Source organism: Falco cherrug, chromosome 5, assembly GCF_023634085.1.
Source record: "Falco cherrug isolate bFalChe1 chromosome 5, bFalChe1.pri, whole genome shotgun sequence".
NCBI lineage: Eukaryota > Metazoa > Chordata > Aves > Falconiformes > Falconidae > Falco > Falco cherrug.
The window spans coordinates 17,714,220-17,781,279 of NC_073701.1; the positions used below are offsets into that span (position 1 = coordinate 17,714,220).

Below are 67,060 nucleotides of genomic sequence, written 5' to 3' on the forward strand. Positions count from 1 at the left end.
GAGTCCGCATAGGTGAGCATGTGCTTGTCACAGGTATGGGCTGACCTGTATTTTTGTTACACCACAAGCTGGTCCTGCTAGTGATGCTGCCTCAGTAAACTTTCTATTGGCCAACCTTCTAATCAGCAAATTTCTAGCTCCTTTTTTTCTTTGCTTCCCCTTCTGCTTCCCTTTCCCGTTTTGCAAAGGGATAAAAGAAGGAGGAGAGGAAAGAACCCTAGCTGCAGAACCAGCAGGGCTAGGCATTGAACATGAGTAGCTCTTTGCCTGAGGACTAAACCCACTATCCGTGACTGCAAAGAGTCCAACAGTCATGTGGAAGCAGCTTATGGAAATGGCTTCTCTGATTGCCTCTTCCTGCCTTTTTTCTCTTTACTGCTCCACTGCCTGACCCATTCAAGCCCATGAGCTAGGTTTTTACTCCAACCAATCCATGAGACAGAAAAGTGTTTCTGACTATTAAGGGTTGGGGTGGTTCTTGTGGTTTTTTAATTCATCTTTGTATTTTTACTTGTGTATAAGAAAGCTAGACACAAGAGATTGTCAGAGAATCAAACAAGACACGGCAACCTCTAAATATATGCCAGCAATAACCTCAAGCTAGCAACACTGGGCAAGTCACCCTTTTCTTCATGTTGGTATGTTACAACTGGAGAGTAATCTACTAACTTTTCCAGCTCCCACAATGGATAGGAATCTGATATATGTTAGGTTATCCTAGGTTAACACTCATTGTCCATATTAATACCTGCTTCTGGCTGTGTTTATCGATCATCTAGCAAGAAGGTGACGTATTGCAAATGCACAGGACTGATGCTGATGTATTCAGAAGGTATTCACCTGGCTAATGGGGTGCATCTCCAAGCGTATTTATCTTTCAATCATTTCTCTGACTTCCTGCAAGACTACGGGTTTCCCTCAGGAGCCATCAGACCTTCTGCTTCTCCATCTACCGGGTTGACAAGAGATCCCTTTAGACTCCTCCACCCTGCTGCAGAAGGGGAGGGTACCTTCATTCTGAAGATTTAAAAAGGGATCCCCAAACCTGTAGGAGATCTCGTGACCCATTATCCCAAGAGAAGAAGACCTAAGATTTGCCACTGAACTGAATATGAAGGTGAGTGAGACTCTTTGGTGTGTGGGAAATATTTAGTTTGTAGTTAATGCTTTTCCATGTAAGTATAATATTTAGGAACCGCAGGGGGGGCTTGATATTTTTAACTTCAAAATGACCTGAGAGAAATATACACATAGTTATATTCAGTGTGCTTGAAACAACTGCACTGAAAAAATAAACTAATAGCATGGTGCACTCTCAAAGCCAGGATGAAATAAACCACCGTGAATCACAATGTTAGATGCTTTCTGTTGCCCATCACTGTTACCAATACGTGGATAATAACATGGTCTGTGCGAACAAGCAGAGGTGCAACTTATTCGCAGAGGATTCATGCTCAATGCTTTCATTTGCATGTGCTGCATCAGTGAACAAACTCCTAGAATCAAAAAAGCCTGTCTCGTGACACGTGTCTAATCGTGGTTGATACAAATTGGATGCTAAATTTTAAATTTTCCTTTTCCTGAGGAAGTAGTGATTCACTTTCCTGGATGGTTGGTTGGTTTGTTTGGAAAGGCAAGTCTCCTACATTTGCTTGTTGTCTCAACTCTGTTATTCAAGCTTTGGTAAAATCCAGATATACTTTATATTGCCTTTCCCCCTTAGTTCATGCATTATTCTACTTTCTGGAGAATGTAATGTCCTTGTAAATAGGAGCACAAATGGTGCTTGCCTCGATGGCAGTTCTCACCAGTATGGAACCTTTATAATGAATATAACTAAAGAGAATAATGTATGTTTGATTTAACATTCATCCTCCTATCAGATCACTGTGTATTGAAGCTGAAATAGCCACTGAGCCAAGAGGATATTTGATAGCAAGACAGGGAGAAAGAGTGACTGGAAATACCCTCACATTTAGATGTGAAGTTGAGAGGATCTACAGATCTGAAAAGCTTTTCCTGCACCTTGTGGTTCTTTGTTGTGCACAGGGACTGCGCAAACTGACAGCGGCTGCAATGGCGCTGTTCCTGGCAGCATCCTTCGTATCTTTCTCCTGGAGTGCACCTCAGGTAAACTGCTCGCTCAGGCTGAATGTGCAGCATCCATGAATCTCACAGGTTGGTGCAGTTTAAGTACTTGTACTGGTTAGTAATGACATGCAACATTGACGTGTCTCTTTTCTCTATTTTGGCATAAAGGCTCATTTCCAAAGGAGAAACTGGACTCCTCAGGCTATGCTCTATTTAAAGGGTGCACGTAAGTCCCAAGCCTTTTTTGTTTTGAGGAGGTAACTTTCATTACCACTGGATTATTCCTGATCTGCTTGGCTCCACACAAGCAGTAAACCTCCAAGGACGCTGTGGAGGTAGTTGTTCTGAGGCCTGCAGGGATGTGCTGATTAGTTGTTTTATCTTGTCATAGTTATTTCTTCTTGTCTCTGAAACAGTGGCATCACCAGTAGTAGTAGTATTTCGCAAAGAAATCAAAATGAAGAAAGCAAGTGTTGGAAGAAGAAAAGCAGAACAAAGCGCAGAAAATGTACATAGTTTAAAGCTTGATTGTAAAACCTGTTGGAAAAAGTTTCCTTATCTGAAATAATCTTAGAGGGGTTTAAAGACATACTGGATGTAGTTATCATTCCTAAGTCTTACTCAGGCATTATTGAAACATCTTCTCAAGCAATAGAACACATATTCCTATTACAAGCATCTTGCATTAGGGTTGGTATTAACACCACAACCACCTCTTCTAAGGAGAACTTGGATGTAAGTGTTATCAATATTGCGGTGTTAAGGTTGTGCAAATGATCTTTAGAGTTTCTATTGTTAGTTGAAAGTTAAAGAAGAATTAAATAGAAAGATAAAATTTAGAGCCAAAGAGAGATTTTGTTCTTTGATGCAAATCCCCAAGATTTAACAGAAATAAGTTTTTTTAAAAAATTATATTCTGAATTGTTTCAAAATTAAGAGCTATCAGGTGGGGTAGATATTAAGAGATCAAGAAAAATAGCTTCCTTGGAAAAAAAAATAATGGACCTCACAATCCAAAATGCAAAAGAGAGACAGTACAAACAATAATACCACAACATAAATATAGGCTCCAAACAACTGTAAGTGTAACTGAAAGAAGTTCTAGTGACATTAATTATTTCTGTTCATAAAAGCAAAGAATTTGGCCCTCTTTTGTTTTAATTCTTCCAACTGACTAATGCACTGTTACTTCTATACCAACCTTATTGATGCATAGGCAGTAATGTGATTTTATTTTTTTCAGTGGTTTTTTTTCATTTTTGAAATAGAAATATTCCTTTTAAAGGCCATACTTTATAGTCCAGCAAAGAGATTGAAGGCTTTTGACTGTACAGCAGGCATGGAAAGAGCGAGGAAAAGACAGTAAATACCTCCATACATACGGTTCCTACAGCAGGTGAACACAAGCATGAAATGTGCCGAAACACCAGTTCTATGGAATAACGTGCATTTTGGAGTGTTCCGGTTCAAGATGGGCTATTGCTGATTTGGAAGGACCCTGGGATGGACTTATGCCTCCCATTTTATGTTTGTAGAAGTAATGCTGTAACTTTGTAAACTGAAAAAAAACCACTGTAGGGATTGTGAAGTAGGAATTACAATGGATTTGGGAGGTTGTTTTCACCCTTTTCCCGCTGCTTTTGTAGAGGGACGTCGATTCATCTCAGATGAAAGGCAGCAAAAGGATCTGTATGACAGAATGCAGCTTGGTAAGTACATGTGCACAGTTGTATGTAACACATCAATCTTTCCTCAGATTATGGGAGAAATCTATGGAAACTGGAGGGGATTTGTCTTCCTGGAATCAAGTTCACGGAAGCAATTAAACTCCTTTTTGTTAGTTCCTTCATTCTAAAACGCACGTGATAAAGATGTCTGACTTTCCTCTCTCGTGTACCTGTGTGACTTCATTTATGTAAGTTCCAAGCTGACCTGGCTGTTAAGTGGGATTACCATCAGTACTTCTGACTTCCTATTTCCACTAGAAAAAAATCAAATCAAGTTATTAATTGTGCTGAATTGAGAAATGACAAAAGTAGATGACATTAATCCATGCTAGATAATATTTCTGGAGGAAACAGAATATTGTATCAGACTGAACATATGAAAAAAAGAAAATGTTCTTTTTACCTTCTAAGTGACTTTGAAATAGCCTCCTTTTAAAAAAGGTTGCTAGTCTCTTCAGTGTTAGATATTTATCGGGCTGGTTTTGAGCAGAGAATGTTATACAGTGAAGGAGACAACAGCATGTTTTTGTCTTTCGGTCTCTAGCTATAGAGATGAAAAAGCAAAGAGCAAAATAAAGAAATGTCGTCAAACACTAACAAACCATGCATCTTTGATTTTATAATTCTAGAAGCACGCAGCCAAAATGCAAATCCTTTATCTCTTTCTGAAGCTGCAGCACTGTTCCTTAGCTCCTTATGGAAAGCACAAGAAGGTAAACACATGTTTTGTCTTATCCTGACTTTTTAAAATGGGGTTAATCAGTATTTCATTTACTAACAATTTAGTAAATAGATCTAAAAGGTCTGGTTTGAAATGAGATATTATTCCACAGAGTGCATTGTGTTAGAGTGTACAGTTACACAGATTAGAACATGAATCAGATAAACAACAGTAGGTAAACTTTTGTATATTCTGCTTTTAATTTGCTTTTCAGATTTGTATTGGTTTAGATTCAAGGGAATGGCAATTTTGAATTGAATTTTCCAAAACAGAACTCTACTGGGGCTCCTTTTTCTGTAGCATATTTTTTGCTTGTGAAATTTTCATTCCTCTGTTGGATCTTACATCCTCGTGTAAAGGCTTAAAAGAATCCTTAAAACCCCCAGCACAGAAGCTGTGGGATTCACATCAGGGTCCTGAGAGGCACAGCTGGTGAGGGGTTCCAGTGACATTTAGAGGCAGAGCACTGAAATGGTCTGAAAATTCCCCAAATTCATTCATGTGTTCCTAGCCTCCCAGAGATATTGCCTAACCCTCCTGTCTCTGTATCCTCACCCCCTGCTCCCTCACCACCTGCTTACATGCTTCCTCACTTCAGGGCCTCAGAGCCCACATCTCCCTTCCACAATAACCCCCAGCAAAACCCAGCTACTGAGTCAGGCTGAAATAACTTGCGTTCCCTCCTGTCCTTCATGCATGTTGCACTCCCTTGGATGAAGATCCCCTTTCCAGTGTTCCCCAGCTCCCTCACCCTGCTATATATTTCACCTTTCCTCCATAGACCAGCTTTCCTGCTAAGCCATTATCCTGAACCCCTCGTCGTCTGATGCATACATACAGCTCACCGGGCTGAGACTCTACATCTATGCTATCCCTGTCCTCTGTCTTTCTACATTTTACCTCTTCAGGTGCATAGACTGCTTTTGGAAGTGGGTCTGGGGATAGGGAGGTTGTAAAAGGAGGATCCCCCCTGCAGGCTGCGGGGAGTCCCCTGGTTGCTGTGGAGGCTGTTGGAGCCTATACAATCCCAGGACTTTTTCTGAGTTACACTCTTCCCCTATTTGATTCAGAAGATGTCTAAAAGCTACCTTTGTTCTGGTTGTCCTGGTTGTGAGTTCCTTATTCATTGCTGTCATCATGATGGGAAAAAAAGAGCTCTACTTGCATTAGGAAATGTGAAGTAAAACCTTAGTAAAATCACAGAAATGAATGATAAGAGAGGCTTCTTACTGCCCTTGACATCATCAGCAATTAATAAATAATTGCTTGGCCATCACTGCAGTATCATCTCTCCCGAGGTATCTCCTCAGCACACACCTTTCCTGAAATGAAAAGAGGGTGTAAGGGTCACCTCACAGTATTTACCTGGTGTGTGTACAGATATGCTGGAGCCACTCCTGCTCTCACCACCTCCGAAAATCTCCCACTGTACCTCATGTAGTGCTGGGGCTTGAGGCTCAGCTCCCTCCCCCTGCTGTGGCAGAACTCCCCTAACCACAAAAATCCAGTGACGTTTCGACTGGGAGAGAAAGGCAAAATTAACAATGAACGCAGTGCTTTCGACAAACTATTTCAGAAGTTCTAGAGATAAATCAGTGACTGTCATTTGTGTGCTAACAAAAAGAGAAAATCCTTTCAAGTTCAAGATTCATAAATTTTAGTGGTACTCTCCTGCCTGCTGCCGCTGTTCCAGGGGAGACAGTGGACAGCAACAGCCCCCTGAAATGAAAGGGGCCATATCTGAGAAAGCTAGGAGGAACTGGCAGCTTGTCTGAAAAACACTGTGTGGAATAACATTGCCATCATTGTGGTAGGGAATACCAGGACAGCCAAACCTGGGTAAGCCATGCACTTTCAGAAGATCGCTTGCAGGTGATTTTAGAATCCTCTTGACTGAGAAAAACGTGTAAATAAAGAACAAATATGTTATTTTCTTCTGCATAAAAAATTTGTGCCTTGTACTAAGATACCTCTCCGGACATGGTTTGTATCTTTGCTTTTCAATTCCTACGTTTAAAATGGGAGAAGACGTGATTATTTCTACAGGTGCCTGCATCTCAGCTAAGCAGTCACATTACACTAGGCCTGTGCCTGAGGCACTTCTATCTCCTGCAAACTCTGGCTGACTGAACTTTCCTTTATCTACAACTTACTTTTCCCCATTGTGTTTTGTCTTACAGTTGAAGAAGAAAACAGTGATCACCCTGGCTACTTGACAGATAATCTAGCAAGCTGGTGAAATACTTCAAATGTCTTTAACATTTGTATTGCATAGACCCTGAAATCATGACTTGTGTAAACAAAGTATTTAATCCATCCTCACTTAAGTTCCCAAAGGGTGACGTATATATGCAATGCAAAATTTTGAATGCAAATGGATTAAAAGTTACTAGTCCAGATAAGGGAAGTATTTGTAAAGTTTGTGCTTTGTTTAGACCATTTTGTACGTCCACCCAGCATTTAAAATACACTGTACCATCTTACCTGAAAAGATGATTAAAGCCATCTTTTTGGACAACTGCTGTATTAAAAACAAATTTTCGATAGTCATTGGAAACATTTTACCACCTTCTACCCGGCTGTATATGGAAGCCTTTTTATTTCTGGTAAAGGTAGATTCTTTCACCACTTCACTGCTGGCCCTGTAAGCTGCTGATGGTCAATGTCGTCAGTGAGATACTAAACCAATCCAGCTATCTTTGGCTGCAAAGCCGGTGATTTACTTGTTTGCAGATATCTGTCACCACAGAGAAGAGGCGACAGCACTTACTCAGGCGTCGGTGCTGCCCCAGTTACACGCATGCAGAAACATATACTCTGAACAATCCTACTGAGCCGGTCCCACCATACAGAATTAGCAGGGGGATAGGTCTTACAGGGTCAGGGCCTCACGCGTGACCAGCATACAGGTGCCGCTGCTGCCAGGAGGGGCAGTACTGCTGGGGTTAGTGGGGGTGTACCGGGTACAAATCTAGCACCGCGCCTGGCAGTAGGCACACATAATAGTAATTGCATGGCTATTGTACTTGTGTTGGCTTGGGTTTTGAGTTGCAAAACTGGAATTATACATAAAGCCATTAATTATCATTCCATGCTGATAAGGATATATTTAACATTATTTATGTAGTTTTGTGGTCTGACTGGAAAGCCCTCTGTAGTCTTCATGTAATTAAAAAGTAGCCACGTGATTCTTGTGTCCAAGCAACTATGTTTTATTTTTTTAACCTTTATCCCTAGTCATGCTCTTCATCTTTCAACACTACTTTCCTCTGATCTTTCTCATGTCACTGTTAATTAATTTTGTTAACTCACACTAACTATAATGTAGCTCTTCCTAGACACAATGAAATGCAGCTGAAGGAACAGGGAAATTAATTTCTATCATGGGGCTATAGGCACTTTCATTAATTGTTTATAATCTATATCACTTCATGAAGGAACATAACTGGAGAAATCAAAATGTCCTTGTTTGTTCGTTTTTAAGCACTAATATGTCTTTCAATAGCAGTGTATGTTGTACGGCAGAACACATTCATGATGAACTTAATCTAAAGACCAATGGTATCTAACAGAATCTTTTCATTAGTTTAATTGCTTTGTTTAAAGCATACTCTGAATATCTCAGGTGCATCTAAGTTATTTTCGAGCATGTTTTACAGTATAATCAGTCAGTGCTCAGTCAAAAAGTAGAAGGCTTATACATCCTTAAGTTCATTAGTGTAATGAAATTCACTACGCCTCTAAATGTCCCAGAGATACAAAAACTGCATTAATCACGCTCCCAGTTGACTGATTTTGTATGCATTCCTGATCTAAGCTCACTAGCTTAAACAATTCTCTACAAATATCACAAAACAGAATAAACATTCTGCCTTATTGGTGAGCTGTTTGTGAAAACCTAATATTTTCAATCTGACAGATAAGTGCTTATGTAAGAGATAGCTGCTACCAAGCTTGTCAGATGTCAGTAACTGTTGGAAATGCGTGGCATTTTAGTTAGGCAATCTGTCGCCTTGACTGAATGAAAAGCCGTTCCCTCTAACACTGCAAATCCAGAAAGCAGAAAAGCGTTGCTGTAGTTAAATCGCCTTGCTACTGACAGCTAGTCCTAGCATTGAAGGCAGAACTAAAATAAGCCCAGAGGCATGAGGCAGAGGTCACTTTGGCCACTGTGGGACCATTTCTGAGAAGAACGGACACAGCATTCACATTAGTCACATCTCAAAAGTTGTGTGCTTTCTGTCACACCAGGCAGGTGCTCAAAGCATGTGAGCGTGCTGAAACACACACAGCTGGATTTGTGCATGATGTCACGCCAGCTCCCTGCCCTTCCCAGGGAACTCAAACACCATAAGCACTTCTAAGAGAACCTGCAACCTGGATCATACTTGTTTATTCTTCTCCTCTGGGACTTGTCCACAAAGAGCAAGCACAGCTGTCTTAATGTAACCCTAGGAAAACCTTTCCACTTTCCATATTGCCTGTGCTGTGCCTCCAACGTTTAGCAATATTTACAATACATATGGACTGACCTCATCTCTCAGCACTACAACGAAGCTGAGTCTGGACGGATGATAAATAGATGTTCACCAGTCTGTGGCTACTAAAACATTTTTAGGCAAGAAAGGAAGTGCCTGATCACTTTCAGATGATGCTAATGCAATTTTCATAGCAGAGAATTTGGGGTGGAATGCTTTTTTTGTCCATACAACAGTGCATCAAAATACAAGCAATAATGTCAGATTTCTTGACATATTTTTTTTAAGCCAACTTTAACTTAAAATGAATATGCCCTTTAAATGTTATTTTGTTGGGACTTTCAGCCATTACATTCTTTGACTCTGCAAGGAAACTTTGATTAAAAGCACTCTGGGGAAGAATATATATTTATGAACTCACAAAATGCAGTTGTTCTCCACTTAGTAAACTGTGTGAAGGAAAATATTTGCAGTATCTTTGCTTTCACCATTTTCATATGAAAAATATTCATTGTTTTAATTACTTCTAAAAAGGCTAAAAATTAGTGAGTCCTTTTAAATCCAATTAAATTTTGCCATAAAAGTCTGAACCTGTCTTCTGAGACTAGTTACTCGTTCAGATAACCAAATCAGCTTAAGAATGAAAGTCCAATTTTAAAACAGGTTTTAGGTGGGCAAGAATACATATAGGCGCCTAATCCCTTTTATCCTATATGGCTTATAGTAAGAACCACATCATCAAATGTTGAAGTGTTTGAAGAGTAGGTGTCTAATCAAGGTTGGACATCTAGGCTCCCCCGGGATTGACAGTGCGGGTAAACACCTCCAAAGGTTACACAGTCCTGCCTGTTGAAGAACAGGCTGAATCAATTCCTGGAAATGTATTTTCTTGAACAACATGAGAAATTTTTGATGCACAAAGTTCTAAAATAGAAGATTAATCTTGTTTCTAATGTCTTCATGTCAAGATCTACTTCTGAAGAGCATGTTCAGGTACTCTCTGCATCTCTAGAAATTGAAATACTTGTTGTGGTTTAACCCCAGCCAGCAACCAAGCATCATGCAGCTGCTCGCTCACTCCCCCCCAGAGTGCAATGGGGGAGAGAATCAGAAGAGCAAAAGTGAAAAATACTTTTGAAAGCTTTCTGTAAGAACGAAATGTCTAGTTCTCGTTGTGAGGTTCAATTATTCCCCGAGAACATTGAAGTTTGAGGTGCTTCTCAAAGTTATGTCTGTGGGGCAGACGTGTTCTTGGAATTCTTTTAGCATTATTTGTTATGATTAGATCTCTTCTAGAAGTGAAATAAACCATGGACTAACTGGGAAATTGGAAAGAACTAGAGTTACTCCTCTTTGAATGTTGTCACATTGCTCTATGGCATGTAGGTCTGTCTGCAGGGGAAGGTATTACTTCAGGGAATTTTGTCATTCTCTTTAGCCAAGTCACATTAATTTCCTCCTAAACCAGTTTGTTAACAAACTTAGAATCTGAGACAAGATGAAAACAATAAAAGAGACATACCAGAGGAATCAGAAAATAAATGGTCTGCTGTTTATTGTGGGTCTAAATGTCTTTAGAAAAATGACTTAATTTGTCTCTCAAATTCAAATGCCCACTACATAAGACTTTATATTGTTCCACAAGCAGGATGTTTCATCACTGGATCAAGACACTTCTGTGTATTGCAAAAAAAATTTTAAATGATGTAAGCTTACAATAAACAGCATAAGGAAATAGAAAGACCATTTTCTTTTCAGTGTATCTTTTTCAACCCTGCCAAGGCTTCCCCAGTGTAACACTTCTGTTTCCCTAAATTTTTTGAGCTCTGGCTTAAAGTTCATGTTAGTTTAGGAGGCGAAAAGAGAAACATAAAGGAAGCAGGAATTAATGTGGGGCACCCATAATGGACCTATCAGCATAGATTATGATTAATATAGATAATTATGTAGAGAAAGGTGTGCTTTGCAGTTTGTATAAGGTCCTGAGAGGACTGTCACATTCTCTAGGTTTATTAAGCTTGAGAAATCTCTTCTACCTCAAAGAGACACAGAAAAATTGTCATTTAAACTACTTTCAAGGTGGAATAATATTAGGCTTTCCAACAGTGTAGCTCAAGTAACATTTAAGATTCCCCTAATTATATCTCACTGTCCTTAACACAAAGCTTGCCAAGCCTACAGGAGAAACTGTTGAATGGATGGAGAGACCCTGCCAGGGTCAGAGCAATGAATTCAGTTCCTGTATTCTCCATGCTGCTTCTTTTTTCCTTGTGGCAATACTCCAAGAGAAAAGGGAGACTTTATGTTTTGCCTATCCCTTTCAGCTTCCTCATCCTCATCATATCTTTCATCCTCATCTTCATCTTCGCTGTGGTGAGGGCTGGAATGTTGAGAGACAGAAGGTGATGGTGGCACCGATGAAGGCCTGGGGTACCTGAAACCTTCCGTCTGGCAAAGAGAGAAGCAAGTTGTATGTATTATTGCGGTTCTCCTCAATTGGTTGTATACAGCAATGTAAGGCTATCAACACTTCAAAGGAAACCAACAGTGGGATGTAAGCTAGACCTGTTCTGCACTCTAAAATTAAACTCTCCTGAACCCAGATCCCCTCAGTCCTTCTCTGCCAGTAAGTACACACTTATATGGCAGTGATCTTTAGTCTCTGCCATAAACAATATGCTGCCCTTCCAGCACTGCCTTTTGTAAAATATATTTATTGAGCCTTAAAACTGCTGACACAACACAAAATCCTTCTGTATTCTGTACTCAGAATATGCTTATTGAAATACAGAGGTTTTCTAGTTATAACGTCAGTGTCTAAAAACCAGAAGCAAGCAAGGGGGTTTGGTCTGAGCATCCTTATCTCCTCCTTATTTAAAAATAAATAAGTTGCTCTCTGGAGGTGTCTGGAGGTTTGGTTTCAACTAACATTGCTCTTACATTGGATATGAGCAGCCTCCCTTCTCAAATTGGTGCTAATATAAACTATGCAAGAACTGTTTAAAGGTGTGCCTTTCAACTGAACCCTTGCAGTTCCAGCCATAGCCTCATCCTCACATACCATGTTTAGATGAAGGCAATACATTGCCTTGCTTTCCCTAGAACATCCTTTTCTCAGGTCCCATTCGATTTGGTTTGTGCAGAACGTCTCCATGGCATTTATCAGAAGCAGAATTAGAAGCTTCCACTCTTCTAATAGGAATTTCTAGACCAGCTGAGGAACTGGCCCTTAAGTGCCATAGTTCCACCCAGGCCACTCTAAGTCACCTGAAGAACTGTTCCTGCATTGCACCCGGTACCCCTGGTGTTTGCATCTAATACCATTACAACTCCTGAGTGGAGCTAGGGTTTACAAATTGTTGAGCTTGTAACTGTAAGTTCCTACTTCCCTTCAGTTAAAAGAAAACTTGCTGTCTTTTCTCTCTTTCTGAGACAGACCAACAGACATTCTCTCTCTCTCTCCCCCCCTCCCTCTCTCCCCCTCCCTCCTCTTCCACCCCACACCCCCCCACCTCCCCCTCCATACAGTAGCTAAAATGAAGATGAACTCATCTCCAAAATTCGACTGTACCTTTGGTGGAGCACTTGGTTCCATCTCAAATTTATCTGGGAATGTTCTGCTGAGGGCCAAGTGTCTGGCATGCATGTAATACTGCAACATAAAACAGAAGCCTTTACAAGTCAAGTAAGTCTTGGGTAGATTTAAGAAAGAAAAAAAAAAAGAACATAAAATTAGTATCTTCTAAAAGATGACGCTGAACAAAAGCTAAACATGTTTTCAGTTAAGCATCCAATTGATATCACTGCTTGTAACACACACGTTGCAGTGAAGTAGCGCACCATTCATGTTAGATTCACACTGAAGCAGAGTCTGGAACAGAAGCTGAATAAGGTTTCTGTAAGACTAAGATGTATTAAGATGGAAGCCAGCACTTGTCTCAGTCTGTATTGCTCTTACTAAGAGACAGGTATTCTTTATCTCTCAAGATAGAATTGGCTCTTTTTTAACGAGGAAAATGTATACCTTTCAGTGTGCATGTGAAATAACACACATAAACTTTGGACTCATCCTTGCATAGGAAGCATGTGTAACAGTTACAGAGAAGTAATATTTATGAGTTTACTGAAGCCTGGTATTTAAGGATTTGGCAAAAATATTTACGGATCCACTATATTCATGAGTCTGCATCACATGCGTGGAAAAAGCAGCTTGTCGTGTCAGGGTCTTTTGCTGTGTTGGGAACTGTATAAACAGAAAGGTTCACACACAGGTATCAGGGCAGGACAAGGTCCAAAATAGCTACAAAACTGATACACGTGCATCCACTTCTTTGCTCCTGTGGACCTGAGAATACTGCCTTGCAACTGGCTTCTTAGTAGACAGTACTGCAGTGTTTTCTATGTCAAATTAAAAATACTGGTTTGCCTTTAAGGCACAGAGGTACTTTAGAAGTGTTGAGGACCCACAAGGCCAGGGAGCATTTTAGGAAGAACAGGTAGGATTTTTGAAAGAGTCCAGATGACTTTGGAGCACAAATTGTACTTAGTGTAGGGTTGCCAGCGTTGTCAGAGACACAAGCTTTTCACATTGTCTTCAGCACCGGGAGCACAAAGACCTCAATGTGACTGGCTTCTGCTCTAACCTATTCAGTTAAATCACGTCTCTCCTTACCACTGGAGAATGGAAGCATTACACTGAAACATAAGGGCAGGCTTTGCCTTTTCAGAACAATGATGTCTCCTTGCATTGCAGCATGATGCCGAAGACTGCTAGAGAGATCTATGTGTCTGTGTCTGGAATTTTTAATACTTCTGTTACATAGTTTCACACACCCTGCCTAAGTATCTCCAGTCCAACAGATCTGAGAGCCTCTCAGTTCGGTTTCTTTGGATGATCCTCTGGCGACGGGACTGCTGACAAAACCCATACAGGAACTGAGTCAGCTGGTTGCATGATTCATCAGGTGAGCGGAACCTTCTGTCAACTATGTAGATGCCTGAAGGACACAAAAAAAGGCAAAGATGAGTAAAACTGAAAATGGTATCTGACCTCTTACATTTCCATCCTACTTTCTGTCACATAGTCTTACAAACATTACATGTATTATATGTTCTTTTTAGTGTTAGAAGACAGTTATATCTGGAATATTCCTCAACATTCTGATGGAATGAAAAGCTGCAGAGAAATGTGTATTTTTTTATTTTAATTTTCTTTACTTTTCAGGATTAAATTCAGCAAATTATTCAAAATTTGGAATCTTTGTTGTTGTTGTGTAACTATAGAATCATAGAATCATTTAGGTTGGAAAAGACCTTTGAGATTATTAATCCAACCATTAACCCAGGACTGCCAAGTCCATCACTATGTCCAAAAGGATTCAAGAGTTTCTGGATAAAGACATATCATTTTTATCTCCCATGATTACTGACTGCTTAAAAAACCAACTAGTGCTTTCATAGTTTGCAATAGAATTTATAAATGTAGATGGTCAGAATTAGCTTGTAAAGGGGAGGTTGTATTTTCTGTAGAAATATAAGTGTTTCCATAGAGATAGCTATCTTGTATACATTAGTCAATATACAATCCTGGCAGAGAGAGCGCCAAGGTAAAATTTGCCTCTATGTAGTTTGTGGAGATCAATACTTTATTCTTGCACCTTCTTTACACCAGTGTGTTGGGAAGAATAAGGCAGTAGACCTCAGCTATCTTAATGGACAAGACAGACACAAAACTACCTTAACTGAAGTGCTTGTTGTCCCCTAGGAAATGTACAGCCATTTATGTCAACGCTCACATCTATGTTTTGGCAGAGAAGAGCAGGTGAGCTATACTCTTGGTCTGTGACCTTTCTGAAGGTTCTCAATGAGATATCTACCCAGGCAGGTGTAGCTATATTTTGCAACCAGCTCTACCCCTGCCCCTGGGTCAGGGCATAGTGGGTACCAGTCTGGAGCTTCCACTGCCTGATGGTGCAGACAAGCCAAGGTACTTAGAAAGAGGCCTTAGTTTGGGCACATTTTCAATATTGTCTTGAGACACCAGGAGTTGGCTACCTTCCCCCTCATCACATTCCAATCACAAACTATTTCTAAACATTTATGAACAAGTTCTTATTTGTAAGTAGATTCCTTTTATTTTCACAGGTTTATTTTTTAGACTACATGATAATTTATTCTTTGGTGTGGGCAAGTTCACTGGCCTCAAAGTCCCAGTACATCCTTCTCGGACTATTCAAAGAGAAGCAGATTTTCACTGCTTCTTTGGAAGGGCTCAGAGTGTAACCAGAGGCATTAAAGGGAAGTGCTGGGAGACTCTAGACTGGTATGAGGAGTGCTGAGTTTGGAAAGATAAGCCAGACAAAAGGTTAAAGGGAGACAAAAAATGAGAGAACCTGGAAAGGGTTTGCATAAATATGAAAGCTTGAGCAGCTTGTTCAACATAATGAAATATTCAGAACTCTGATTATATTGCCCCAATGAACTACACTGCACTAGTTAAAGCATGAAATTGAGCAGCAACAGCATTGTTGCTGTGCTTTTTGCTTTCCCAACTCAGAGGCGGTATGTTGATAGGGTGTTAAAAATTTTACCATAAGCCGCTGGGTCAGCAACATGTTCCTGCATGAAACAGCCGAATCCAGAAAGGTTTGTGGTTACACTGGGAATGCCCATCACAGTACATTCAGCTGCCAAAAGAAACAGACAAAAAGCCTTTCAGGGCAATATGCTTTGAATAGTTTCACCTTGAGAGAAAAAACGAAAAAGAAACAGGCAGACAGAAGGTCCCATAACACTAGGGCTGCTCTGAAAATGTCAAGTGAAAACTATTATGCTTTGCTGTGGATTTGGAGAAAAAGAAGAAAGAAAGAAAAAGAAATTTTAAAAAGAAAATTTCACATTGTTTGTAAGAACATATATTTGTGACTCCCAGCAGCTAAACTGCAAATTTTCTGGGAGTCCAGTGTTGAAACAGAGAACCCAACAAATGCTCTTTAGAGGGGCACTCCAACTTTCAGATGTGTGTCGAGACTACAGAAGGTATTTTGGAGGACACAAAAACCCCAGGCACCTAGGCTTTGATCTTCATATGTATCCAAGTTCATAGTTTGCACTGATTTCATCAGGTGTTAAATGTGTTTTGTAAATCTGGCCCAAGTTTTTTAAGTCAGAAACTATATGCTGTCTGTATTTTTAGAAATTTTCATTCAATTCTGTGAAATTCTCTACCACTGCATGTAGTTGTGGAAAATATCTTTGATATGGTGTTACATAATTCTATAAAACTTAATTGTTATCTGGAATTAAATCCATTGAATTATGTCAACTGGTAGCATCAGGTTTCTTGCCCTACTTTTTTCAATATGCACATTCCTCTAAATCTTCTTTTCAAATCCTTGAATCAAGTTAAGAATGAAGTCTAAAAAATGACTTTTTGTTCTAAAGCCACATAAAATCAAAAGATTACATGTTAGTATGGGAAAGGGTCCAGCGCAGGGACAAATGTGAGTAGTTGTCAGTCAGTAGATGCCATTTTATACCACCTTGCCCCCAAATTTTGCCAGCAGTAAGACCTTTGCACTGCAGAGGAAACAGAGTCAAAAGAGTTTTTTCAGCACTCCAGAAGAAACTGGCTGCAAAGCTATTCTGCATCAACAGAATGGGTATACTTCACCTAGTATTGAAAGATGAATACAGATTGCCTACCTGGAGTGTAACCCCAGGGTTCGTAGTACGATGGAAATACACCAAGGTGGCAGCCTCTAACAAAATCCTCATAGTCCAAGGGCAGCAACGGGCTTGTTGAAGAAAGAAACTCTGGATGTAGGATCACCTGGATATTCAAAACTTACATTAGAGGTGAAAGAAAACCATCTTCAATACATTTTAACTATCAATTAGCTCAAGCAATTTCTTCACTCTGGTCTTTTCCTAAGTATCTGGACAACACCTCCTTTGCCCATCTGTTACTTAATTGACTTCCCACACTGAAACATATCTTCCCTGTGTAGTCTTGTCCTGGAAACAGTACTGATAACGAACCCTTTTTCTGGACAGTTCTTGAGCTTTATCCTTGTTGATCAAGGAAGACAATGAGCACTGAGAATTATGCTTAAGGCCGTGGCATTTAGCAATACTTAATTTGATTCTCTTGGACTGTTGTGCCAAGGTACAGAGTATTGGGATGCCTTGTTCAAGAGGAGGCCTCAGGAGAATACAGCACTTCTGAGCTTCACAGCATCCAACTGAAATACAGGAATGCTTATGGTTCTTTCAAGAAGTGAAAGAATTATTAAACCAGGCATATTATAGCCCCATGGGCCTGAGCGAACCTCATCAAGTTCAACAAGGCCAAGTGCAAAGCCCTGCACCTGGGTCAGAACCTCTCCTAGTATCAATACAGGCTGAGCACAGAATGGATTGAGAACAGCCCTGAGGAGGAGGCTTTGGGATGCTGGTGGAAAAAAAGCTCAACATGGCCTGGCAATGCGCACTTGCAGCCCAGAAAGCCAACCAAATCCTGGGCTGCATCAAAAGAAGCGTGGCCAGCGGGTTGAGGGAGGTGATTCTCCCCCTCTACTCCACTCTGGTGAGATCCCACCTGCAGTGCTGTATTCACCTCTGGGGCCCCTAAGATAAAAAGGACATGGACCTCTTGGAGTGAGTCCAGAAGAGGGCCATGAAGATGATCAGAAGGCTGGAGCAGCTCCCCTATGAAGACAGGCTGAGGGAGTTGGGGTTGTTCAGCCTAGAGAAAAGAAAGCTTCAGGGAGACCTTACAGCAGTCTTCCAGGTTCTAAACAAGGCCTACAGGAAAACTGGAGATGGACTTTTTACAAGGACCTGTAGTGACAGGACAAGGGGTAATGGTTTTAAGCTGGAAGAGTGTAGATTTAGATTAGATATTAAGAAGAAATTCTTTACTGTGAGGGTGGTGAAGCACTATAAAACGTTGCCCAGAGAAGCTGTGGATGCCCCATCCCTGGAAGTGTTCAAGGCCAGGCTGGATGGGGCTCCGAGTGACCTGGTCTAGTGGAAGGTGTCCCTGCCCATGGCAGGGGGTTGGAACTAGGTGATCTTTAAGGTCCCTTCCAACCCAAGCCATTCTGATTCTATGATCCTCTGCCTAGGCTAACTAACCTTGCTGGAAGACAAAGCTTATTGGGCTAATGTCCTGCTTTCAGGACCCAGGCTAGTTTATCTGCACGTCTCTGCAGGGCTTGAGGTCACTGACTTACATTCCTCTACTAAGGAGAGAAATGCCTTGTACATGCTGTCCAGTCAGTTTTGGGAGGGAGAAGCATGAGGAAAGGGTTTAACCTTCTCTGGGCTTTTTCCCCACATAAACCTACTGCAGCCATTATTCCATGTCAAGGATATGCTTTTATCCTTTCTTAATAATATACTCACGTGAGTAAATCAACACATGAATGCATTCAACCAGTAAGTGGTCTGTAAACTCATTATGCAAGCTTATTTGACTCCAGTGAATCAAATAAGATTTTCCATTGGCATTGCTGAGGCTGTTTTTCACATGCCAACGGTGTCTGAATGGATATAGCATACATCTCTCAAAATTGCTTTCCATTTGAAGTTTACAGAAATTTTGTCCATGACATTCAGCTCATTTAGTATTAAGCCTGTTCATGCAGGAGGTATTTTTCCAGTGGTGATGACAGGTTTGTACAAACTTGACATATACGTAGCCAATCAAGTCTACTGAGAAGCAGGAAGAAGTGTGTGCAGTGTTTATATGCTATCTGCTTTCTCATGAATTCAAGCAGTTAGTTCTGAAGACTTTTTCATTACATTTATATACAGTGCATCCTTCCACCCTACTTTTGTTACATCAAGTTTATTATTACCATATAATGCTCTCAGAGCTCATTGGAGACCCACACTTGGCAGAGAATGCGTTAAGCCAGGAAGAAGCAACTAGGAAGTTGAGGAAAATGTCTACTCAGTTATTGCCATGGGTTTAAAAACCGAAACACTGGGAACAAATGATATGTCATTGTAAGAGATACTATGGATCTGACGTTAAAAATGTTTGGAACAGAAAAAAATGCAATTTTAGGTTCTACTTTGAATAGATAGATGATGAGATAGTCATAGTTAGCGAAGAGAATGTCAGACATTCCCAGACCAAAACAGACTTTGGCACACTTATGAAAGCAGGAGATGATCATTTCTGTTGTCTGGCAAGATAGACATGGAAGTCAGGAAAGGATTTATTTACATGCATCGAGCTTCAACAGTTATGTAAACAAGACCACAGCAGGAATGGGAAGTATTTCTGCTCAGGATCAAAGCCCTGGTTACCTTCTACAGCAAACACTAAGCGTCAGGGTGCTGTTCTTAAGAGACAAACCAATACTCCAGAAATGTCTGTGCTCAAACTCTGACCTCCAGTTTTAAGCAAATGAATCTATTACAGAGTTTTACATCTGGGTGTAAATGACGTGTGGCACTTTCTGAATTTCAGGAGTAGTAGCTCCTCATTCAGTACAGGAGGCAGCAATGAAAACAAATCCCTAACATCAGATTTCTAATTTGGTTAAACGTCAACTGAGGATATCTGTGAAGTGACTACTTGTTATTCCTGGAAACTAAGGAAGCGGGAGGTCTATCAGTATACTACATTAGTAAAATACTTCCTTATCAAGAAGTTGACTGCATTCCCCATGATAATGATCCAGAGTGAGACTGTTTAAAGAAATTCCATTTTATATCTAAAATGAAAATGACAGAACGTACCTTTACTCTGTCTGTCCGGTTATTGAAAAGGCCAATGCGTCGGATGGTGTTGAGGATTGGATCATTGCCATCGTCAATCATGTTGTGGGTGGTCACTGGGGGCAGACAGTGTCGCTAAAGAGAGAAAAGACAATCCAGAAGCCAGACAAAACCATTGCAAAAAAGTCCTGTTACCATTTTCCAAAGTTAGTGGAAGACAGCAGGATATTTTGTTATCAATGCAAATAGGTTTTTACCCTTTCAATTTAAGGTAAGAAGAAAGTTGCAATCATATAATATTGTCTTCTGTATAACCAAGGCCATAAACGAGACCATAAAATCTGTCACAGGACTTGTTTCACTTACCTCAAAATACATGTATTTGTACTACCTTTTAGAAAGGTCTACCATTTAATTTTAAAGGTTTTTAGACAATACATTATGTCTCTTAAGAGATTGGGTTTGCGTATCTAATAAAAATGGAAGAATCCAGGCTTCAGGAACAATGCAAAGTTCACACTTAATGAAGAAGAAAAGAATTAGGAATTTTGGTGTCCTGCATGTAACTGGAGGAATATTCGTGAATTCCTCAGAAGAATTAGTTTGGGTTGTACTCTCATTAGAAACAGTCACAGGTGATCTTTAAATGCTACTGATGAGAAGCATATTTGCTGAAAACTTCATTTCAATGCATGCATATTGCTATCTGTCATACACAATCCTTGTACACAGTCATGTTTATCATTTATACTAGATATTTGTGTAAACAATAAATTTTCTGACCTGAGTTGAAAAGATGGCTCTTTTCATAATGGTCATATCATCTCGGTCAAGAATCTTGTTCAGGTCTGGAATTTCTCCTCTGTGGAGGCAACACAGAACCTATTTTACCAAATAGCTGTATAAAGAAAATTAAGAAACAGCAAACAAGGTCTGATCTGAGGCCTGCTGATGTCAACATGAATCTTTCCTTTGTTTCATGAGCCTTCTATATTCCCTACATTTTGTTCTCCCATACACTTGCCGACTTTCCAATCAGCTTCCAAAAAAGCTAAAGAATTCTTTTTTTCTATTTGTCAGCCATAGCTTGGTTTTGCTGAAGTTCCAGTCATCTAATCTGTGCTTTGGGTCATTCACTTCCAACTGTCTTTAGAAAGGACATGACTAAGCCACTAATACTTATTTCTCTCATGTTTTTTTTAGGCTGACCCAGCTTGTTTTTGACAGCGAGTAAGCCTTTGTATTACTTAGACATCCTCAATGTCTCTTAAGACTCTTTCCACAATGGGGTGTTAATATTTTTAAATTTTTCTCCTTCGATTTGCCTGTTGATCAAGTAACCTGTATATGGAACAGAGGGTTCCATTACCTTCTCCTGTGCCCTTCCTATAAATGCCAAATTTTGTACAAAAAGAGTAGAATCACAGAATTACCACGGGTAAGAGAGCTGAATACATAGATCTGCAAGGTAGAGCAAGTAACTTATGTACTCACTTTAGCAGGGCATTGTAGAGTTTCTTTCCAAACTTTTCTTTCACAGATTGTGCAGTGTCCCTAGGAAAATAAATAAATATATGTATAAAATAGGAGAATCCAGGACAAGGATAGAATAAAAGAGATTCCTGCTGTTGGAAATTAAATTAAATTGTGCTTTCACATATACTGATGGAACCAAGAACGTAGAAGCAGATAGAGGTCTGGTTGTCAAAGCTCTTTTATCCAGCCAGCAGCCATACCGACAGATTTCCGCACAACTGAGGATTTGACCTGCATCCAAAGATGAATACACTGTGAAAACCAGGAGCAGACCTCACTAGCGATTACTTCTAATATTTTGCTCTGATAAGTAGACCACACTTTCATCTCAGCTATGGAAAAAGAGAGCATATATATGACTCTACACAGAGAAACATGATCATTAACACTGGACACTAATGAAGACAGATAGGTCTCCAATTTAACTTGACCTGGTAGAAAGATGTAAGATCAATGAGTTAAACAAATGGCGATTTTAAAGCAAGCTTCTCCATTCACTTCCTGCCCTATTTCCTAACTCAAAGATTTTTGAAAACAAGTGTTAGATTAAAGGTAGTTTACTATAAACTAGTTTGCAAACCAAAAAACAATTCCTGGAAAGCTCAGACAATGTTTTAAGCTAATAATAAAGCCTGTGCCAGACAAATGTTATATTTTAGCAACAAAAAACTCCAGTGAACAACTGCTCTAAATTCCAAGTGTCATTTAAATTATCCTGCCCCTAGCTGAACTAACTTGAAAGTACAGTTGGAAGTGCTGCTGCCAATAGCAAGTGAATGCCCACTTTGTGGAAATTTTTCTGCCTTTAGGATTTCTAAGAATTATACTTTGAGCTAAGACAAAACTTGTTAAATGAAATCCTAAAATTTACCAAGCTGAGAATCCTCATACCTAATTTTAGTTCTTCTCTCCTAAACATCAAACCAAATGGATCCAAAACCCAGCAAGCTAGTCCCTTCATGACTGTATTTTCACAGATTTGTTCCATGCACAATATCCAAAATTTAACCCAGATAGGATAGACTCTTTCAAAAGCAGAAGAAAGAAGGGATTTTATATCCCAGATCAACCATCATCTATTATCTTGTAAGTGCCAACCTCTTCTTGTATTCAGTTTCTGTGGCATCTTTAAATTATGTAATACTGATACCAGGTGGTTTTATCCAGAAGCTCCAGATTATGACCATGATAATGCTACATATAATGATGCAGAGGGTATTTTGCTTTTCACAGAACACAGTGAGAAGAATAGCTGTAAGTAGCAGTTTTTGCATGATTTCACATCTTTAGGTTTACCTTTACTGTTACTATTATGCCCGTATTATTGAGTACCAGACAAATAACCATGTAGTAGAGATGCAACAGGAAAAAAAAAAAGCTTTGCAATTTCATTTAATTTAAACTTTCCTAATATCCATATATCATTTATTTAATATATAACTGTTGTATTATATTCAAACATTACATACGTTATATCAAAGACAAAGCAGAAGCCAAAAGCACTTGTTACAAGCATGGCTGTTTCTCACTGCACTCATGGTTTTACTTTCTCATTAAAAACTCTGGCTATGTTACCCTGCTTTAGCCATCTACCGTTTAAGCCAGTTGCACAGATCCTCCACACATCTGCAGAGGGTGACAGTCCATTTCAGAGGATGATTCCCTTCTCTCATCTTAGACACTTGCTGAAGTGCTATAGGATGAAGCATCATTTGGAGTGAACCATCACTCTCCACTGGCAGTGAAGGCAGCTGAGATGCAGTATTTTTAGGAAGCCAGAGTTGGACAATTAATTCCAGCCTCAACATTTGTGGTACCTGTTTCCAGAGTGGTAACCAGGTAGAATGTTTCCTGTAAGTCCCAAGAAATGTTGTGTGATGACTCCAGAGATAATCTAGAGAGTAGATATATTTCTCACATCTGTCTTCTTTTCCAGATACGGCAAAGCTAAATGATTTCAATGATCCTTGTTAAACTATTTCTGTCACTGGTTTTGTGCAGGTTTAGTATCCGTTAATCAAAGACTTCAACTTGATTACTGATATCCAGAAACTGAGCCAGAGATCATCTGCTGGAGGCAGTTAATGAGATAACAAGAAAAATAGTATCCTTGTCTTACACAGTGCCTTTCATCTACAGATCTCTAAGTCGTTTAGATTTCTGTCATTTTATAAATATAGAACTGGCAGCAGAAAGGTTAAGCACAGTGAGACACAGGCATAAAAGCAGAAACTAGGTCTTGTGGGTTTTAGTCCCTTAGCTTAAAGGCCAGCTTCCTTACTTCTGCAGCAGAATTTAACCACCCGAGCCACATGATAAGGTGCACTTTTCCATTTCCCTGCTTAGAAAATTAATGTGTAAATACATTAAATGAAATGGAATTTTTCACTGTTTTTAAACAAAAATCATCATTGATAACCCGCCACTGGTTCTGTTTATGAATTTGAACCTTCAATTTTGCAATTTCTCTCAGTTCAGAAATACCTCACAACGTGTGTCTTTTCCCATGTAGAATCACATAGCAGTTAAAGTGAGGTAACGGTTAAGTCTGCCCCTGCTTTGCTTTTCTGTTTGGGAAGTTGTAAAATGAAAACTGTTAAATTGAGAAGGGCTGTGACAATTTTCTCTTTACAGCTCTAAGTTTCACTGCTTGGACATGGCCATCACTTATTGTAGGCTATATAGAAAATTACAGACAATTGTTATTAACTGTTATTCTGCTGGATTAGACAGTAAAATTTCCATATTTCTAAATAAAAAGGATGTGTAATTAATTTCTGTTTCCCACCGGTGGCAGGGAAGCTCACGCTGATAAATTAGTAGGCAGTCCTTATTTTGTGTGAGCTCAATGGTATGTCCAAGGGAGTACCAGAAACAGGCAGAAGACATCCAGAACACTGGATTTTCTAGAATCTTTCTCTCTGCAAAACAAGTACTATTTGCTAACTTGTTACAAAGAATGGCAAGGCAAGTTTACTAAAAATAACCTAGGATAAAAAAGATAAATATTTGCCCTTATTTATCATTCCCATCTCTTTCATCCCTACAAATACATTCTAGTTACCCACAATCCTCAATTTTAGCAGAGCAAAAAGAAAGAGCATTATTCTTCGTCAGAAACTTTTGCATGTCTCCTCAATCCACTGTACAAGACCCTCAGTGAGAATGGCAATTACCAGAGCTGCTTCCGCACCGCTTGTCCTTTCAGGGTTTCCACATTGAAATTGTTTGTCTTTGCTGGCATGATGAAGAACACGACAACTGTAACATCAGTCTTATGAACCTACATGGACACAAGATGCAGAAAGGTGAAAAAAAAAAAATCCCACTACAAGGTATCACAGCCAACTTCAAGAATTAGCCACAGGAAAAGCCAATGCACTTTGATGAATTGTCCAGGAAGGCTCTGATCTTCTACCTCTCCTTTTAGCTATGTAGTTTTTGCCAAGTCAGACATATAGCTAAGGATAGATACAGGTAAACAGATGTCACCCAATGCCAGTTTGGGCTGTAAAGATCTTCCTGACTTCTCACTGTTTAGAGGCCATGGCTTAGGATGTGAACGTAAACTGCAAAAAATAAAAATCCTACACATTTTCTCACCTGACACAAACTATGTTGGCTCAACAGAGTAAGCAATTAGTTTACTAGCCGAGGTATGCCCAGCATGGGGTGAGGGATTCCCTACAGCTGCAAGCTGAGCTACTTTCCGTAGCAATAGTGCCCCAAATCTATGGGCCGAAAGGGGCATGATAGCAACTGCTATCTAACTGAAACCCAGCAAAGAATCTGCCAGACACACTAAAACCTACAGGTAACTTCTTGCTCATCTCTCATATCCAACTACTGCAAAGGCAAAAAGGATAAGCTGTAAAATCTGACCCTTTACTTATAGATGGTTTCACTTGCTGGTTTCTCCTGTGCACTAACAAGTTCTGAATGCCAGGTCCATGAGGGATTCCTCACATGGAGCAGAATGAGGTTGTATTCCTGTCAACAGCTATTTAAAGAAAAGCTAAGAGTGAACTCTCTTCAGGGCTGTAAAAATTAATTTACCTTGAATTGCCTCCATTCTAAACTTTAGACACACAAACATGCTATTAGTATCCATGATCTCAGACTGAGGTACAGGGAAATGTATAAAATAATCTATGGGACATATCTATCACTGTAAGGTTCTTCCCTTTTCTCTCTTCAAGGCAGGTACAAGGTCTATCATGCTATGATCTCAACATGTATTAACAATCTGTCCCAACATTCACATTTTATTTCCAAGACATTAGTAAGGTTTTTAAGTAGAAAAGGAAAAGAACTCGATAAAATAAAATGATTCCATCCAATGCTATGCATTTTTTATGTTCAGGCACACCACCGGGACTTGTTTAAGAAGCACCATCATTCGCAAATTCACAAATAATGCAGGCATTTTGCTGTTCCCCATGGAATTACCTCTTGAAATATTTACCGAGCAAGTGTTCTTTGAAAAGCTATTCGGGTGCTGGCATGCATATTAGAACAATAACTCAATAAAGCCAGGCTCAGCTTATGGAAGAAGCAAGTGCCAGTATCTGGTTCTAGAGAACTCTGGAAAACTAGCCTGTTTCTTTTGACATCAGCCTAGCTTGTCATTGATGTCATATAAACCATCAGATAAAATCAGAGATTGCTGCAATTGTTGCTTAAGCAATTCTTTCCCTCTTACCACATAAGACCTTCCGCATTATCAGCATTCATAGTTAACAGCCATGTTAAATACCACTACCAGGTAGCTGATGTTGCACAGCATTGCCAAACAACAAAAGTCAGTTGTCTGGCAAAGTTGTAGAAGAAAAACTTAAGTTATGTGAGGCAACCTGTTGTGTCAGTGAATGGATTAATTATTTCCAGAAAGTCCACAGGCTCTAACGCTGTATTAATAGAAGGTGGCAGTAGAACAAGTGCACGTAGGGCCTTGAAAATCAATATTTTTTAGCCCAGCTAGCAATACAGCATCAAGATTTTAATCCAGGTTTTCCATATCATTGAAATGATAGAGTACAAAAGAGAGAGTCTGGGACAACAGATAATTGATTCTTGCTAGATGACTGAAAGTTATTAGCATGATTTTTATTTTAAATGTATCAGTCTTTGGGATACATCTGGAGACATTTTCAACAATCTCATTTGTAGGTGGCAAGTGCTTTGCTCTTTGCTTATGACAAGGCCCAGGTCTTATCTTCATTAAAGTATTCCACAAAGGCATATAGAAACATTGCACTCATTTTTTCACCTGAGGCAACAGAAGCAGGAGTGACTTCCCCATGCTTATTCTTCAGGCCACTGCCACACTGTGAATCTTGATGCAAGATTCCCATCCAATGTGATAATAGTACTCAAAGATGTAAAAGATCATGGTCAGGTCCTAATGAATTAAGCAGTTTCCTTAAAAAGGTATTTTTTAATTGCATCATTAAAGGATTATTTCTATTTGCCTTCTAATATGTAAACTTTCAGGGTAAATTCTTGAATCATATTTTCAGTGTTTTTCTCTAACAAACAAGGAAGTAACCATGGATTAACTTCTTTGACTATGTAATCAATTATTTTTAAGCAGCCTGAGATCATTGTATACTCAAATGATTCAGCGAGAGCGCTTTATGAGAACTCTGAATATCCTCTAATTATTTTCCTATAAACCAGAGTATGACATAGAAATCCTTGCAGGTGACTTCCATTTGAGCATAAGCTCTATGTTATCTACATTTGAAGAAGCTTTCTTACCCTCAGCAAAAAGTTTAATCTTGATAAGGCTTCTAGAAACATATCAGCTCCTTTGTTGGAAAATTCGTATCTCCCAGCAATGAAGAAAAATAAGGTCTTCTCAAGACTGAAGTCAAGGTGGCTGAAACCAAGCAAACAGAAACAAGCACGAAGTATTTCTCAAAATATAATCAAACAAAACACGCAACAGATTTCTATTCTGGAGGAACTTATTATTCCAAGAAAATAATGGAAGGGAGGCTTTTTTGCTTTCTTTAAATTTAGTTAACTATCTTAATCTGATAAACTGCATCTTGGGTAAAAAATGAAAAAGAATCAAGATCTTCTGCCTGGTCCCACAATCTGTTAAACAGAGTTAGAACTGGTGTCTAAAATTCCTTTAGCTTCTGACTAAAACATCCCAGACAGATATTTGAATACATTGGTAACATTTCACCTTCTCTGTGAAGTACTTGTTAGTCTTCCTGCTTTGGTTCTTGCTTTAAATAGCATTGGACAACCATTGCTAATTTTTGAAAAGTAAAAGCATACCCATAGAAATGACCTCGAATGAACTCTTGGATCCTAGCCTTGTACATGGAATGCAAATTCTGAAACTCATGCATTGCTGAAAATTTCTTAATGTTCAAGCCATTTGGGGTGACAACATCTGGAAAAGCAGAGAAAAGGCAGAGGTAGATATCTTCAGAGTCAGAGAAATCTTTAAGGCAAGAACCAATGTGTCTTTCAGTTGTCAGTATATGAAGAGTTTATGTACTCATCACTCACGATAGGGAACAGCACTGTCTTAACACAATGGTCTTCCCCAGCTTGCTCCACAAAGCCATTGTATGTGGCACTCCACCCTCTATAGTGTTGAAGTGGCTTGGTACCATTTTGACCTGTACTCAAGCATAGACCCTACTGGACAGTGAGGTCTCCACATGCCCTTCCGTCCCATCAAGACTTAAGTAATGTCTCCATTTAGCCATACTTTTTTTTTTTTTTTCCCCTCAGTATGTCCCTTACCTCTTTTATTCTTGATACCACTGTTGCCTGCTTTGTCACTACAGATTGAAAACTCTTGAAAGCAGAAACTGTGCTGTACTATGCACTTGTTTACAGCATGGCACAAGAGAAGTCTGTTCTGTTAAAACTTCTGAGGATTTACCAGAAAAGGGAGAATATAAGAAACAGTTTTTAAAAGACCTTTCAGTAGTTTGTTGGATTTCCGCTAAAAATAACCACAGAATAGTATGCTTTACACTTTTATGGCTACTCTCCTCAAAGATTCCAAAGCATTTTACAATTAAAATTTGTTCATTTCCAGTATCTTCTAAGGTAGAGTCGCAGGATATACACAGAAGATAGACATAGTATGTTCCAGCCAACACTGAAATTCAGTCTCTCTTCACCTTTCTGGTAGAGCACAGCACCTATGTAAAGGCTTGCCCTAAACTGAGTTGAAGTAAAAGGAAAGAAACCTGTTTTGAGTTGGCTTGTGGAAGTCATGTATGGAAACAAAAGCGGAGGCCAGTTCCCCAACAGATGTATTTCATAGTAACACAACTGACTTAAACAGACCCATACTAATTTGTGACACCAGAGATTCTTTAAATACAAAGAAACTTCAAAGCAGCAAGGAGCGCTAATTATTAGAGGATACACTGGTGCCAATTTATGCTTATTCTCTTGGCAAGTGTCATTAGGTGTCTAGTAATCGTTAACTGTGTTTAAAAGTTCTATGCATCATCCAAAGGACCTTCAGTAAGATCTAATTCCCTGCCACACATGGTTCACACAAACAAAACAGTATCTCCTTTGATCTCAGTGCCCATGGTTAACTCCCCACACACATCAGGGTTACTGATGGGAGTACAGTCTCTTCCTTGCCAGCGATACAGGACTTGAATGTTAGTTCTACTGTGGTTTTTCAGTCAAGGATGCCTGACATTCAGGGTTTCTTGTCCCTTCTCCCAAAAGCAAAGGTTTGCATGTCTAGCATTAAGCATCAGACTTGATAAAAAAACTGTCTCTTATTTCTGGAGATACAGAGATGTCTTTAAAACATCTATGGTTCCTTTGGCCGACTACTGTCGTGGTTTAACCCTGGCTGGCAACCAAGCCCCACACAGCCACTTTCTCACTCCCTTCTCACACAGAGGGACGGGAAGAAGAATCAGAAAGGAATGTAAAACTCAAGGGTTGAGATAAGAACAATTTAATAGATAAAGCAAAAGCCGTGCGTGCAAGCAAAGCAAAACAAGGGATTAATTCACTACTTCCCACCGGCAGGCAGGTGTTCGGCCATCCCCAGGAAAGCCAGGCTCCATCATGGGTAGAGGTTACTCGGGAAGACAAATGCCATAATGTTGGATGTCTCCCCCTTCCTTCTTCTTCCCCCAGCTTATATACCCAGCATGATGTCCTATGGTATGGAATATCCCTTTGGCCAGCTTGGGTCACCTGTCCTGGCTGTGTCCCCTTCCAATTTCCCGTGCCCCTCCAGCCCTCTTGCTGGCAGGGCCTGAGAAAACAAAAATTCCTTGACTTAGTATAAATATCACCCAACAGCCAAAACCATCCATGTCCTATCAACAATATTCTCGCACCAAATCCAAAACGCAGCGCTACAGCAGCTACTAAGAATAAAATTATCCCAGCTGAAACCAGGACAATTACATATCAGGATGATCTTAAAAGTAGTACAATCGGTTCTCCATATGCTGTCCTGTACATGTGCCTGACATTTTTCATGCAAATGCCACAGCCATTTCTAATGACCTCCTTGAAATTTACAGTCTGCTTTAGCAGTGTATGTATTCCCCTGCCAGGTAAGAGATCCCCGCTTAATATTTATCTTGTAAAGTGCTTTTAGATTTTCGAGGTTAAACAGCAGTAGATAAAAAGAATACATTTATTAGTAACCATGAAATACCAAAAATTTCAATTGACCTGTCTTGAAGTACACACTTGAAACTAAAGACCAGCCTTTACCAGAAAATCAGAAATCTTTACTTGAGAGGTACTTCAGATTTGGTTCTCAGTGGCAAGAAAGGAGAATTGAATTCCTGTCTTCTGCTACATAGCCCTAGGACCAGCTCTGCACAAAGACCTATGTGACCTCATGTGAGTGGGGGATCACCAGAGCAGAAACATCCTCCATTTCTCTTTGTCTTTACCAAAAACATACCTTCTCCTTCCTCTGACCTGCTTCTTGTTCAGCATGGAAGAATCGGCTCATGCAGGACATAGCTTTGAGACTGCAACCATTTAAAGTTCTTCCTAATAAAGTAAGAAGCCCTGACTGGGTATTTCTGGCCAGTTTCCATCCACTCTTTCAGATGTATTTATCAGGGAGTTTTGGACACTCATCATCATCATCAGCCTGTATATAACCTACTCCCATATTCTTTGATTCAACAGCAGCGTCTTTTACCCTTTCATCAGGATTGGGGCTCGATTCATCTCTTATTTAAGCCTTTGAGATACCGAACAGATGTGGTGGTCCAAAGCATCCAGTTTACTATTTCTGCTCAACATACAATAATATTTTGAATATGAGCGATGCAATGTGCCCTTGCCCCAGGGAAGAAGTAAAGGAAGAGAGCTTTGCTCCTATTTTAAGGGGTTTGATTTTTTTGTTGTTTAATGAACGAATGGCATTTGTGTTTTAAAACTGACCAAAGTAGGTCAAATCAGAATGCTTTGACTTCCATATTTATAGGAAAGAAATTTGCATTAATTTGTGTAATGATAGCACAGTATGATGTTTTCTGTTGATAAATCACCAAGATTCAGGGTTGACTCATACTTTTCCAGTTTGCTTCTATCATCTTGATCAAATATATACAGATACAAAGTCTAGATCTAGGTCTTAAACAATACTTCAGTCTCTTGAAATTTTGATTCAAAGTCTTCTCTACTACTACTGAGAAATACGTTTCATATATGAATGAAAATATTAGAAATCCCATAATATCAGTTTTCACATCACAGGAATATAATTTATGATCACTGACAGAATATTGCATGATATGTCAAAGAAAACAGGTTCAGCATTAGATACTTAAGCTTTTGATAAATATGGTTTGATAAATTATTGATCAAATAACAGCAGCAAGTGAAATCAGTATAATGCAAGCAGTCATTCTGCCAAGTTTAGACTGGTAAACTGGTCTTTGTCCTGGTGCAAAATCTTTCTATGCAGTCATGTCGAATGAATTTTAAAGGGTCTTTTCCAAATGATGACATTTATAATTTGAATTATAATCCAAGTATAATCCAAGTTTAATAATGAGAAAACAGAGACTGCACTACTTACTACATTTCCTCAGTTATTAGTTAACAACTCTGTTACAAAGTTTACTTCTGTGTATATATATATATATATTACTTCAGTTTACATCTGAATAAATTCAAATGTAAATTAAAGTTAATTGTGCCAATTCAACATCCCCCTTTTAAAAGTTTATTTTCAAAGCGGGTCAAGAAGTGTACACATTCTTTCAATATTCACATTCCTTTGCAGAATTCAAGCTTAATGATCTACTGAAGGATCGCTGACCTTTCTGAACAGCCAATGTCTAAGTTGGTTTCACAACTTCAGAAAGAATAGATAGTATGAGAATAGACTCCTACAGAGTTTATTTGTGGGCTAAGATTCAAAGAAACTATTACTTATTCCCATCAGAACATATTTTCACTCCTAAGTGTCTCCTAGGATTTGGGGTATCAGTTTCTATGGATTTTTTTCCTAGCTCTGTCAACATGAAGCATGATATGTATCACAAACTTTTAAATCCAAACAAATATATTTACTTGGTTTCTTTAAAGTTGCAAGAATAATAAAAAAAAGCTCAAGCCTGTGAATCTCTGCATGGAATTCCCTTCAGCTTCAACTGAAATTCTATCTGTGAGCAGTCCACAGCTTTTCTCTCCCAAATTAAACTGGATCCAGACCCATTTCAGTTTCCTAAAATGCCAAAACATAAACTAAGATTTTCAAGAGCAGCTGTTGTGGGCAGAAACTTCATGCCAATATAAAACAGCTTCAAAACTCTGGTTTTCAGAGGTCAAGTGCTCTGCACTTTGTAAAAAACAAGGCCTTTCAGAGATATCCCAGATTAGATGAGTGAACACTTAAACTACTTCTAAGAGATAGCTGTCATGTTTAACATAAAAAGGAAAAAATCTTCTAAGTTCATCATCCTATTAACAGTTAGTCAGGAATGAGTCAAAGGATCCAATGGGGAACTCTCTTATCCTGATGCGTGAACCATGATTTGAGTTGAAGTACTGAAGTTTAACAAGGATAACTGCCCCAAAGTATTATTAGCATTGTGATTTACCTTAAAAAAAACTACAAAGAATAAGCAAACAAAAAAACCCCAAAGTCATTTGAGCATTATTATACCTAAAATAACCAACTAAGATGTGTACATACCTGCTAAACAGTCTCAAAACTTTTGTGCATTTTTGCCCCCATGATGCTTACCTGCAGATGGAGTATTTTCGCTTGTCCTTATAAAGCACTGTGCTGATTTAAAAAGAACTTTAATAACGTATCACACGGGGAGCATGACCTTATTCAAATGCCATGCATGGAACAACAAGATTTGTTGCTAAGTTCCATATTTTATGAGACTAATGCAAAGGGAAAAATCAGACAAACTGTTGGGCACATATCTTGACTATTTTTTCAAATGGCACTGGTTGGTCTAATAGAAAATATATCTGTCTATGCAACTTATCATGGTTAGGTCCTAAGATCACGATGACCACAACCACACTGCTACTCCTAATTGTGAGAGATATAGTGAAACAAACCGTATTGATTTACAGCTTGTTTTTTGCCTTCTCATTTCTTTTTAAGAGATTAAATATTAAGAAAGCATTAGCACTGGAAAGTAAAACTCATCTAACATTCTGTTTTGCATATGAAACTTCTTGCTACATTTCTAAACGAATCTATCACTCACCTCTAGCAAAGCAACAAATCTTACACCATAAAAGCTGATGAAGTGTATTACAAAGGTTCCAGCTTCTGCTTTCATCAGTTGACCAGACTATAACACCATCACTGGAAACCCTGCTACTGACAAAACTCCTGAAGCTGAGATGTCCTGGCAAAGAAAGCCTAACATCCGTGGAGTTAAACTAAGGCTCTCCTGAAATGGTACTGAAAACAGTTAAGAAATGGTGCCAAACTTGATTTCTCCTGGAATACATATACTACTAGTTTCAAGTGATACTATCTGCACTTTGGAAAATTTGTTATTGTCTGTAGTGTAGCCAGACATACCTATGTATGTACCCTTGCTCTTCATGTTTGTATACCTTTCTCTGTTATTCTCATTCAGTCTAAGGAGATGTAGGAACTCAGAGAAAATATAAGAAAATAAATCAGGTCTTACCAGGATTTCTTTTAAGCATATGTTCTGCTTCCACAGCTGTTATCTGTGAGACTGTGGTGAACACATGGGCACAATGTACAGAGGCCCGTTCCATACAGTACCGATGGTAAATCTGTCTCTCTCCTGCTTCCTTGTCAATGTCAAACTGTTAAATAATAAAACAAACAAACACACACACCTGTGTGATATGCTTATCAGACTTACCACCACAAAGAAGGTCTGTTGCATTAAGCTTGATTTCCCCAGGGAATAAGAATCATGTGATTATGCTGCTGTTTTGTCTTTCTAGTTTTTGAACCATTTTATCAGCCTCAAAGAGTTTGAAGGGGCAAGAGATATCTCAGTTCCTGCATGTTTGTGAAAAAATGGCAGTTCTGCAGTGGAAGGAGATCTAGATTAATGATCCCATGAAAGGTAAGGATCTATGCTATTTGACCTGCTGGCTGGCAATATGTCATGCTGCGTCTTGCCTGGGCTTGTTGGAAAACTAGAGAGCAGGGAAGTTGCTGGTAACTGAAGGTATAGGGGAAAAAAGGAAAAATGAATGGGGATAGGAAAGAACCTGGGGACTGGGTAGAATGGTGGGAATCATGGGTAGGTAAGAGAGAAATGAAGTTGTGGTGGGGAGGTGGGATGTAAGGACTCAGTCACAAATCCTGAGGGAACAAAGAAAAATAGAAAATGAGAAATTTTCTGATATTTAGTGATATTCTTCCTCCAACTCCACCATTTTTTTGCTGTTCCTTTTACTTCAATTTGAACTCCATTAATTTCTAGAAGAAGGTGTAAGTTGAGCTGCTAGGTAAGACTACCTCAAATACCAACATACTTCTAAATCACTCTTAATCCTTGCAGCTACCCTTTTTTTTTTAACTGAGCTTGTGCTATCCTGATGGGAAGAAAATGCACTACACCTATTGAGCCCATGCTTAAAAGTTCAAACGTCCACTAATGAAGTCCACTGAAAAAATCACTAAAGTGTAGTCTAAGAAAGAATAATGTCTATGGGATGTCGGTGATTACATTTAAATTACCATCCTCTCAGCTTTACATGATGTTTCACCTCTGGGAACAGAAATGCTGACCTCCTAAGGTCAACAGCATAGGCACCAAATAGACCGTGTGAGTTACATGGAGAATGACAGTGACTCTCAACGAGCTCTGTCATTATCACTGCCTAATGCTAGATGCACAGTCTGATTTTGATTGCATTTGAGCCTGTAACCCCATTGACCATAACAGATTTAACCATTATTATAAGCTTTGCAGACAGCACTTTCTATAGTTAGGACTATCTGACCTTTGCCACAGCTAGTTGCCTTTAGTACTTTAGAACTCAGTCAGAAGTAAAGCTATTTAGACTGACTTTTCATGCCAAGCCCATGTTTAATGTTAGTATAAAACATATTTTAAGAAATTTCAGCAAATGTAAACCATTTCAGGGAACAAGATTTAATCAAATATTTTTTTTACCTACATAAGTGTGTGTGTATGTATATATATCTTACAACCATTTTGCTAAGAAACTAAAGTACTTCTATCCACTGAGCACTCTAATTTTACAGTGGTGCTACACTGTTGGTGGGAAAGTGGCTCCCACTATATTCATTGAAAATGCTACCCTAACGCGACCAAAAAATGAGTCTTGAAAAATCTCAGCTGAAAAGTTCTAGAGAAACTCGATGCTTTCTTTTGGTACTGATGATCCTGTATGTCAAGAGTTTTAAAGCTTGCCAAAGAGATGTTTAGAAAAGCTAGGAAATATTTTTTACCACATAATATGCCAATCATTGTGATACCATTTTTCAGTTATATCATCATATGTCATATTTTATGCATTCCCCATGTGAACCTTGGTGCATAAATGCAACCATGTCAAAGATCTTTTCTCTAGAACATACAACTTGTTTGTTACAGACGTTGAACGGTAGAAAAAGCAAAGGGCAGGAGGGTAGAGGAAGAAGAAAATAAAGGTGCAATAATTTGACTCGGAGTTCCACAGATCTCTAGCATAATGCTTCGCTTACTCTAAACCGATTCACATACAGTTCTTAGCTGCGTGTTCCTCCTTTAATGGGAGAGTACCTTAATATCTTTGAATCTGATCTGTTGAAGTGTTGAGCATTCACATTTACATCTGAAATCCACTGGAGTACTTTGCACTGCTAACTCTGATAAAAACTCCCCTAAAAAAAATGCTCATGATATATCTAACTCCCTTCATATAAGTGTGGTGAACTAACTAACTAATGTTTCATAGATACCACTGACGAATACTGCAAAACAGCTGTAAAGAAAATCACAGATATGATCTTCAGAGCAGAAATCTTAATTACATATTGTAAACAGGGTAGGAAGACACATATCGAACAATAACAAAACCAAAAATCATGATTGTTCAACCATTCTATGCACCAAAGATATAAAATGGAACAGGTCTTTAGCATGCTGGGCAAACACACAAATGGATGAAGTACCACTGCACAGTCAAAACTATGCAATTTTTTTCAAATACATCTGACTGTGTTAAAAATAATGTTTAAATTGCAAACAGCAATCTTGATGAATTGTAAATAAAAACAGCAGGCCAAATTTTAAAAGCTTTTTGTTCTCTTTTCCCTTTCTTACCAAGAAAGAGATCTTTACAAAATGTTATTAAAAACTAGATTTGGGGCATGTTCATTAACTGTAGATCGACACTCCCTGGGAGAAAGGTTCATAATAGGACTGTTCAAAGCATTATGGCTTATTTCTTCCTAGTTTTTTTTTTTTTGATTGCATGAAGGCATTTTTCACATTTAACACATACACATATTGATGTTTACTTCTTCATTGTTATTAATTTTTTCATCTTCTGGAAACGGGGAAGATTTTATTTTGCACATGCTTGCATGACTTCTGGCGCACTTTTTCAAAGGTACACAATTCCATGTCTGTTAGTAAGTATAAACCAAGGTCACAGACTTCTCACATTTCATTTGCTCTTGCTCTCCAGCAATTTCCTCCACCAATTGGTAAAGGAAGATCCTGACCTTTGATGTCACTTAGTGTGGAGTAAGAACCCTCACTGTGCACTGAGCAGGCCAGATGAGTGACTTCAGAAAATAAGCCTTAGACAAGTTGAAGGGCAGGTTAAATGGAACTTAATTAATGAGACTGTGCAGGAGACAAAATTAGTCCACACAGTGCTGCGCAAAGACAGCTGAGCTTGCTCCGACAGCATTGGCTCCAGAATTAGAAGCAACATGGGGCCTGGCACTGTATTGAGCCAATATGCTGCAATGAAGCAGAACACCGGTGCAGTTTGCTCTTCACCCCCAAGCCAATGTTTCTGCTCAGCAATCAGCTCTGCAGTCTGAATGCTTGACTGCTCTAGATCAGGCACCTGTGAACTATGTTCCACAGGACTCACGTTCAGCAAGAGCAAAGCCAAACCTCTGTGAAGTGCGTCATGCTAACTTTTGTTTGTTTGCTGTTATCAGCAAATGGGAACAGTAGCAAAGCCACAAATCAAAGCTGCGCTCAGGGGGAAAAAACAGTTTAAGTCAGATTAACTGTTTATAGAATCATTGAGTTTGGAAAAGACCCTTAAGATCATTGAGTCCAGCTGTTTCTTCCCTCAATGACTTTAAAAGACTAACAACTTCAATATCCATTTCCCTGTGAATATTCCACTGCTGTTCCCAGTGAGAATCCCCTCCTACTCTGACTTAGAGACCAAGCAGATTATAAGAATTTATATGATGGCAAGGATTATAGGGAAAAATGTCTCCCTTATAAGGCCGCTCTAATTTCAAAGCAAACCAGGAAGACGTTCTGCAGGCATAATGCTTTGGAGTAAAACTTGCATTTACTGCAATGCAATTCTGAGGAAATTTCAGCTTATTTCTGTCCTTTTTATGGATCCATTTGAAGAGTATAACATGTCTTAAAATTTGTCACATTAGGGGGCACAGTAGGTAATCACTGAGCCTCCCAGCATGATATTCTGTTTAACACCACTAAGATGATCTTGGAATGCAAAAAGAACACAAAGGAGCTGTGGGATACTGGTGTTACGTTTCTCTTGGAAACGGAGAACAGTCACTGAAGTAATGAATCCGAATCAGACGTTCCTACTTCAAAATGACAGACAAATTGCAAACTATTTACAACAGAACAAGAAGAATCATTTGGGAGTGGAAAAAAAAGAGGAAAGACTATACTAACTATGCAAGTACTTTTCTGAAAGACAGAAAAATTACTTGTCAGAGTCTGCACACATGCTCTAGATACCGATACTAAACTATGCTTTCATAAGGAAAAAAAAAAAAAAAAAGATGATGAAAGCCAATGGAAGTTAAACCAAGAAAAATTCAAACCAGAATTACAGTATGTAGTTCGATAATGAATAACTGCAACACCTCTGCATAAATAACATAGAATCCCTTCACCATCTGAACCCTACCTCAAGGGTCAATGTTTTTGTAAGTAGTTTGTATCTCAAATAAAAGGTATAGGTTTGATGCATAGCTTTGCCATGCCAAAAAGGAACAAAATTTACACTTCCTGGCTTAAGTCAGATTTCCATTAGCTGCTCTACTAACAAAGCGGATCAGCTTTGCATAACAGTGAGCTCAGTGACAGTCTTGACAATACTGTACTAAGTGGAACGAGAGCTTGTGCTCCTATATTGTCAACATAAAAGCTCTTGACTGTTCATTTTCATTGGGATTTTTAACACTTTTCATTTTAGACTTCTTGTGATAGAATTCTCCACCACTTTGCAGACTGGATTCAGCTGCGCTTGTATGAACAGAATGTAAAATGTTGCTAGGTCTAAATAAAAGAGTTACACATTGGCAGAGCAACCTTATATAAGGAAAAAGGCAATAAAGAATGAAACTAATATTTTTTCTTCTCTTTAGAGCATTTTTTCCATTATAAATCCATGATTTTTCCATTATAACTCAGTGATTTTTAAGTAATAAGTATCAGAGGTTGAAACCTAAAAACTTCTTCATTATGCCAGTTCCACAAAAGCATTTCAGATTGTCACCTCTCAGAGGAAATTCCAGATTAGATCATTTGCCAAAAAGGCTGTTCCAAATACAGCTTTCTATTCACCTATGAACTAGCCTGGACCATCAGCGTGTCTCAGTCAATTTATGAAAGGTGTTGGTCTATTTAAAACCCTAGAGGGATGAAATGAAACAAAAAAAAAAACCCCAACTTACAAAAGTAGAATAAAATTAAAAGAAAACAACCCCACCTAAATAAGTCAGTCCTCTTAAACAATTGGGAAAGGAATAAAAGTTTAACATTCTTGATCTTCAGCTGAGAAGTCAGTTCTTCCTGAAGAGAAAAAGGTTCCACAAGCTCAGAACTTTTTTCACAGACCTTCCTGTCTTCTGGATTAGCTACTTCGGTTCAGTTTATCTTGGCAACAAATACAACCTGACTGTCACTGCTGCAAAAGCTACAGTGGACATGGGGACAATGGGGGAAAAATGCATTGCTGGTTGGACTATTTAGTTCTATAAAACTTCTTCGACTTCGTTAGGTATTAAGCTCATAACATACTCTGCTTGTTATTGAAATTAGGGCATTGACATTGGAAGAGTTCAACCCAGTAAGCCAGGGTTAGCAGTCCCTGACCCAGCCGTTTACCCAGAGTTCTTCAAATGCTTAAAAGTAGATAAAACTATCACACACTGCCTGTTACTATGCAAGTCACCTTCTGTTTTGTTCTTTTTTTTTTTTTCCTCCCTTCCTTCCTCCAGTATCAGAGTGAATTAAGTGTGAATTGAAGAACTAAAACACACACTGAACAGCTGTTACATGGTTATGGCCACAGGGTTCCTTAGCTCAGACATAGCTCATCTGTTGTTTGCTACATGCTGCTGAGGACACAGCAGTGTTACCTCTGGCACTCACTGTGCTCCTGTGCACACTGTTAAGGGTTTAACACCCAGGTTTCCACTGGAGCAAGAGGCAGCTAGATTTCTCCTGAGTTAAGGCTGTAAGAATATAGTAATTGTATAATCTCATATGCTGTATAAGAACCAAGATCCTGTCTCTGATCGAGGCAAAGAGCAGATGGCTCGGGAGGAGGTCAGGAATCAGAGAGTATTACAGTCTTACATCCATAGTGCACCCTCCTATCTTCCAGCAACCTACAGCTCAAATCTGCTAGGTTGATTAGCTTTTCAGTCCCCCAGAAAATTTCCTCTTAGAGCTTACAGGCTGACACATGCCCTCAGCTCATGAAACAAAGACTTTTGGTAGCCTACAGTTAAGGCCTCTATGTGATTTAGGGAGTCTGTAAAGAATCATGCATCACACTGTGGCAACCCTTCACTAAGTCCCCAAAAGACTAGTAAGGCTGAAGGTCAAGTTTTCATGGGTCCAGTGTTTATGAGGCCTATCAGAAGACCACGTGGAACCTTCCCTTCCAGTTTTACCACCTGACAGGGGCTGGTGACATTGTTCACAGAAGTGCTAGCAAAACTATCAGCCACCCTGCGCTGCACAGCCCTTTGCCTGATCATTGATACTGACCTTCACTCCAAATAGGTTTGGATTTGGGTCAAAGTATTCTCTGGTGTAAAGCTACTGACCTCGTTGGCTTACTTCAGAGAATACATTTGTACCCTCTATACTTGTGCCAATTGGCACCTATTGAGCTTTGCTAGGAAGGTGAATTAAAGTGGCATTTCCAACTTGGAATCCAGAGAAAGAAAGAAAATCTCAGTATTCCTTTATATTTTTTAAAGGGATCTTTCAACTCATTTTGTATCTTCTGATCCTGCTTATCTACAGTAGTGATTTGACACCGAAGTGGAAGAGTGTCACACCGTGTGGCCAGCAGGTACACATGGATGCACATGTGTGTGCAGAGCAGGCAGGGCTGATGGACAGTGGAGGACCTGAGAGCGTGCTAGCGTCGGGGCTAACAGGAAACATTACAGGGAGGAACAACGCACTGGTCACACACCCCCAGGGCACTATGAAGGAGAAAAAGGACTGTGAAGATGCCAGGTAAATATCTTATCAGTCATCAAACAATCATGTTGTGGCTTTGCCTGTGGATCCCGTTGTTAAAACCTTCAACATCACAGGAAAGCACCTGGCCTCAGAGAGCTGAGTAGAGCTCTCTCTAGCAGGTGTTCTAAGCCAGCTTTTTGTGGACTGTGGTGGGGGCTAGAAAAGAGAACATGAGGTTTCCTCTTCTCTGTAGGAGCTGTACATGCCCAATTGCCTCTAAGCACAATTAGGCCATACCCTTTCCTTTTGCACTGCAACCATTTTTCTGTGATATCTGGCACAGCACATAACTACAGTTGCATCTTTCCCACCTATCTCAGCTGCTGTGCTTAAAGCTGGTGGAAATTGTGTTCTAACCATAAAATCAGGATCAGGAGAGAACTTGAAGTCAATTACTATTACGCTTTAAAGGACGAAAAATATGCAATAGCACTGCAACAGGGAAATTAGCTATTGTACTTTGGGGTAGGAGGTGATGACATGCCCTAAAAACATATTGTCTCATCCAGAGACTAAACATTAGGAAGCCCTGGAGAATCTTCTTCACTGGAAAAACTGGTTGTTTGACCTGAATACTTTACTACTAGAAGACAGCAATGAGAATAGCCTCTGAAGTCTTAGCTATACGTATAATTTAATTACTGTACTCTACATCAACCTTTCATGTTTCTCAACTGACTTTTGGGCCAAGTTGAACTTTTTAGAGCCAAAAGGAGCCTCATTAAGGTATCTGGTCTCTTTACTAAAAGTTAATTTTGTCAGGAAGAGCTTTAGTACCCTGTAAGTACGTCAAACAGTAGTATAACAGCTTGGCATCCTTTCCTCTATTAGCACTTCTAAATGTCAATCTCTCCCCAGGGGGCATAAAGCATTATGGTCTAGAAATCCATAAGTTTCCTCCCTTATTTACACCACTTCATTATTATACTTACAACTAATAAATGTTTCATTTCAAATATTAGAATAAAATCTGAATATAATTTTCTGTATTTGTGACATAGCTGATAGGTACCAATATGACTTGTGAAGCTTTGCAGAAGGATGGACAGTACCTGATCACATGAAGTTGGCCGTGTCATGTATGAACAGTAAAAATTATATTAATAATATGACTAGATTATAAATATATTAAAAAATCTGTACATCTGCTCTGATTTAAGATCATTAATTTTTCTTTTGAGTACACAAACAAGGGTGAGGCCCCCAAAGTTACGAAGAGAAGAAAAAGTTGCTTTTTATAAAAGCAGACTATTTTGCCTGACTGCTTAGATCACCAAATAAACCAAAATACCAAACAAACCAAAATTTTTTAGAATGTCCTTTAAAAAAGGAAGGCAAGGCTTTGACACAGTATTTTTAACATCAGTTTGTAAAACAGTCAACATCCTTTTTTGTTTTTTAAACTCTAATTTCTTATTCTAAATGCCCTCCCCAGCCCTTTTTTTTTTTTTTTTTTTTCAACTATAGCCTCCCTACTAGCAAATTACATCTAAGGCGGCAAGGGCAAATAAAATTACTGCTGAAAAGTCCCCACTTTCTCAAGTGTGAAACCTGAAACCATATGGTTTCAGTTCTTTCAATCTAGCTCTCTCCAGAGAAAAACAATTTAATGTGACTTTAAAGCTAGACTTTGCATATATACACATAAGATTAATATGGGGAGAGTAGGAATGTCCAGATTTCTAGACTGCATGACTGGGTTATTCATGCTGCCTCATTAATGCACCTAACAAACATACCTAAATTAGGAGACTAGTTTTCCTGGGTGATAGATGAGGACAGATCTTTCAGATGGCAATTTGAGGATGCTTGCCTTACACTGCCCTCTTCACAATCAGTGTAACTCCACTGATGATACAGGGAGCCTAGGAGAAATAGCCACCTATTATTACCACAATTATCTCATATTGGGCAGAGAGAATTCCCCCTAAACACTACCATGTGCAACCTTTACGCATACGAGTAAATGAGGAGAGGCAGTCTTTTACTGTTAGTGTGTTCAGTAGATTCAGTAGTTGCTTTTGGTGGGAAAGAAAAAAAAAAGTGGAGTAAGATGACTTAGGAGTAAGAATGACTCTTTCCTTGAAGTACAAGGGAATGGCAATCTATTCTTTGCTTTTGAATAAGGCCAGTAACACACTTCTACTTGGGCCTTAGCTTTGGATGACACTGTTCCACAGTGTGTCAAGCTTCAAACATCCAACTGAAAATTGCCAACAATTTTCTTCACTGATTTTAGCCAAGGAAATGCATGGACAGTGAACAAGGCAATTATTTTAGCCTTTTAACTACCTGTACCCTCAGTAAGTGCTGGAATGCAAAAAGGTCTTGAACTCAGTTTGTCTGTAACTATACTAGAAATCCCAGATCATGTAACGTACCTCTGCTGAAAGCAGGGCTAAAGACATCTGGGCCCTTGAAACGTTGGTTTCTGTTATGCTTGGAGTGGAAAGAGAACAATGAAAACCAAAACCACTAGACAGTTTACAAAAATTCCAAGAAACAGATGTAGGTTGTTTGAACCCAGAAAATACTTCCTACATCTGCCAGTTAGAAATTAAGCCTAAACCAAAAAGCTTGAAATTAAAAGGACTTATGACTTGCAATAATTAGGTACTAAGCTGGGGAAAGAAGAAAAAAATAAATGGAATTCCAGGGTAATTTCAGCAAGAGAAGGGCTGCTGGCTATGTTTCCTGCTTCCTTTCATTAAGAAAGAGAGCTGTGAGGCTGCACCTGAAGTGTCAGATGATGACTACAGCTGAACAGGTTTTACATGCGCTGGTTACTCACACTGCTAACAGTAACTCCCAAACCATAGCAATCAACTCAAGCAATAAATGCCTTTCCTGAACACAAAGGGGAAGAGTCTCAAGGACACTTGACTTGCAGTGATACATGGGGCCCATAACTCTCCCCTTGCTTTTGAAAATATGTCTGAAACCTTTGAAAAGAAGGTTAATATTCTCTGTTGGCAAGCCTGTACTGCTGAAATATTACTCCATATATCAGTGGATTGGACTAAGACGCTGATTTGACTGGAGGCTGAATTAATTTCAGTACTCTGCAGTGCAAACCTGGTAAATCAAAGTTCATTGAAGGTAGCGCAAGTATTCTAGACTTCACTGAGCTTTAAGACCTGCCAGATGACACAAAGGCACTCATACCTAGGCACCTCATGGTCTTACAAACACTGTTGCTTCTGCTCTGGAACCGACAACCTATCACTCAGCTGTGGGTCAATCATAAGCAATCACACAGAAATAAGAAAATACAATATAAGGTGTAGCACAGTAAACAGAAAAGGACCCAGGAGCTAATTAGCTGAAAAAAAAGGAAGAATGAGGAAAACATCTCTTACCTGGTCAAGATTGTTGTAAAAATCTATACTGGCTGCACACAGGTATCTCCCAAGCAGAGTTGCATGGGTAGTAAAAATTGTGGCAACAGGAAGTTTCTGAGATCGAGACAGTATTAAACCCACTCCTGCCTGCCACTCATGGAAGTGGGCAATTACATTGGGTTTGTCAGCAAACTGACAGGAAAGCTGAAATTAGAAAGAACATACATGAAACACATTATCCTGCCCATTGTTCCAGCCCCAGAAACCTCTTTTTTCCATGCCTTCTTCTGTGTGCTTGCTCTCTTTCATATGACAAAGCAGTGCAGTGTTTTAAGTGGTCGTGTGTCTCGATTCCCATCAGCCCTAATCCTTAGGCCAAGAATCACATGTACTTACTGGTGCCTCAGTACAGTATCCTTCCTAGAGTGTTGGGGAGCTCTGGCAAGCAGTCACCCTTTTTTGTTTTAACTTACTCTTTTGCTCTTGAAAGTCTTGTTTGGATAAGAAAATCATGAGCACCTATGACAGATTATTCTACAGATTAACTCTCCCCTCCTCAGGTGGGCTGTGGAAGTGTGACGTGTGAAGTTGCAGTACTGTAATTCTGTCTATGTTCCCTGTACAAGGTAATAGCTAATCACTGAGATATGGCTTGACTGGCTTCAAGGACAGTTTGTGAGTGTGACAACTTTACTACCAACTGCTCAACTAGAGAAGAAAAAAGGAATTTGAGATCCTACTTGTAAAGAGCATCTGGGGATGGATGTTGAGAAGAAACAGAGGGGGAAGTGACAATAAAGACACAGCACATTTCATATAGGACAACCGCTGCCATCATTGTCATGTCCCACCCCCCCACTCCCCTATTTTCCTGGAAAAAAACATAGTTAAATGACCACTTGAATCTTAAGTTTTTAACACAAATTTGATCTACATCAGGTATCAACTTCCTTAAAATCATAGTTTTCGAACTGGAGAACAAGAATCATATCCCAAAGCTTTTTTTGCCCTGCTAACAAGGCTGAGGTTTGAAAATATCTAGATTTAAAAACTTTACCTCTTTTAAAAACCAGGCTGTTAACGATCCAAATATCACAGCATCATTGGCTTCTTGGTCATGAAAAGGGATCCCTATGTTGCTGACATCCCAAAATTCACCTTTCCACCTGTCCAGATTCCAAGCTGCTGCTCCTATATCGAACAGTAAGACATATGGGCTGCCCTCTATCAGCCATCTTCCAAAATAGACCTATGGGAAAAAGGCAAGGATATAAGCAGAAAATGTTAAAGTGAATGTCAAGGCCAGTTAGCATAAATATTTTCATCCATCAAATCTTAAGTATTTTACATAAGGAATATGTGAACATAGTCTTACATACTGAGGATTTGTGGGTTTCCTTGCAAAATACATGGAGTAATACTGGATCAAAGGCAAGGGCAAAAGGAAACTACAGTCTTTAGGAACATTTTGCTTTTACGACTTTCGTTTTAGATTTTCATTGCAGTGTTAACTTTCTTCATGAAAAATAGCATAGGAAGACTACACTTGGTTGAATAATGAAGTCATGTTCTTATTGAAGTATCTATGCCACTTTTGTTCTTATTAAATTACTTTCTTCCAGTCAGATTTGTCACCAGTTTTCTCCCATTTACACAAGATTACTGCTGACAGATTTTGGAGGACTGGTGCTTGTGACCTGTACCTACCATGACATTTCCTCATTCTGCCCAAGCAGCACAGTCGATGCACTTTGGCAGAGTAGAAAGAACAATCTGAAGGTGTAATAACAATTAAAACCACATCAGCCTAAACATACAGCTTTCCTGCTTTATCTGCATCAGTATAGTTAAACACCTTTTAGAGTATTTAGAACTTTAATTATATAACCTACCTTGCCAGCCTGCTCAACCAGGAGAGGAGGCTGAACTGTCATAAAGCAACACAATGCAAGTGGGCCCACTCTACAGATTGTACCAGTCTGCACAGTCAAATTATTTCACATTAATTCTACCATCAAAATGACTGTAGCAGCAGAGACATATCAACTGGCAAGAAGAAGGTACTATAAGGAAGCTAGTGCAGTTTACACCCCACGTGGAGGAATCTTTTTATGCCATTGTTCAATCTCTCTTCATTCACCAGCCCCTGAGACCTCAGGGGTTAAACCCAGCCCTTACACTAGAATGGGCTGAATAGAGCTCAGGTCTCGAAAACAATGAGATGAAAGCTCCAAGATCTGTTTGCACAAAAAATACCTGATGTAACAAAGACAGGTGCGTAAAGGAGGATCAGCTCCTTATGTACTCATTTCAGGTTATCCAGGTTTCTTATTCAGGAAAATAAGGTTAAAAAGCAGGGAGTTTGTGTGAATGCAGACTTCATCTAGATAGGGAGTCAGGTTTCAGCCAGAAATACCCCTGCCATGAGAAGTTTGGAAGGTTCCTAGGTCCCCTAGTGTAAAGGGATCCATTCTGATGCATAAGCAAAATCCAGACATAAATGTTAATAGGATAAGCACTGGAAACTAGAGCATCGTTATTAGAGATCAAAGCTATACTTGACGTACCTGGGACAGATTTACTGCTATATATGAATGCTCCAACAGCACAATGCACATGTTAGGCTGGCAGAGCTGGCTGATTAAATTGAATATATTGCTGGAACAGCATGAAGTGTATATATAGCATTGCAATTAATCTGCCCCACAAGTCTTTAGCTGTTTTCCATACAAAGGAGTATTGCACAGCTTGCAGACATCTCTTTGTAAGCAACAGGCAACATGGAAAACTTGATCAATCACTTACAAAAATCTGATTAGAAATATGAAATGGAAGTTAGATTAGACCTTTTAGTTTGAACCTCAACCTGAACAATGCAAGCATCACATAACGTTAGTGCCCCCAGCAGACACTTTCCAAAGCTGTGGCACATAGATATTTGACAATATACTTCTACATAAGAGGCAATAGGGCATTAGATCTCACTAACAGCAGAACTGCTGTTGCGAAGGGACATAACACGTTGCCAGTGCCACAGCTAGTGGCAGTCCAAGAACTTTATGAATTTCTACATTAAAGTGTGTCATGCCCCTCAGCAACAGAACCTTGTAAGAATGCTTCCTTGCTGCTGCCTCTCGATGCATTTCACATCTGTTAGGCACACACTTTAAGCAGACAATTTTTCCACCTGCAAACAGCATCTCTGAGAGACTCAGTGCTGAATCAGAGCGAAGGTTAGTTCTAGATGTCTGATGAGGACTTTCAAGAAAGGAGGTCAGATTTAACACGTGTTATCTTCCACCCATTTTCAGGTAATCAATTGTCCTCCAGGTTGCAGCTGCTTGCAGCTTAGTAGCTTGCCCATCAGTACAGCAGATTCTATTCCTTGCAGCAGATCACCTTTATAGGAAGAAGTTTATGTCTAGTTTATTGTTGGAGAAACCGAGTAGCAGAAAAGCTATGAGGTTTGACTAACATCACGCAGAAAACACAGCTTAAAAAGTGAGTAGGAAACACAGATGAATTCACTCCTTGTGCTATGGTTTAATATCTCTTCCTAGGGAACAGGCAGCTAGTCTCATTGATCTGAGGAAGCAGATTCTTTGTCAGTTGGGTGCTTTTTCTTAATTCCACCTGTGATTTGTCCCTTTCTAGCTTTCAACTGAATGTAATGTAACAAGAAAAATTGTGAGCTAGTGGAAAACTGTTCTCTCTCTAGCACAAGAACACCAAATGTAAGGGTTCAGTCAAAGTAAGGTCATATATCTACTGAAATCTCACTGTATTTAGAGACCAGATAAATCAGTCATTAATCCAATTAGGCAGACTTGCAGATAAATGACTGTTAAAACCTGTAATTGGATAAACTGCTTCTTCCTCAAAAATAACCTTTAATGAATTGACTCTGCTGTTCTAACAGTGGATTCTGAGCCCTTCCCATTGTGACATTGACCAGGACTGCTGTGTCAAGTGGAACAGCAAGAGCATTAACCAAAACTGTAATCCCCTCAGAGTCAGCTTAGTTGCCCTGGGAAGCAGTAGAACATCTGATTTACCTGATACCCTTGGCTTTTCATGGTGTCCATTGCCTTCTTAACTGCCAGGTGTGGAGGCTCACATGCTTCCACCTGAGTCTTCACATTGTGCTCAAAATAGGGACCAACCAGAAAATAGTTTTCACCCCATTCATCTGCTGTAGTTTTAGCTTTTGTCTGGATCACAGTGTAAATGCCTCCCACTGCAAAAGAAGATCACAAAGAACAAAAAGTAGAAAGCCGCACAGGCACAAAGCTCTGGAGTAAGCTCCAACCCACCTGTGGATCAGATACACCTCTAGTTAAATCACTTCACATAATCAGATTTTAAGTGAAACCCAGACTCTATCAGATAAATAGAAGTTCAGTCTCTCAAATGGAATCAGAGCTTCATGGTTCAATTGAGAAGTATGCACTGATGGCAGACTGTGTAATTCTTAAATGACAAATTAACGCTTTGCTTACTCCTGGGTGACTGCTTCCCTGAATTTCTCCTCTATTCTCAAATGGGCCCTTTCTATCCTTTACTGTTACTTTTATCTAGTCTGTGATTTTTTAAATTTTCTTTTAGGTATTCCAAGTTACACCACAAATGTTCAACAACTGTATTATTTTATTCTTATGTTATTCCTCTCTTTTTTGATTGTGAAAACTTTACACTCAGATTGCGGGATTCAAATCCTGGGGCTCATGCTTCCACTCTGCCATGCCTAATCTTGATTCTACTGCAACCCAAGCAAGACTTCTGCTTTTTTATTGCAGCAATTATAATTTTCAAACATAGTTTGTGATGTGGAAATACATGTAGTGAGAACTGAGCTGGCACTTCCAGTTTGTTTTACACAAATCACTGAGAGAAGTTGAGGGGCTTATGGATTTCATTGACTATTGACTATAAAAAAATACTCTCAAAGCAAAAGGTGTCATGTTCCATTACCATACTGAAGAGTTGTTAAAGTTGGAATGAATGTAACCGACACTGCCAATATAAATGTCTGCAGCACCTTCCACCAAAATACTCTCCATTTTAAAAATAAAAGCAATATTAAAACGTATAAGGGAATGCAACAACATCCCCTGACAAGTCAATAGAGATCTATCTAGTCTTACACATGGTATGCAAGATTTACTTAGCTGCTCTTCCTCACAGTTTTCCATAGCCAGCCCTGTAATTCATGCACTGGCAGGGCAACCTTGCAACCCTGCTTTGCCACAGGACCCATGGTACTAGCCAGTAGGCATTCCACCACCACAAATTCAGAAAATTGTGCATCCTTGAGTCCAGCAAGTGGAAGGGAAGGCAAGGGAAGAGAAAATCAGAGGTTAGGTAGCTGCTGTACATCAGAGACTAGTATAGCTCCAGTGATTTTAAAGCATGGTAAGATAAATGAAGCTCAACAGGTTCAAGCAAACAACAACAAAAAATAAAATAATAGGAAGGGAATTAGTGTTCCTACACAAAAATTTCATCCTCTGCTGAATTTGGTAATACTCCAGCCAAGAAGCTGTGCTAATTACATAAGCATCAGCACTGAATGTTGCCAGTGATCGACAGCAGGTACTCCAGACTTACTTTTTTAAAGGTACTAGGGTATCCAGAAGTGCCAATGCACTACATCCAATTACATATGGCAAGAATCTTGAGAAGTTATCTGAGTCTCCTTAAAAAAATCTACCACAAATGACCACTATTTACAATAGAGTAGCTGAAGTTGCTCAGCACTTTGGGACATTAGTTCCCCGATTAATTAAAGTGTATCACCTGACAACGATAAAAAGCCGCCTACCAAGCCTAGTATCTTGCATCCCTGAGAAACTGAACAACAGACCTATGTTTTTAATTCTGTTCCTAGAAAAGAAATTATGCACTTAAAATCCTTTTGTCTAGAAATATCTCATTTGTTTGGGATGTTGGGAGGATCCCTAGCCCTACTATTTTTATGTCAAGATGTCTCAGGATTCTAGGTATTTTTTAAAGAAAACCAAATGCAATTCCAATCTACCAGCTTGCTAAATAGAATTATTACAATAAATTATTACCCTACGCAGTAATTCACGACCTAAGGAGACAAGAATCTTACAGATATATGATCCTAAATCAAGCTCATAGGTGAAGAGTTTCACATCATGTGGACATGGAAATGCAGAAGGAATTTTATGCATAGGACTATTCTCCACTTCATTAAGACCAGAAAGCCAAGAACTTATAGTCATCGTACTCTTCCATGCCTGCTCTGGACAGGGATTTAGAGAAGTGACACTATTATGTTCCCTTCAAGTCTGTCTGCTCACAAGCTGAGAAAGACTACTTTAATAGCTTGGATTCAGATAAACATATAATTTTAATGATATGAGACCAATCAGAATGTTCAACCCATAAAGTGGTACAGTTACAATGACACGTCTGTTCTTATGGAGTGGTAAATACATTGTACGAGTGTAAGGCACTTCAACATGGATAAACTTGGAACTTGATAGAAATCTTAGTCATTAAACTAGCTGGTTTTAATTGGCAGAAATACAGAGCTTATAATAAGGGAGGATTTTTGTGCAAAGCAGCCTGGTGACCCAGGGAGAAAAGAAAATATGTATTTGCAAGATGAACAATACTAAATAACGTGATAAAGCTGTATATGAGTGGTGCAAAGCTCTTTCCCCACTATCACAAGCATGGAGATCAGCCTCTTTTATAATGCAAGGCATTCAACATTGGAATCGGCAAGGTAGCAGAGTTTCCACAGCTATTTAATTTTAAGAGTAATAAGAAAGCTGCAGCTCAGAAGCTGAGTAAAGCCTGGACCTTCCTTTCGTACAGCCCACAGCTGAGTTTCTTTTCACAAGGTTTTGCTTAGCATCACTGTGTGTCCTGAAGCATGCCCTACCAAAGACGTATGGAAGGCCTGTTCTAAGGGAAAGAGTAGAGACCATGCTGTGCTCTGCCATCATAATCTGTTGCACAGCAAGGTAAAATCATTTCAGTGCACTGATTTGCCCAAAATGCAGTGAAAAGCACTTTCACAAGACAGTGAAAAGACAAAACCAAAAAAGAGTGTGTTTTACAGACTGTGAAAACTCTTCAGAAGATAACTGTGATAAAAGCTCTGGGTTACCAGGTCCCAAAACTTGCTTTTGTCTTCTCTGTTACTGTGGAAATATGACTCACAAAGCACGTCTGTGCATAAGCTTTAATTGACAGGGGAGGGAAACTGCAAGTGAAACTATGTATGTGGGAAGTGTTGGGCATAACTTAAAAAAAGACATCTTGAGAAGAACAGAGCGATGTCTAGAATAATGCATTGACTTTTGAAATTACACTTTTCCACAGCAAATTCAAGAATCACATTATATATCATTAAGATATATCTTATTTGTCTGCTCAGTTAACTTCGAATATTCCCAGACAATGCTTGTGCCAATAAGCAATGCATTACATATCCTACTGGGTAACAGAGTAAGTGTTTGCGTATTTACTTGGAGCCTAACAGAATTCTCAAATTACTTGCAGCAATTTGGTAAACCTTATTCTTCTCTACTATGATGGTTTAAGGTCATATTATAAACAGAAAACCTTTCCAAACAACAGGGAAGTACCAAAACACCACGATGTCGCAAGCTTCTGTATGCTGCCTCTGAAGTTTTGTACTTTGAAACAGGTTTTAAAACAAACAATAAAAGGCAAAATGAGAAATAGATGCAGAATCAGGAGAGATTAGATCCAGAGAATTGGTTTGGATCATCACAAACATGGAGACTTAGCAGTAAAATGTGGATGCAGGGCTAGTTTAGTGTTCTGATCTCCATTAAAATGCTTTATTCAAATATTTTAAGTTTTAATAATTTTTAAATGTCCTTGAAAGGAAAATATTTCTGTTATTTCTTTCTAAAATTTCTTTTTAACTTTTTTGCTAAAATAAAGGAAATAAATTTGGAAAGGAAATAAATCTTTTCCCCCATTTATTTCCTTTCCATTCTACCTCTTTTTCCAGGGAAAAATAAACTGGCATGCAAAGCAGAAGTAAAATGTTTGGGAAAGAAGGATTTTGTTCATTTAAGAGAAGTCTGACTGTTTTTTTTAGTGACCTCTAAAAACCAGAAGAAGAAAACAATATATTTTCCCAGAAAATATTTCATAGTGTTATTTTTTAAAGTTTGAATGTTTTCATATACATTAATACCTTCGGAAAAATTCATAGTAGTGGTATCTGCATCACTCTGGCCATCATCTTTCCTCATTTCAAGTCCTGGTGGATTATTTCTTTTGTATATTTAAAATCCAAAAAGCAATTAGAGCCTTGCAGGGTAGACAACAGTACTATTTAAATCAAAAGTCTACGAGTCAAGGAGAGTCTCCTGATATATCACTACCAAGGACAACATTAGGTAGAAGCAGAGATCTAACTATGCAACTGGAGATCTTTGTGCAAGAAGTAATACGTAGATGTGCTCTTTCTGCTGCAAGCTGGTGTATGGAAAGATGCATCACCAATGCTTTTTGTTACCTGGTGAGGAAGGGCCTGCAACTTCCAGGGTTATCTAGGAATTGCTCTGACACAAAAAAAAAAAAAAAAAAAAAAAAAAAGTCTTCTGGAGCTGCAATCCTTTGAGCAAGGAATTGCCAAAATTTCTCAAAACTGCAAGAGATATCCACCATTCATTTTACTTGCTCTGCCACTCACCCCACATTACAGAAGGGCAGAGGGAAGGAACAGCAGAAACTAAAAAGGAAGGAGAGATAGGAAGCAAAGCTATGGAGGCGAGACAGAGGTAAGTGGAGACTGTCAATGATTGCCAAGTCCTTCCCCGCATACCTTTGCTACACAGCAAGAGAGGATCGGGGTTCTCCCAGGGCTCTTCAGCATCTTTGCCACAGCCTGACCAGGGCCACTCTGAGGGCACTAAAGCCTTCCTGAAGCCCATGGCTGCCATGGCATCCAAGACAACAGCAGGACCCAAAGTGACTTCACTGCCACAGTTACTAGTTACATCAACTATCCTTTCACCCCTTCCCCTCAGAATGTGTCTCTGATCTATAGAGATGGATAAAATTGGGCTTGAACTTACTTTTTTCTAATGTTAAGTTGGAACTTTATTTATTTATTTATTGATTGATTGCCTGTTGAGATATCTGGGGATGGTTTATAGAATAAGGTTGTAAAATGTGTAAGGTGAAAAAAACCCAGCATCTTCAGCTAGCAGATGTTTTTCATGTATTTTTTGGCCACATTTGTGGCCAGGACTTAGCAGATAGTTCTCTAAATTCTGTGAAATTCTGGCATTCCAAACATTCTGAAATAATGCTGAAACACTGAAATTTGTGACAGATGTCCGCAATACAGAAGCTATTTCTGTGTCCATCAGCCCCAGTGCACAAGATTTCCTTTGAGATTGATTTGATGTTGATATATCACCCCACTCTAGAAATGCACAGAGCTTTGATGCTGTGCTTATGCCAAGTTTATGCCAGCAGATCCCCACTCCCCAAAGTGTGTTAGTTCAGGTGTGTCACAGATTACAGCATTCACCTTCTTCTAAGGAACTTTCATCATGGAAAGACATTTAATACAGAGGAGGTAAAATGCTGGTCCTACTGACTTCAGTGGACTTAGGATTTAATTGCCAAAAGTCCATATTTTCACCAGAGAAACTGTACATAGAGCTCTGATCCAGGGAGAGCTGAACCAAGGTTTGTTTTTAGCAGAGTCTTTGTTCCAACAGGGATGGGAAAATCTATTTAGGATTCATCTACCAGTGACTCTTGAGCTAATCTGTTCATAGCTGAACGATGATACAAGCTGGCTGTTTGCCCAGCATTTTTAAGTGTTCTATTTTCTATCTAAAAGCTGTTAGTAGTACAGCAAGAGATGCTAATCTAAATATTACTGGAATGTTTAAAGACTTCTTTAGAGAGCACAGACCAGATCTTGAACATTCTCAGCCTTTCTTATTAAAGTATCGGAAAACCCACTAAACTAGTTGACTGTTACTCTAACTTATAGAATTAGATTTCTTCCCCCTACCCAGATTGAATACTTCAGCTTTCAGTAGGAAAACATTTAAAAGATGTTAAAGAGGATGGAGCCATTTTTACCGTGGAAAATGTCCAGGATTGCTGCCATTACTCCTGCAATGGCTTTTAGCTGCTCCTGTTGATAATTTCCATCTGTGGAGTTTCAGACACAACATCTTCAGAGCTTGTAGCCACTTGGTTTATGCTCCTGTCCTTAAAGTTTTTATTGGTCTTCATGTTATGTAGGAAGGAAAACCAGTCATCTTTTTCGATGTGCACAAAGATATGACCAGATCTGTCTGTACTGGAGCATGGTGACCAAGAGAGAAGGGGAAGTGTAAAAAAATGCTGAGCTTCTCCATGATTACCAGCAGGTAATGTGGCACTGCAGTGCACTGAGGCCCTTACCTGTCTGCTTTTTTTCCCCCCCTTCTGCCACAGAAACACAGTAGATCCACTTCACAGTACAGGTCTTGCCCATCAGTGAAAAGCCAAATAATGAAAAGAAAATCTTGCAAAAGAAACTACACTTTTCTTATTTCTTTTGCAGGGGCCTTTCAGTTGGGGGAAGGGGGAGGGACACTGGCAAGTGAGCCTTTTTATTTCTCATTCTTTACTTCAGCTACCTTATATTTGCTTGCTCCAGACAGAGAAGATGAGAAGGAAGAGTAACTGAGATGCCGGTGCTTTCCAACACATATGTGAGGTTGCCACCTTGCACAGGCAACAGCCAGGACAGATATAAAAAGGAAGCATGGAGAAGCAAAAAGCTCTGCCTTGTTAGAGCATGTGTTAAATGATCTAGACTTACAGAAGAAAAGAAAGAGAGAAAAAAAAAAAGAAAAAAAGACACACCTTCACTGTGCTAGCTGCTGAGAAAGAAGTTATAAGGCTCTGGAAATAATAGATACTTGTAAGTCTCTGAGCACTAAATTCATTCAACTGACTTGTCCTTCCCTACAGCTGCATCTCATGGCTCAGTACCAACCAGCACCATCAGGGAAATCCCAGTAAATGCTTGCTGCCAATGGGCAGCCTGACACATGAAGACCCTCTCACACTATGTCATTAGATGCGCTCCAATTTGCAGGACCCCTTCATCATCCTCAGGTTCTGAAGGAGAATATATTTAAGAGGTTCAGGAAACAGCTCAGCACCTGTAAAGGGCACTGTTTACAGGTGTGGGAATAGCTAGCCATCTGTGAGCTCTGATAGCACATTCTTCACATGAAAGATGATGTTCAGCCTTGTCATCACTGCCACAGAGAAACAGAAACCACTGAGAAGCAGCACTGGTCAGTGAGGAAACGTACCCATAACCAGGCAGCTAGTGATACGCACAAAGTTAACACGAAGGCTTAAACTCTCTCCTGTAGGCAGTGGCAGCTTTTACACCACTTCAGCAGTGCAAACCCACTTCATGCTGAACTACTCTGACACATCTTTGTATTGCCAAAAAGGAAGAAAGAAACCTTCACCTCAAATGCTCAAAATTAGCTTGTCAGGCAATAAACACTGGCAATGCTTATCTTTCCCTCTATATTAGAAACGTATACAACAACATTAAAACTAAAACACATAGCAGTACTGAATCTGTGTGGGGTCAAACTACTTAGCTGAATAAACAGTTCTTCCTTCTGCTAAAGGAAGCAGGAAACATACAGTGTAAGCTATAATTTCCTAAGCCTATGCATCTTCTGTGATGACTCTCCCTGTATTTTGTTGGCTATTCTTTCTTAAGAAACACAGTGCCCTAATTTCTTCCAAGAACTGTTTATAAAAGTTAGGTCACCAGGGAACAGTATCTTACCATGTGACTTAGACATTGAATTGCCTGGAAGAAATAGAAAAAAAACCTTCAGTATCAAGAATTTACCAGCAAAATAAGCTGAAATAGGCTTATTAAAGAGTTTTTTCACAGATATTTCCAGTCAAGGTTGGTTAACAGAGATCTGGTTCTAATGCAGAAATTGTTTGCCATGGCTAATTCAGTCAGCCCCATTTAAATATATGGGTTTGCTAAATGGTGTAATTAACAGCACCTCTTATTTTTAAACGAACTGAACAATTATTCACTCTCATAAATATTAATTCTCTCATAAAATGAGAGAATAATAAATTTTAGCTGTGTCGGTCAATTTGGCTTTACTGAAATCAGCAAGAGCTATATGGATGATTAAATTACTCACTGCACTTTGTACATACACAGAAAGACAGATAAATCTAAATTGTTGTACTTTTTCTTAAACATACTGTGTAATATCTGCAACCAGTGGGTCCAAATGACTCAGAAAATATGCATGTACGAGTCCGGGGATGTTAGTGAGAACACCTGAGTTTCCTAGGTGTCTGCTGCCATCTGCTTGCCAGTGCTTTCCTTATGCAGTCTACAAAAGTAGATGCTGCACGCTCCACGTTTTGACAGTAGTAAATTAACTCAAAAAGCTTGACTGAAACTACTGAAAAATAAGCCCACAGGGCTTCGAAGTGCAAAAGCTTCTCTGTACTACCTCTGGGTATTGATACTCCTCACCACCATCAAGAGAGCAATGAAAAATTGCACTGCAGTGCAGATTAAATACCAGAAGCTATTACAGAATAGTAATTCCAGTTTCACGATGGGTATGAACCCTAGCACTGTCTGTTCCTCTCACACACATTTCCCCTTTAGAGTTAAAATCTTAACAGATTACAGATCCCCTCTCCTGACTAATCTCTATTTATCTGCCAGGACAATAAGACACGAGGTCAATCATTTACTCATACTAACTCACTTTCGTGGCAAAAACGGAGCCTGCTCCCCCTTGGTGAACTACACCTAGCTGAGAGAGGATGATTTGATGAGTGAATTAGAAATGGAGGCAGAAAGATCTTTGCATAACGAGCAGTGTGCACTTTGCCTGACAAGCTGCGTGCAGCGAACAAATTTTCAATCTGTACACATGCACAAAGCATGGAGTCCCTGCCTGGCACCACCTGTGTTTGCAAAGACCAGTCCAAAAGGGTTTCAGCTGGCATAAAGACTGCTGGTCATTGACATTTATTTTGTGTTCAGTGGCTTCAATGCAGCTATGTTTATTTATACCTATTTCAAATTTGGCCTCTTCTCCACACTGCTTTAGCAGGCTCAAGGAGACTGCTAAACTACTCTGAATCTGACGATGTCTGTTTTACAAGTCACTTTCATATATTACACTCCCGAGTGAATCTGCATGGAAGGTAAAATATAAATACGTACAAAGCAACATCTATATATGCATACATCTGCATACTCAAGCATAACACTCAAATGTTTGTTTAAACAACCTATCGCTGGCGGTGAAACATGTAAAGACACACAGATGTCCTGACTCATCCCACATAAGCACAGGCAAATGCAGCCCAGACGTAGCATGCACAATTACACACGATGCCACATGCACTCCTTCCATTAAAACAGTTCTGCAGCCCACTTTTCCCCAATCGCCCCTTAATGCCTTTCTTGTCCGAGCCCTTCATGCCTCCCTCCACTCCTATGAAACCAGCGATACTAACTTCTAAGAGTGTTGTACATACCTTTGTTGGTAACTTCCCAAGAAACTTCAAAGAGCAACAAGTGCTCCACTGGTAGGTCTTCATCCTCCCACTGAGGAAGCCCATTAAGAGAATTCATGGACAGTGATCTAGCCAGTGGCATTTTCTTCAGCCCTCGAGTGCTCACCACGCAGACCACAACAGTCAGCAAATGTCCACTTAACGTAGCAGTTCTCTGCAGTTCTGGTTAGAGCAGTCTGCGGGTGTGCCAGGCTCCGAGGAGAAAATTATTCAGATAGCTGGGAGCTAATGGGTTTAAACTGTCTGACCACCAGCATTAAATTGGCTCAGTGAAATCCTCAGGGCTTGGGAAGCAGCTGCTGGTAGAGGTAAGAATTTAAGACTAACCTGAGAAAGGTCTTGACTGTTTTGGGGCCAGGATTCTTTCTTTTTCTTCTCTTAGAGGGAGGTAAAAAAATAGTTTTGAGCTCCTCAGCCACAGCATTCAGTATCTACCACCTCAGGGACAACTGAAGCTTGACAGTTGTAAATTCAGCACTGCCCTGAGCAAACTCCAGCAGGGAGGACACTTTTGAGTTCACCACCTGATTTGAGTCCGGCCCCTGGGTCCTCCCCTTGAGATACACCCTCCCATTAACACCCATGGATGTTCTTTTATCTGCTAGCCACTTAACCAGCTGGATTAGTAGACTTGTTCTCTGTGATGTCTCTTAGATTACTTACCAGGTTAAATGCTGTTACCTACTCTTGCTCAGTTTATTGGTCTGTAAGCACTAGTTTACTTCACACCCTTCCTCCGCAAGCAGCTCCAGCTGTGCTCCCAGGGCTCTGCCGCAAGCTATTGCCTTCATTCTGCTCCCAAGCAGCCCTGCAGCCCTTAGAGCTTTTACAGAGCGACAAAGGCTCTATCCCTACTTTGGCATGCACTTCGACCCTCCTTGCAGTCCTGGTCTCTGCTTTTCCACCTGCTTTCTCTTTTTCTATGCTGCAGCTCTTTTATGGCCTCTGGGATCATGTCTTCTGCCCAGGGAAACTAGCGAGTAGTAAGTCAGGGAACAGTATGCCCCTGCCTTGCTCCAGCACAGAGCTGGGATGCTGCAGGGGTACACACACATGTGCAGGCATGTTGATCCCTGACTTGCAGCCTGAGACCCTCAAAGCTCCACAGAGCAGCTGCCTGCTTGGAAGATGCTTATGTGCTTACAGGTCTGGCTGAGAAGCCAGCACTTCTGGGACAGCTGTGTAAATTGAACCCGATTCTGAACTTAGAGCGCAACCTGCCAAAAATCCACAGTTCAGCAGTGAGCAAAGGTCCAGGTGAGGTTCAGGGTGTCTCTGGCACTGTGGAGAATAATGTTGCACCAGCAGGCATGGACTACATAGCATCAGAGAGGAAAAGGCTCTGAGCTCAAGAAGTCCAAGGCAGTTGGTTTAGAAGACAGGCAGCCCAGCTGCATGGAAGTCTCTTAGACATAACATAATACAGCTGAGCCTACCTTAATAGCTAACTATCCCCCAAAAGGTTTGCTTTTCTACTTACACTTCCCATGCCCTTTCTAGGGCAGTGTTCTGCTGGTTGGCTGGATGCCAAGTAAAAATGAATTCCAAATCAAATACAAGAATAAATGCAGTTTATTATATTACAATACAGTAAAGGAAAATAGCATGCAATATGATAAAAGGAAACAGTACTAGTTATTATGCACAATATGATAGAAGAGCAATACGAGCAAAACAAATCATTACTGCAAAGCTTTACAGAGACTAAGAAAGGGATGTGGCAACAGTTACCACCTTAACATCATCCAGGCTCACACTTTGGCTGGGAAGCCCCATTGCGGCAGGCACCAGGAGTCTCTCAGTAACTGGGAAAATTCCTACGTGGTGTGTCCACCCATAGGTGAGGCTTCTGACCCAGTCCTACAGCTTGCCCACCTTTGTACTCAGTGAAAAACAAAAAGAGTTTCCATACCTAGTGTATGCAAACTTTTAAGTTTATGCTAAGTGCAGGTGTGCACTATCTCATGATTCATAAGATTCACACACACCAGGGACGGTGGCCAGATGCCTGAGTGTGGTGGAGTTACCGTCATGACACAGCTGCACACAATATTTATTGTCTGGATGTTCCTGCTCATATCTTGCTTGTTCAGGGGGCTCAGGCCAGTCACTACCTGCTCATTAAAGTTGTCCTTGAGCTCCCTGAGCTCCCTGTCCAAGTTAAACAATTCCTAATTAAAGACAGACTTTTTCACCAGCAGTAATCAATTTAATACATTTTCACCACAGGCAATCAGGCCTATCCCTGAGCTGGTGGATACGGCTCATCGAACGAACTTAAGGATGCAGAAAAACTTTTGCCAAGTTAGGAGCCAGGGCTGTCTCGGCAAAGACCTGGCAGGAGGGGATGGATCATCCGGCTGGGAGCTGGGGGAGTTGGGAAAGGCGAGAGCAAACAGTGCCTTGCCTTTCCCACCAGCGGAGACCTGGCCGTGCCCTGCTGCTGCATGTGCATGGGGGAGAGGTTTCCCTTTCCCTTCCAGGTTAACTGGGAGGCATTACAGCCTGCCCAGGGAAGGATTCAGGCTTTTACTGGCTGGGCGTCTTTTTGTCTCAAAGGTTCGAGTTGCCCTGCCTACTAGTTTGTTTTCAAGTAGCAGTGGCTTTTACTGGCTGGAGTAGGTAGGAAACCAGATCACGCTCTAAGTTAAAAATCGTGTTACTTAAAATTAAAAACGGCAATATTTTAAGGCTTACGTCATTTCTGAACCATCAAATTGCACATTTTCACACTTTTCCCTGAAAACCCTAAGGGTGAGGCTGGAAGCCGACAGCCTCACAAAGGCCCTCTCAGGTGAGGAGGGGAGAGGGTAAGAAGCAAGCAGCCCACAAGCCCGTCCCAACCCCCCAGGCTTTCGTGAGCCCTGTGTCCACGCACACACTGCAAACCCCGGCATTTTTAACCGAGACAGCGGCAGTGAGCCCTGCCCGCCTCGCTCAGCGCGCCCTGCGGGCCGAGCCCCAGAGGGCAGCGGCGGCCGCCGCTTCCCGCCCCCCCGGCCCTCAGCCCGGGCCCCTCTGCTGCCACTGCGCCCGCGGGCCGGCAGGGGGCGCCGCCTAACGGCTGCTATCTCAGGCCACGCCGTGCGCTCTGCCCCTGCGGCTACCGGCGCGGCGGCAGGCGGGGCGGGGGTGTCATGGCGGCGCTGCCGGTGGGGTGGCTGGGGGTGGGAGGCGGTACCTATGAACTTCTCATTACCGGTAACTAGCGTGAGCTGCGGCCGCCCAGAGGGAAACCAGCCGGGTTTGGAGGTGTATGGGCCCCGTCGTCACTGCTGGCTGGGTACCGCTGCCCTCTGCAGGCCACAGGGCCTCGTTCAAAAGGCCCGCCCTGGTCACCTCTCCAGGGGGGACAGCAAACCTCTGGCCGTGATGCCGGATAAATAGTGGCACTGGTTCACTGACATACCGCTGTCCCTCAGCATTCAAAAGCCTGAAAAAACAGGCAAATAATTTCAGAACAATAAAGTTGTAACAATAACATTTTTAAGCCTTTTATATAGTCTGTGGTTTTCAGGTTCTTGGTCGTCACGTTATTTCAGCTTTTGTTCATAATACTGATATGGAGAAATAGTGCAAAACAGGGACAATAAACATCGATTGTGATTGTATATGTCTGCTCAAGGAGTGTAAGTGGTTGGTCACATAACCATATAGTTTTAAGGAAATACTTACTCTTCTTCCTCTAACAAAGGGGCTATTTATAAAAAGGATGAGAAACATTCCAATGTTATCTAGAGATCTCCTCGCTAAAGAAAACCAGATGATCGACAAGGACATGAATTAGCTGCAAACTTGCAAGACCACCACATTCCAGGCAAAGGACTGATAAGCTAATTAACATACGAAGCGAGAGTAGGTGGGTTTAGGTAACGAATATGTATAAGCGTTAATTGAATATTCATTTGTTTTATTGTATAAATATGAGATGGTTCGTCACTTCGGACATGCACGCTTGTGGTGGAGCGATCCCCCATGCATCTGCGTGCAAGAAACATACCTACTTTATAACTTTCGAGTTATAGAGTTTAATTCTGTACGTCAATATGAGAATACTTCTTTTACTTTTTGAATTTGACAAAAGACAATATAACCCCTTAAACCTTGGAGAATTTTGAAGGAATTGTCAGATACTGCAGATAATTTCACAAGCACAGGCAATGCCATCATCGGCTGAACCAGGGCAACCCGTGTAATTCGTCTTTCACAGGCGGGAATAATACTCATGGGCTTTTTTAAATGTTCCTGATCTGATAAAAAGTTATGGCACTATGAACATTAGTATTCCTTCATATCCTGAGCACATTTCACTTTATCCAATCTGTATGTCTTAAAGAAGGGTTTTTTTCACACAGTCCCATCCCGGATTCCTACTTTTTTCTTATTAGTGAGGGAAAAGCGTATGAAGTGCCGTGGAAATGTTAGATACAACAGACAGTCCAAAAACTCTCATCCCTGCAAATGCTTTTAATTGCTAGACAGCAAAAGGCGCTATTCATCATATTTATGGCCTGCCAGGATTAAGTGTGGGATCTCTCTGATGCACCTGGAGTTATCTATGTTTACTGCCAAACAAGAGGTCATGCGTGTAGCTTTGCACCTACAGCAACACGAGCTCTCCAGGAGAAAAGCTATATTCTGACACTAAGAATGGGCAAACGTAGCGCACGCAGCGGAGGGGCAGTCACCAAGAGCAGAAAGGAACACAAGGGCAGCCACTAGCTATCCTCCCTGTGAAGTGCACTGAGGCGCAAGCCGTGAAAGGGATGCTGCTCTGCTGACACTAGAACAATGTGTCATTTTCGTCATAGAGAGGGAAAGGCTGTGACTATGACTATACAGTTTGTTCCTTTTTAGCAAAACATAGGACAGCTGCTGAAGTAGGAAGATGGAAACCTACCCAAAGGAGTGGTTTTTAAAATATAACATTGATTAAAGTACTGTCCAGAAATCTGGAAACTGGTTTTGAGTCTGGCCTAGTTCTCATATTGTTCTTATCACGAAAGTATACCAATGCTCTCTCGTAATACATTATTCATTGTGTCTCAATTCTGCCAGACATCATTTGCTATCTCACCAAATTCCTTTTCAGCTCACAGAAGTGGAATAATTTTGCTTGCAAGGATACTGGGCAGTAAGAAGGTTAAGTCTGCAGTCTTTGAAGAGAAATCATACAAAGTGCATATTGTTTTTCCCAGATTTCCTACAGTTCTCTGGAGATAGCAATGCAGGGACAGAGCTGTGAATTCTGCCTTACCTAAAACTCTTTCTGTAACCGTTACCTCCTAGGATGTTGTCTTCTCTGCATGCTTTGATCCAACTCCTTCTATTTGGGTAGAGCAGTTTTCTGCAAAAACTAACTCAGCACATCACCTCAGGCAGTGAGTCATGGATGTTGTCTTCACAGCCTCTCCAGAAGAACTGCTTCAGAAAATTTTTTTTTTTGTTGGAAAATCTACTTCCAGCCTCCCTGGCTGCAAGAGAGAAAGTGTGTGATAGGGGAAGAAACACATATGGGAGTTTATAATGAGATAACTGTCTAGGTCTGGCTTGTTCTAAACATAACTCAGGTTTCAAGGTTTTCCTACGTCAACTGTAGGGAAAAAATAAGACATAGATGTTAAAAATGCTTAAACACATTGTGTCAAATTTTACAGGAGGAAGCTACGACAGTTTGTAGCAATTACTGATGTACACACAGTGTACTTCAGAAATAGAGCAGTAGGTGGCATGATGGTATTAACGTGAGTTCTCCAGTGTCTGTAATGTTTGACCAAAAGCTATTTTATCCCTCTCACAAAATCCTGGTTCATGACAAACTTTAGTTTTGTGAAGCCCTTGGAAACAGAATCACAACACAACCAGCAAAATGGGGGATCTCCATCTGGAAGAAAAGCTCTTGCCTCAGGCTGAGAGACGCAGGAAAGAGAGGAAAAGAAGAGCAAAGACAGGATCCTTAATAAAATGAGCTCTTACTACTCAGCAGTGTGGGCTGCCAAGGCTAGAACAACCCTTAAGAAAACTTAAGGAAATTAAAGATAGAGGCTGAGCTTTATTTTGTACCCCTACAAGTAATATCCACTCTTCTAAAGGGACACATTACAGACATTCTTTTGCTGAGGATGATGTTGACTTTAAAAAAGCAGTATGATAACATTTTTTTTTTCACCCCAGGTTTTTGTTCCCATCTTTCTTTTCCCCTTTTGAACTTCATTGTGGTATTTCCTGTCTTCAATTACCTAACTTGTAAAGGTGTTCCTTTGATGTCCATGTGATGTAGGTGTCTTTTTGACCCCACTGGAAGGCCTCACTGTTTAGTACCTTTGCAATTTAGGTGTACTGATGAACCTCCGTAGAAATATTTTCGAAAAAAACTCAGATTTTTACTTAGTTCAAAAAAATTTCTTTTCCTGACTTTTAAGGTAGATATGTCTATTTTCTGTGATTTAGTGTTGTGTTATACAACCACAGTAAGACATCAGCTGCACTTGTTTTTAACCCTTCTAAAGAGAAAAGAGTAAAGTCTTACTATATTTTGCATCAGAATCTAGGTTTTATGATCAGGCTTCTTAGCTCTGCTGTCCACCTGCCAAGCTGTCATGTGGTCTGAAACCCAATGGTAGAGCTGGATTATGACAGACAGACTTTCCTTAATAAGTAAGAATTAAGAAATGCAGGAGTGTACAGGCATGCATAAGACTGCTTGAGATGTTGAGGGTCTTTAGTTACCCTTAAAGCATTTGGCATTCAGTATGATCAAACTCTAGTCAAATTTGTTGTAAAAGTGTGTGGAAAAAATTCCTGGGAGCCTTACATCCAGTCCTAGTAGCTGATAAAATTAGAACCTGTTCTGAGGAGGTGGGGGACATGTCTGCTAGCTCAGCCACCCTTCCGCCTTTCTGCAGTTGAGACACAGCTATGATTTTGCTCCATTCAATACCCATGGTAAATCGCTTATTCAAGGGAGCTCTGGAAGAACCTGTTGGTGGGGATGTACACTCCCCCATTAATTAGTTTATCAGCCTGATCTTACATTTCTAATACTGTAGGCCAGAAAATCATGTATTATTAAGCACTTGGTAGAAGACTGGAGCCTCAAACTCAGCCTCAGACCCCTGCATTCTAGAGTAAATAGTTGGAGGATAGTCCCAAACTGGTAGAGATTTCCTCAGTCCCGGAATCCCAAACATATTAAGGATAGTGGTATATGGTTATAAGCCCCTTAAAGCCACAGACTGATAGTCATCAGCTTGTATCAACACCACAAACCATTTTGTATGTATCTGTTAAATGCTAACCAAAAATACGCAGGTCTTCATGGCATTTAGGCTGCTGTGAAAGGAATAATCTAGTTTTAGAGAGAAATGCCTGTTCAAAACTGTAATTACTGATGAGAGGATAATACCAAGTGCACAGCACAACAAAGAGCTAAATCATTTTATTTTCCTACCACAGCAGAATAACTACGAAAGTCAAAGGGATTCATGCTTCAGAACAGCATGCGAATGCCTAGGAGTGTTGCTGACTGCTCTTCTTGCAATGGCTGCCATCTTTAGGCTATCATCAGAGTCTTAGCTATTGGGGAATCAGACCCCATCAACAAGACTGTTCCTTTTTGCTGCCATTTATCTGTGTACAGTGTGAGCTCTCCTCCGCTGCTAGCTTTGCTGTGCAGACGTCATGAGAAGTGAGGCTGCCTGAGCAGTCAGCTGCGGGTTCCCCAGGATTGTTAACAGCATGCCAGAAAGCTGTCAGAGGGCAAAGCTGTTTGCAGAGAGAAAAACATAGAGAACAGCTCATTTTCTAGCTACGTTGGTCACTCAGGGTCATCGCAGAGTTTAGGGAAGATCGGGGAGTTGGTCAGAAATGCTCTAGGGACAGCCCTAATTGCCTGCCTGAACTCAACAAGTTCAGATCCTTCCAGCTGTGAAGTGACGGCCTTCACCCCCGCTTTGTGCCAGTCCAAAAAATGCTCCAAATCTCACATGAGTGGAGGATTGTTCCTTCCAATTAGAAGAGGGCTGTACAGTGACCCTGTAGAATGGCCTGTAGGGAGAAGAGGCTATGAAACCTTTTAATTTTGGGGCGTGATGTGATACAACAGACTTTTCTTCATAACATCTGGTATATGTTTTGTCCCAAATAGGTATGGAGTGTGTGGATGCCAGGACATGCCAAATGAGACATTCATATCAGGTGGCCTGAGAGGCTGATGTTCCCAGCTCTGCAGAGGATTGTGGCCTCTGCTGCTTCACCCAGGAGAGTGAGAATGAGTTAGCCATCCTGCAGATACCAACTTGCTAGGGGCAAGTTAAACATTAATCCTTTTGGATTTGGATTTGCAAAAGAATGCTAGGGTAGCTTGGCCACTAAGCTAGATCCTGCAACTTGGATAAGCATCAGAATGCTACCATCCTATTTAAAGTTTAAAATATATGCTGCAACTGCCAAGTATCCCTCTGAGGGACAGGACTATTAAATGCATAAAAACTCTACCAAAATTTATGTATGCCATTTTCCCATGTGAGTAGAGATTTGGGGATGTTCCCTTTTTAAGTCACCTCACCCCAGGCACCTGAAGTGATCTCTCCACAAAGGATGGATGTACAAACCACGTTCTCTGAGGGAGCAGTCTCCCTTTCTGTATCTCCAGTCAGGCACTAGGCATTAGACACTGAAAAAACCCACTAGTTCTTTCGGGAAATAAATGGATAGGCACATGCAAACAAAATTTCTAAGAAACACCAAGATTTTCTGTGTGATGTCTGATATGGCTGTAACTTGTAAAACTAGAATCTAAGACTAATACACTGTCTTTTCTACTGTACAGTGCCATGCCTGCACCTGTAATTCACACTCATGTACAAAGACACACTTTCATAGATATACACACACATATTTGCTTTGATATGTATTTGTTTACTGTGGTCAGCACACTGTATTATATTTAGCATGGGGATTTGTCAGTGTGTTGGTGTAACTTGTGGTATTTTCTGCTTAAATGCAAGTGGTAATCACAGAGAGACTGAAGCCTCCTTTGCCCCATGTTCTGGGAGTTTCCTTTTTCTCCCAGTTGCTTTTTTCATAATAATTGTTCATCCTTTCTGTTACTTCAGATGGGACTCTTTTAGGTTGTTTGTTGATTATTTTTTTTTTTTTGTTAGAAATGTTAAAACACTCAGGCTAGGTATGAATTCTTATTATCTTCTGTGACCTTGGAGGAACTGTTATCAGGGCTGGCAGCTCAGCTTCACAGAGCTTATCTGCATCTTCTCAAGTAGCCTGGACTGCGTAATTTTACTTCTCTGGCTGCAAACAAAGGTTTCTATACTTTGAAAGACCATGCTGCAAACTCAAAGGTGTAGTGCTGAAAGAGGCATTTCCATTGATTCAGCTATGTAGTATAGCAAGGACTTTCAGTATAGTAAGGATTTATTAAGGGTTTATGTTTTATTCTTTATTAAAACAGGTTACCCCATGATCAGCATTAAGATTGAAATTTAACATGTTGAAATTTAACCCCATTCAACAAACCACTTAAGCATAAATCCTACTCAGTGGAATATAGGCACTTGATCTAAGGTGACCCTGGTCTTAACTTCCTTTCTGTCTGTTT

At 40.0% G+C, this 67,060-nt stretch overlaps 2 protein-coding genes across 4 annotated transcripts; one reads left to right on the top strand and one right to left on the bottom strand.

Moving 5' to 3' along the window:
* The first annotated feature begins 539 nt into the window (after positions 1–539).
* SPX (spexin hormone) lies at positions 540–7,727 on the top strand. Its single transcript, XM_014287017.3, has 6 exons — positions 540–1,117; positions 2,050–2,130; positions 2,260–2,317; positions 3,738–3,800; positions 4,448–4,531; positions 6,720–7,727. The coding sequence occupies exons 1-6, from the start codon at positions 1,112–1,114 to the stop codon at positions 6,776–6,778; spliced, it is 351 nt and encodes a 116-aa protein (XP_014142492.1). The 5' UTR covers positions 540–1,111; the 3' UTR covers positions 6,779–7,727.
* A 2,820-nt stretch (positions 7,728–10,547) lies between these two features.
* Positions 10,548–57,948, bottom strand: GYS2 (glycogen synthase 2). Of its 3 annotated transcripts, none has more exons than XM_027797417.2 (16): positions 57,772–57,948; positions 47,865–48,046; positions 44,867–45,058; positions 43,828–44,013; positions 33,443–33,587; positions 27,579–27,696; positions 27,048–27,168; positions 24,464–24,570; positions 21,246–21,305; positions 20,535–20,613; positions 19,773–19,886; positions 16,722–16,848; positions 15,608–15,703; positions 13,851–14,014; positions 12,589–12,669; positions 10,548–11,465 (listed from the first exon to the last, which is right to left on the bottom strand). In XM_027797417.2, the coding sequence occupies exons 1-16, from the start codon at positions 57,866–57,868 to the stop codon at positions 11,250–11,252; spliced, it is 2,085 nt and encodes a 694-aa protein (XP_027653218.1). In that variant the 5' UTR covers positions 57,869–57,948; the 3' UTR covers positions 10,548–11,249. The 3 variants fall into 3 exon arrangements, with proteins under 3 accessions (XP_027653218.1, XP_005433732.1, XP_027653219.1); XM_005433675.3 differs by having other exon boundaries at positions 57,406–57,888; XM_027797418.2 differs by lacking the exon at positions 57,772–57,948 and adding an exon at positions 53,932–54,099.
* Between the last annotated feature and the right edge of the window lie 9,112 nt (positions 57,949–67,060).

Bases quoted from the DNA above. Each gene is read 5' to 3' on its own strand.
- GYS2 (XM_005433675.3), bottom strand. From the start codon at position 57,526: ATGCCACTGGCTAGATCACTGTCCATGAATTCTCTTAATGGGCTTCCT. The intron at 48,047-57,405 runs GTATGTACAACA...CTTCTTTTGCAG, and splicing joins TTGGGAAGTTACCAACAAAG to TGGGAGGCATTTACACTGTG. The intron at 20,614-21,245 runs GTGAGTACATAA...TTGCCTCCACAG, and splicing joins CTCTACAATGCCCTGCTAAA to AGGAGAAATTCCAGACCTGA.
- SPX (XM_014287017.3), top strand. The intron at 3,801-4,447 runs GTAAGTACATGT...TTATAATTCTAG, and splicing joins GTATGACAGAATGCAGCTTG to AAGCACGCAGCCAAAATGCA. The intron at 4,532-6,719 runs GTAAACACATGT...TTTGTCTTACAG, and splicing joins CTTATGGAAAGCACAAGAAG to TTGAAGAAGAAAACAGTGAT.